The sequence below is a fragment of the Pleurodeles waltl genome, chromosome 4_2 (assembly GCF_031143425.1).
Source record: "Pleurodeles waltl isolate 20211129_DDA chromosome 4_2, aPleWal1.hap1.20221129, whole genome shotgun sequence".
Classification (NCBI taxonomy): domain Eukaryota; kingdom Metazoa; phylum Chordata; class Amphibia; order Caudata; family Salamandridae; genus Pleurodeles; species Pleurodeles waltl.
In genome coordinates this window covers 810,227,873-810,299,961 of record NC_090443.1, presented here as the reverse complement: position 1 = coordinate 810,299,961, position 72,089 = coordinate 810,227,873, and the positions used below count along the sequence as shown (strand labels likewise).

Genomic DNA, 72,089 nt, shown 5'->3' with positions numbered 1-72,089 from the left:
GTTTTCTCATCAATAATTTACTGCAAATGTTGCAGTGTTATGATCAATGATGTGATAGAAGATATCATGAGAGATATATTATGTGAGGTAATTAGCAGAGCATGGCTAGGGCACAATTTATATTTGCTTTAGGGCACAAGTTATGCTTACCTGAGATAACAATACCTATAACTGGTGAATTTCTGTGGTTTTGTGTGAGTATAAACTCTGAATCTAACTATAACGTCTCTTTAACCTTTGTGTTTTAAGTGAATTTCTACATTTAAAAAAATATTTAATGCTATTTCCTAACTATAACGTCCCTATAACCTTAGACTTTTTAGTGACAATCACTGTTTTAAAAAAATATAAATTCTATTGCAATGTGTAAGTGGGTGTGTGAGTGGCTGTATGGGTGTGTGAGTGGGTGTGGTAGTGGTTTTGTGGGTCTGTGCGTGTGTGTGTCAATGGGTGTGTCAGTGTGAGTGAGTGTGTCGGTATATGAGTAGGTGTGGTAGTGGTTTTGTGGGTCAGTGAGTGGATGTGTGACTGTGAATGAGTGTGTGAGTGATATGTGGGTCTGTGAGTGGGTGTGGTAGTGGTCTGGTGGCTGTGTGAGTGGCTGTCTGGGTCTGTGACTGTGGTTGATATTGTCCTCAGAAAGACAAATCCAGGAAATATATTAATAAAACTGTTTCTGCATTCCTCAGAGATTGCAACATGGGTTCTATATACCAGAATAATGTATGCTTTGATATGGATGTCAGGTATAGAAATTAAGGCATTTGTTTGACAAAGAAAGGCAACAGGGTGTTCCTCCAGAACCCAAAACACTGCATCTTGTTTTATTTGTAGATATCATCTATACATCATAAAACACAAAGGCACTTTTCAGAGCCAATCCTTTTACCACAGACATACTTATTTATTTTTAATTGCAATTTTTTTTAAATCCTCATGTGTATACATGGATCAATCATGTATTCACAAACTAAAATCACTCATCCAATATACACAAGCAACACTTAAGAGTGTGTCAGTGGATGCGTGACTGGTTTTATCAGTATATGAGTGGGTGTATCAGTGGCTGTGTGGCTCTGTCACAGGGTGTTTAAGTATCTGCATGGGTCCATGAGTGGGTAAGAGAGTGTGTCTGTGGGTCTGTGATTGGGTGTGTGAGTGTCTGTGTGGTTCTGTGAGTGAGTGTCTGTGTCTCAGTAGATTTGTGAGTGTGTGTCTGAGTGGGTCTGTGAGTGAATGTGTGAGTGTCTGAGTGGGTTTGTGAGTGGATGTGAGAGTGGCTCTGTGAATGGGTGTGTGAGTGTCTGTGTGGGTCTGTGAGTGGGTCTGTAAGTGTCTGAGTGGCTCTGGCACTGGGTGGATAAGTATCTGCATGGCTCTCTGAGTTGATGTGTGAGTGTCTGAGTGTTTTGTGAGTGGATGTGAGAGTGTCTGAGTGGTTCTGTGACTGGGTGTGTGAGTGTCTGCGGGAGTATGTGATTGGGCCTGCTAGTGTTTGAGTGAGTCTGTCAGTGGATGTGAGAGTCTCTCAGTGTGTGTGTGTGAGTGGCTGTGTCAGTATCTCAGTAGGGCTGTGGGTGTCTGTATGGGTCTGTGAGTGAGTATGGGAGTGTCTGAAAGGGTCTGTGAGTGGGTATAAGAGTGTCTGAATGGGTCTGTGAATGGGTGTGAGTGCCTCAGTGGGTCTGTGAGTAAATGTGAGTGTTTGGGTCTGTGAGTGTATATATGGGTCTGTAAGTGGGCGTCTAATTATCTCAGTGGCTCTGTCACTAGGTTTGTGAGTGGACGCGTGAGTGTCTCAGTGGGTTTGTGAGTAGATGTCAGAGTTTCTGAGTGGGTGTGTGAGTGTTTGTATGGGTCTGCGAGTGGGTTGTGAATGTATGGATGGGTCTGTATGTGGGTGTATAAGTATCTGAGTGGCCATGTCACTGGGTGTATAAGTATCTGCATGGGTCTGTGAGTGGATGTGTTTGAGTGTATGAGTGGGTTTGTGAGTGGATGTGAGAGTGTCTGAGTGGGTCTGTGACTGAGTGTAGGAGTGTCTGTGTGGGTCTTTGAGTTTCTGAGTGGGACTGTCGGTAGGTGTGACAGTGTCTGAGTGGGTCTGTGAGATGGTGTGTGAGTGTCTTTGAGGATCTGAGTGTCTGTAAGTATCTGTGTAGGTCTGTTAGTGAGTTGGAACAGATGGCCTTCAAACGTTATGATACTTCCTCCCCCCTAAACCCCAATGGAAAAAAAGATAATCGGGCCCTTTCCATATTTTTCACATTTATTCAAATAAATTGCCAATGTTTAAATATGTCTAGACTTATTTAATCATTGCTGTTAAGTTCTGTCACTGTTTTAAAAATGCAATCAAATACATGATCTAAACATACTATTCTGGTCAGGCAGGCGTTATTAGCATGTAAAAGTATTCACAATAGGATTATTTTTCAGTGTAAAACAAAACTCTTTTATCAGCATAATGATTCTTTTGGCTAGAGCCTGGCACCCCTCCGCAATCATTTCAGGCCCCCCAGTTTGAAGACCCCAAGATTACACGATTATGACATAATGGTTACTCGTTTTCCAGTTATGGTCAGAAATTGGTTTACTGACAATGCTGGTACATTAATGGTTGCACACCTTTCTGTAAGTATGGTCTCAATTCCATTTAATGATGCTTTGCACATCTCTTTTGATTGGGATAGTCACTTTTCTTATTCACATTTTTGCTTTTCTAGGGATGTTGGGTACTTATATTTTAGATATGGTCATTTACTGATCTGCTGATGGCACCGGCAGGACTACATAATTTGTTCTTGTGAGTACATTACCGCCTGGCGTTTTTCTAATCATTTTTTGTAATGGTGTTTTTGGCAATTATGTAGCCTCGAGCTAGTCACCCTTACAGTAGCGTAACTAAATGTGAGGGCCCCCCCGCAAGATATGCTGAAGGGTCCCCCACACTCACATCAATAGGTGCAATGCTTCTGCTTGCTTGGAATGCCTGATTTGTGCCCTCTTTCCTGACTCTACCATCCAGTTGCTTGTGATCTTTCTTACTATCCCCTTTAACACTTAACTCTCTCTTACGCTTTTCCTCTTAGTATTTCTGGACCCTATGTCATAGTCTGATTCCTATCTTCCAACTTCCCCCACCTTCCTCACTGTATCCTCTAGTTCCCAATCACTGCCATGTCCTACAGCAGCATGTTCGCTCTCTATCACTGTGTGCCCTTTCGTCTCTTCTCTCCAACGTGCATGCTAGCTCTAAGTTATAATTCTTGTGTTGTAGGATTTTTTCATCAGATATTGACAATTGAGGTTAATTGGTAGATATTTGTATCAAGAAACAGAAAAGACTCAGTGGGAATGTTGAACCAACTTGGTCACTGTGCTATGAAAATGTGGTCTTGTCAGTTAGATTTGCCAACCCTTGGGAGGATGAGGAAAGACACAGCTGTTTGTTATGTTTAAATGTCGGATACTGTTCTGGTCACATTCGAGTCATGGAGCAAGCAGGGTCTATTGGGTCTTAAATGGGGGGGTTGAGGTTGTGTGCGACTGATGTTCCGGGGTCCTTCTTTCTATGAGTCTGCAAAATTGGCCAGATACACCACTTCCACACTTGACTCTCAGTGGATGCAATGGTGAGCAGTCACAGACTTTAAGGGAAATAGCTTGGGAGTGCCCAGATTCAGAGCTCAACAATCACACAACAACCAAATGATGGAATGTCCAAGAAAGAAAGAAAATATAGTACTTTAATACACTCAATAAAGCAATTATACCCTCTACATATCAACACAAAGCAATTTCATGATATTCAGACAGTGCTGCACCTGCTCTCCCAATCCCTGAGTACAGGTTGACCTCCGGGTCTGGGGGAATCTCCGCATTGATAGGTTATGCAGTAGTGTAAATTGAGCTCAGGTACAGTTTTTAATCACTCCCAAAATATTAATGTCTCAGTCTTGGTTCAACAGTTGGTAGTAGAAAAAGCCCAGTTGGATTAATCATGCTGCCGTCCTTTACTTGTGTCTCAACATTCTCTGCCTTAAAGCAAGTGCCAGTCAGCGTTTCTTCTGTGCTCCAGCATTAGGTGCTGGGGTCACACACCGAAGTGTGCCCAGCTGGATCCTGAAGGCAGCAGGAGCAAATATGGCAATACTGGTTGGTACACTCCAAATAAGACAAATGGTGAGTAACTCTGACTTTGGTGTAGGCAGGTTTTTGCTGGGGCCCCGATCATGCCAGGTGACACTTTGGTAGGAGTTGCCCATTCTCACTGGTCGCAACTTTGGTAGTTGCTGCCCTGACCAGGCACAATTGGCAGTTGTACACCTGGCATGGGCTGATCACATTGAGGCATTATGGCCACACACAGACCGATTTTTTTTTAACAGTTCATGTTGCTTGCCAGTTGTAGACAGGCTAATTCTATGGAACACAACCTGAAAGCCCAGCTTGAAGCAGGAAGAGAGCCTCCACGAGGAAAATATTTATCTATATGTATATATAGGAAAATATTCATTTTCCTTAAGAAAACCCTGGCATGCTTCATCATTGGGTCCATCCCGTTCCGCTGTGGAACAAGGCGTGCAGTGACCTACGGATTATGCAGGAGCACTTTTGAAATGTACAAACGATTTGATGAGGGTGGACATAAAATAGGATTGGGGGGGTCTTAGAGTAGTTAAAAATACCTGCCTACTGGGGACTTCAGTACTTTAATGCCTGCCCTAGTGCCGGTATGATTAAAAGTGGGGTAAGTGGAAGTGGGGTACCTGCCTTCCTGGTCTACATGTTTCAAAGCCTACCCCTAGACTTCTCATCAGGACCATGGATGTTCCCTGGTGCCACTCCTTACAGAGAAATATTAATAGATTTGAAAGCAGGAGTGTCGCTTTGACAGAAGTGTGACTATAAGCATACCCCCACCCCCCACTGGTGGATCCATGGGACCGGAGTCAGCAATCTACAATGTAATATTCTGATGTCACCACACGAGATAGGTGAAGTATACTTTATCTTTAGCATGCAAAGGATGTGTTTGTGCATAATTTCTCTCTAAGGATCCGTGGTCTATAGTAATCACCAACTGTTTAGGGGATTGACAGTTATAAGAAAGTAAACTACTTCAAATTTTGCAATTGTTTGGGAATTTAAAGCGGGAATTGTTCCCTAACATTGGGTTGTTTAATGTGTATTAAGCTTCAAAGTTTAGAGTAGAGGTCTTTTTAACTGGGTTTTTTGTATTTCAATTACTTATTGAGTTTTTCCATGATTGCAACAAGAGTAGAATAGAACACCAGAAATACACAATCCAGTCACCATGCAAGGTGAGAAAACTGACAATGATAGAATGTAATCCCATAATACATCTGCCTACCAGACCTCCCTTGAGGGACCCACCAAATAGAAATGAAACCAGGAACAGCAGAATATGGGTCTGAGGATAGATGCAGGAGACAGGCAAAAAGGTAGCAACTAATAACTAAACAATTAAACAGGGGAAAGCAACCATAAAGGGAGAAGGGGACATGTCTCACTCTTGGTCAAGAAAAGGGATGAGGGTAAGTCCACCTTCAAAACTCTCCAGGTTCAGCTCACCAGTGGGAGAAAATAAGATGGCCAGTGGGCCCCGCACCACCAGGTCAAGTCACAGGGACCAGTCACAGCGACCGGTCACAGCAGGGCAGAAGGCAAAGAAACCTCATCAAATGAAGATAAACAACAGTGTCAGACAATGATTGCGGCACCCCTGGGGGAAGGATAGGAGCAATGCATAGGGGGCCTGTTTGGAACAGGAAGCAATATGATGTACACAATAGTCCCCATGGGTATATGAGTGTGTATGTCTCCTCACACGGGACAGAGCCCCAAACTCTTTTCACATATGTGCAATTGATCATTTTGCTTATAAAAAAGGTGTTCAAAGCACACCATGTCGTACTTGTTTTCCAACCAGGTTTTTAAGGTGGGGTCACTGATGATTTCTATGTCCCAGAATCACCGGTTTGGCCACCCCATAAGCCCTCTCTAAATTTTATTTGAAGAGATGAACTCAGAAATTAAATTTTGCTTTTTTTGTGATTTTAAGCTTAAATTGCTAATTGACTCAAGCGGCTTTCCAAAAATGTAGGTACTGTATGGATTCCTAGGTATATCCTTCTGTGTATGAATTCTGGCAGGGATTTACTTTTGTAATGCAAACCCAAGGCAAAGTGTTAAGTTGGGCATTACTATCCAACACAAATCTGGATTTGGGTTGGATAGTTTCCCAAAGTAACACAATGGTGAGCAATGCGCTGCCTTACATTACTTTGAGGCAAGGGGCATTCCACCGGTAGTACTTGGGCATTCCCATGCGACCACCCATGGGTTTTGATGCAAATCTCTGCCTGCAAACATTCATAAACAGAGATTTGCATCAAAATGATGCGCCTCCTTGAGATAGGCATAACAAGGAGAAAAATTTGTATTCCTCCTTATTTTTCCTACTTTCCTTATGGATTGCATTATACAGCTCATATATAAAGCTAAAAAGTGCTACGGGATAGTTTTTGTATTGGAAGGGTCCCCTTTCCAGTGCTCAAACTATTCCAGCAGAATGCACACACCCCTGCACGTTGGAGCAATGATGTATGGCTTGGTGCATGGCGTTTTAAAGTGTGCCTGCTCAGGGAGACAGGCAAACAGAGACAGGTTGTAGTAGATATGGCAGTGTCTTGCTCTCTCTCTCTCTCTCTCTCTCTCTCTCTCTCTCTCTCTCTCTCTCTCTCTCTCTCTCACTCTCACTCTCACTCTCACTCTCACTCTCTCTCTCTCTCTCTTTCTGTCTCTCTCTCTCTCCCTCTCTTTCACACAACTCAGCACAACAGCCTAAGTTGTTGCACTGCCTTGCATGAATCTGGATCTCTGATTAGTTCCTTCAACCTTTACATGACACCACTTGCTCATGTAATCTCATATTGTTAATCCTGTCGGACTAAGGGTGGTCATTCCCTAAACATTTACCTACTTACCTCCATTTGTGGCATATTTTATTTACTTATAAGTCCTCTGTAGTGTGCTATATAGTATACAGTGGGTCTGTATATTATATGCTATCAGTGGGCCTGCAGAACTCATTTTAGCATCTTCTATAGTAGCACCTTAAAGCATGTCACAGGCCCACCATTGCAGCCTGAGTGCTGTTTTAAACAACTAATTTGACATGGCAATATAACCCCTCTGCCAAGCCTTAAACTGGCCCTTTTATTGCATACAAGGTACCCCTGAGGTAGGCTCCAAGTAGCTCACAGGGCAGGGTGCATTGTAATTCAAAGTGTAGGCATGTACTTTTAGTTTTTCATGTCCTGATAGTGAAAACCTCCTAAATTCATTTTTCACTACAGTGAGGCCTATCTGTCACATAGGATAACATTGAGTTGCTTTATTACATTTCAAAAGTGCTATCTTTTGATTGAAGACAGATAAGTGTTTCTTGTTTGGTATCTATTAAATTGTAATGAAAAGTCCTCTTTAATGGTAAAGGTGGATTTTAAATTACAATTTTCAAAGTGCCACTTTTACAAAGTTGGCATTTTCCTGCTTCTAGCCATTTGGTGCCTGCAGCCTCTCCTGGGTCACATAACTGGGTTGTAAATGGCAGACCTTGTGAATTCCTTCGAGACAGTCAGAAGGTAGAGGGATTAGGTAGGCCTGAATGGATCTTCTGCTGGCATAAAGGGGGGGAGGAGTTGTGGAGCTGGGCACAGCCCAACTTGCAACGGAATAGGCTGAGCTCTGCCTTCACACAAAGTTCTTATCTCTCCACATTGTCACTGCAGCCAGCTTGGAGCCAGAGCAAGGAAATCAGAAAATTCCAAGCACTTCAAAGAGAAACCTCTAGAAACGTCTCACAACTTTAAAGGAGGCACTAAGTATAAAAATAGGACCCTCAAACCCACTCTTCAGTTTACTTTGTGGACCTGTGGAGGGACTCTCAGAAGGCTGTCTGTTGCTGTGATCTGCTGTGCACTCTTCAAGACTGCATTGCTGTACCTAGAAGGACTGCTTTGCTGCCTTAAACCTTCAGATGCCAGTCCTGCATCTTCACCTATACCTGACCAGAGTGATTTCAAGGGCTAGTTTGCTGGCCTCCTTTTCAGGGCTACAGGGCACAAAAGACTCCCACCATCATGGAACGCACACCTGGACCTAGCCTGAGAAAGTCCTGAACCCCCCAGTGGTGTCCTACCAGTCCTGGATCCTTGGTTGTGGTGTTAATGGTGCCAGGATAACCAAAATCTAAAACTTGGGACTTAGAAAATGTTTTGCTAAAAACTGCTCTGAGAACCGAGGGAAGACCGGGGCCAACCTGTTCGTCGATCGGCCCAATGTACATCGCCAGTCAGCCCGACTTTGCGGCTATTCCAACTATGTTCTTCGCCCCAGAAGCAAATCATGTTCAGTGGTCCTCCAACAAAAGGTTATTTCAGCACCTGGAATTCTCTTTGGCTACAGCCTCAAGCCTTGTCCAGCTGGAGATTTTTGACTTCCAAAAAGTGATTCCGATTGAGCGTTTGAAATCTTCACAGCATCTCTGTCCAGAGGCTCCCCGACGACGACGCTCCCTCCTTGGACACCGCCTGTAGCCTTTCACCACTGCACTTTACCTTTTCAGATCATTTTGTTCTTGAAAATTCTTCACAGTCTGAAGGTAAGTGCCAACCAGGCCCAATTCACCTCCTGTAACCCAACCGCGCTCCATTGTTGTCTGATATATTTTTGATTTTGACCAGGTCTCGCGGGACTAGATGTCTGTGGTTGCCGTTTTCATCTTTTAGCCACTAGTTTTATCTAAACACTTTAGAAATTCATAACTCTGCTTTTACTGATTGGATTTTTGTAGCTTTGGTGTCAAATATTTTATTATCTTTTACTCTAAGTTTTTAAATTGGTGTGGGGTTTATTTTGTTTTGAGTTTTCACTTTATTAGTGTTTGGGTGCTGCATAAGTGCTTTACACATTACCTCTAAGTTAAGCTGACTGCTTTTGTGCCAAGCTACCAGGGTTAAGCACAGGTTAATTTGATGACTTATTGTGGTTCACCCTACCTGGGATTGTGTCTGTTGCTTGAGCAGGCCTCACACCCAATTCAACCAACAAACCAATTTCACACTTTGGTGTTACGTGGGGTGGATCAAGACTTGTGTTTGTGCAGTACCATATAGTGGTTTGTGTTTCGCAAAAGTCCCAGATAAATAATTTGACAACAGAGTTGCATATAAATTGTCCTTAGATTCCAATGGCTGCTTTCTACCTTTTGCAAATGTATGTAACTTACCTTACTTTTTCCACCATCCACCATAGACATTGAGCTGTGCATCTTTGATACCCTCAGCATGGCTGATCTGCTGAAGCTCTGCAAGTAGAAGGGGCTTAAGACAGACAGGGGGCTACCAAACTGGATCTCCACGTAGCTCACAGATCCTTTGAGAAGGTGTAGAGTTAGCAGTCCACCTCAGGGAATAACGATGGTATTGACAATGCAAGGAGGGAGCACTATCAGCTGATGAGGGTCCTGAGCTGCAAGGAGAGCCCAGCTCACCCCTAGCAGATGAAAAGGATGCCAAGGATGGAGTAGGGGGCAGTGTGTCTGCCATGGGCCTGACCCCAGAGGAGCTGGTGGACAGGAAGGCAGAGAGGGAGCTCAATTTGCTTCTAGCTAAGATGAAGCTGGTAGCTGAGGAGATGAAGACAGAAGCTGAGAGAGGCTTGGCAAGAGAGAGACTGGCCATGAGGATGATGGCCCATGAGCTCAGTCACAAACAACTAAACATAAAAGCCAAACAAGTGGAGTCCAGCAACAATGGTGGCAGCGTACCTGCAGTGCCCACTGGGGAGGTGAGGGTCCACACACCCAAGGAGCTCCCTTCTGTGGTGGGAGATGATATTGACAAGTGGGTTCCTGCGTATGAGATAGTTCTGAGAGTGTAGAAGGTCCCAGAGGAGTACTGGGAGGTAGCTTGTGGAAGTACATACCTGCAGTTCGAAGGAACATACTTCTTATACTTGAGGTAGATTACCAGACTACGTATGACCCCAGGAAAACCATTCTCATTTCTAAATTTGGGCTACTCCTGAGAAATACCGTAAGAGGTTCAGCAACAACTTCCCTAACGAGTCCTGGGTGGACTCCCTCGATTATTCAGCATGGCACTGAAGGGCTGGGTAAGGAGCAGCAAAGTGGATAATTTTGTTGGGATGCATAACCTGATTCTGACGGAGCACATGCTTAATAACTTTTTTACAGAGCTGTGTGAACACCTGGTAAATAGAAAGCCGAGTGATCGCCTGGGAAACTTGGACCAGAGTGTCCAATAAAGCATCTGTGGGGGACTCCCAAAAGGGTGGTCAGAGTTTTCACCAGAAGAAAGATAGGGGAAATATAAACAAGAAAGAATTCTCACAAGGCCCCCAATAAAGTTATCAGGGGAAAGGGTACCATCCCCCATCTGGCCAACAGAAGGAAGGCTTTGTTGAAGAGAACACTGGTAAAATTGTGCTCAAGTGCTATAAATGTTACCTCTATCAGCACACCAAAGATGATCCCAAGTATCCCAGAAGAGCAGAAGCCCCCATTGGTGGGAGAAGACCCTGAGTTTGGCTAGTGTAATGCTTGGGGAAGAGCTGGCCTTAGTTAGTATGGGAGAGCCAGCTGAGGTCTCCTTAGTGCCCCCGGGTGACAAGGAGATGGTGCCTCAAGCCCACATGCCTTCAAATATCCAAGTATAGGTAGTGGGTTAGCATCAATGAGCAGAGGTGGAAGCTCCTAGGTACACAGGAGTCAGAATGACAACTGTCCGGTGTCATCTGGTGTCCTCAGCGCAGGGGATACTCATTACATTCCACCAGGTTGTAGTAGCAGACAGCCGGCACAGTCACTACCCTGTGGCTCTGATTCCCTTTGAATGGGAGGAGGGTCTCAGTTCTTTTGAAAGTTGCTTTGAGCCCTGCCATACCCGTGGACTATCTGTTAGGAAATGATCTGAAGCACACTGCCTGGATGGGAGTGGAGCTGAGGTCACACCTAGAAAGGTTGGGGTTGCCTGAATGGGTCTGTGTGACCATCAGGTCCATGCCTACACAGGAGGGAAGTCAGGGAGGTCTGGAGCCTGGAAAAGTGGCCAGACAGCTGTTGAGCGAGAGAAGGGCAAGGGGCACGGGAAACTAGCCCCTAAATGTCAGGCAACACCATGGTACAGGTGGATGGGGTGCTGCAGGAGGCCGCCCCAGAGCCTACCGGGGAGGACAGTGTCTCCATTGGTGATCTGCTTGCTGGATGGCTCTGGAGGGCCTGAAACAACAAGCTGAAGCCTAGACAGCTGGTGATGGCTCTGGAGCTCACCTCAAATATTAGGAGAATTACCTCCTGTATAGTGAGCCTAAGGCACCTGTGAATGGGGCAAAGCAAAACACAAATGCTGTGGCATAGCGTAACTAGATGGACAGAATGCGGAACCAATCAAACATTCACCCCCAGTCAGAGATCTGGGATTAATCCATCCATTATTTTGCTCACCATGCCACCCCAGTTTGAACCCAGCCATATGCAAATCAGTCTTGACCCTGTTCCTCATGGGAACAGTCCAGCCCGAACTGCCAGGCCAGGTTCTCCCTGGACTGGAAACAAGCATCCTGGGACCGGTTTCGGGGTTTCACCCCTCATCAGCCAGGCTAGCTTGAATCCAGTGGCACAGTGAGCCCGGGACCCACGTCTGGGCATACCCGGTGCACATAGGCCGGCAAAAGCAAAGCAAAACACAAACGCTGTGGGATAGCGTAACTGGATGGACGGAATGCGGAACCAATCAAACATTCACCCCCAGTCACAGATCTGGGTTTAATCCATCCATTATTTTGCTCACCATGCCACCCCAGTTTGAACCCAGCCATATGCAAATCAGCCTTGACCCTGTTCCTCATGGGAACAGTCCAGCCCGAACTGCCAGGCCAGGTTCTCCCTGGACCGGAAACAAGCATCCTGGGACCGGTTTCGGGGTTTCACCCCTCATCAGCCAGGCTAGCTTGAATCCAGTGGCACAGTGAGCCCAGGACCCACGTCTGGGCATACCCGGCGCACATAGGGCGGCAAAAGCAAAGCAAAACACAAACGCTGTGGGATAGCGTAACTGGATGGATGGAATGCGGAACCAATCAAACATTCACCCCCAGTCACAGATCTGGGTTTAATCCATCCATTATTTTGCTCACCATGCCACCCCAGTTTGAACCCAGCCATATGCAAATCAGTCTTGACCCTGTTCCTCATGGGAACAGTCCAGCCTGTGAATGGGGCAACATGTGTGTTGGTTGTCCCCCAGTGCTACAGGGCCTTCCTACTGGAGCTGGCTCATGAAATTCCCCTGACAGAACATCTGGTGTAGGACAAAATCTAGCTTGTCCCCCTCTTATATTGGCCCTAGATAAAAATATCATCAGATGCATTCTGCAGGACTTGTCTCACCTGCAAGACCAGTGGGAAGACAGTGAAAAAGCTGAGAGCTCCCCTGAATACTTTACATGTTTTTGGCATTGATATTGTACGACTTTGGGCATTGACATTTTAGGACCCTTGGACACAAAAGACAGCTTTAGGCAACAGGTTTATCCTGGTCTTGGTGGACCATGCCACAAGGTACCCAGAGACCATACCTCTAAGATCTGTGACTGCACTTGCAGTGACTAGGGCCTTGATGAGAATTTTCACCCAGGTGAGGTTCCCCAAAGCAGTGCTGTCTGACAGGGTGCCACCTTCATGTCTGTGTATATGAAAGCAATGTGGAATGAGTGTGGTGGAACCTACACATTCTCCACACCCTACTATCCATAAACCAATAGGGTTGTTGAAAGATTTAGCAAGACCCTGAAAGGCCTGATTATGGACCTACCTGAGCCCATGAAGCAGAAGTGGGGTATCCTCTTACCATGACTGCTTTTGCCTAAAGGAAGGTCCCACAGAAGGGAGTTGGGTTTAGTCCATTTCAGCTTCTTTATGGTCACCTTGTTAGGAGACCACTCAGTCTGGTCCAAGGAGGGATGGGAGCAAACTCACAAGAATCCCCCACCCAGGATGAAGTTAGCTACATGCTAGCCCTCCAGAACCACATGGCCAAGTTCTAGCAGAAAGCTTCTGAGATCTTGGAGGCCAGCCAGGAAGTTATAAAGCAGTGGTATGACCAGATGGCTACTATGGTGGAATTTCAACCTGGATGGAAAGTGTGTGTGATGGAGCCAATGAAGCTTAGGGCCCTCTGTGAATATTGGACTGGGCCCTATGAGGTAGTTGAAAGGAAGAAGGAGGCCACCTACTTGGTAGAGCCCTAGACCCCCAGAAACCTCTTAAGTGTGCTCCATATCAACCACCCCAAAACACCACTATGAGGGGCCTAAGGTTACCATACTGCTAGGGGAGGAGGAGGAGAGTAAACCTCTCCCCGACCTTTTGTCATCTAAAGAACAAGATGGGTCAGTGGAATGTATAAACCTCTCCCCTACCCTGACACAAGAACAGAAGGACTGTCTACAATTGTTCAGACAGTTTGCCTCTCTGTTTTCTGTCACTCTTGGGCTTACCCATCTGTGTACCCATGATATTGATATTGGAGACAGCCCCCCTTCAAAAGTAAAATATACATGCTGTCTGACAAAGTAAGGGTCAGTATTACAGCGGAGGTCTCTAAGACAGAGGAATGAAGGTTAATTGAGCAGTCCGTTAGTCCCAGGTTCAGCACAATGCCGCTGGTACCAAAAGCTACCCCACCAGGCTTCGCCCCAGAACTCTGGTTCTGTGTAGACTACAGGGGGGCTCAACTCAGTCACTAAGACTAATGCTCACCCTATCCCCAGTGCAGATGAGCTTGTCGACAGAATAGGTACTGCTTCCTGAGTGCTTTTGATTTAACTTCAGGGTAGTAGCAGATTGCCCTAACTGAGGGGGCTAAAGAGAGGTTGGCATTTTCTACTCCAGAGGGCCACTTTCAGTTTTAAGTGATGCTCTTTGGGTTGAAAAATGCCCCTGCCATCTACCAGACGCTAGTGAGCCAGGTTTTAGTTAGGATGGAGGCCTTCAGTGCTGCTCACTTGAATGGAATGGCTGTCTTCAGTAGTAGCAGTTTCAGGACTACCTCTTTCACCTGCAAGAAGTGTTTCAGGCTTTACAACTGGCAGGCTTGACTATCAAGGCCAGTACGTCCACAGACAGGGCTGGGGTCTGGGGTGTACTTGAGACATATTTTGGGTGGGTGTAAGGTGCAGCCCCTCTATACCAAATTAGAGACTATTCTGGCCTGGGAGCCCCCAAAGAATCTGGCTGAGGTGAGGGCCTTCCTGGACCGCACCGGATATTACAGGAGCTTAGTCGAGGGGTATGGAACTACTGTTGCCCCCTTGACTGAGCTGATTTCCAAGAAGCTGCCAAAGGAGGTGCTCTGGACAGAGGCATGCCAGAAAGCCTTTAACTCCCTCAAACAGGCCATGCGCACAGCCCTTGTGCTCAAGGTGTCTTACTTTTCCAAAGAGTTCATAGTCCAAATAGATTTATCCGAGCATGCCATAGGGTCAGTCTTATCATAGCTTCATGAGAAGGCCCTAGACCAACATTTAGCTTTCATCTCTAAGAGATCGCTTCCCAGGAAACAGAGGTGGAGTACTATTGAGTAAGAAGCCTATGCTGTGGTCAGGGGCACAGAAATAACTGAAACCATACTTGTTTGGGACTCACTTCCGGGTTCACACAGATCACAGGCCTCTCAGGTGGCTCATGCAAATGAGGGGTGAAAATCCAAGATTCCTGAGGTGGGTTATCTACCTACAGGTAAAGGGCTTTATGGTGGCACACTGTCCTGGGTCAGAACAATCCATTGCTGATGGTCTATCCAGGTCCTTCCACATTAGTGATGATAACTCCTAGAAGGTTGGGTAGGGATTATCACTTTCAGCTGGGGGGCGGAGACTTGTGAGCCTTAGCGTGGTCTTTATTCCTACTTAACTCCACGTTTGTTGCTGGAATTAATTTGTTTTGGCCTCAGGGCTCTGTGGACTTTATCACTGCTGACCAGTGCTAATATGCTTGTGCTCATTCCCTTAAACATAGTTTAATTGGCTTACACCTGAATGGCATATTTAATTCACCTATAAGTACCTTGTAGTGTGGTATACTATATAGCCAGGGCCTGTAAATTAAATGTTACTAGAAGCCCTGAAGCACTTATTGTACCACCCACTTAAGTAGGCACCTTAAAACATGTCCCAAGGCTGCCACTGCAGCTTGAATGCAGTTTTAAACCAGTCAGTTTGACTTGGCACTTTAACCCCCTTACCAAGCATTAAGCTCCCCTTTCATTGCAGAGATCACCCTGAAGTTAGGCCCCAGGAAGCCCAATGGGGCAGGGTATATCATAATTAAAATGTAGATCGTGTACTTTCAAGTTTTACATGTCCTGGTAGAGAAAAACTCCTAAATTTGTTTTTCACTACGGTATAGCCTATCTGTCCCATAGGAGAACATTGGGTTGCCTTATTACATTTAATAAGTGCTAACGTTTGAGTGAAGAAGGATGAAAATTTCATGTTTAGTATCTATGAAATTGTAATGACAAATCCTCTTTCGTAATGGTAAAATTAGATTTTACATTACAATTTTGAAAATGCTACTTTGGTTATTGCAGCTTCTCCTAGGTCACATAACTGGGTGTAACTGACAGACCTAGTGAATTCCTTCCAGACAGTCACAACCTAGATGGATTAGGTGTGTCTTAATTGGCCATCTCCTGGAAGGATGGGGGGCAGAGCTGGGCACAGACCCACTTGTAACTGAATAGGCTGTGCTTTGTCTTCTCAAAGGGATTATACCCTCCATTTTGTCACTGCAGCCAGCTTGGAGCCAGGGTAGGGGAATCAGGAAATTCCAAGCACATCAAAGAGAAACTAGTGTAAACTTCTACCAACTTCAAAGGAGACACTAGGAATCTTACTTACTAGCCCAGTGGCACAGGGCAGCTCAACAAGTGACCTTGCTGTGCTGCCCTTCACCACAGAGAAAGGGCAGAAATGCATTGTATATACAGATATAGCATATTTCGGTCCTCTTCATCTGTGCTGGCGCACAGTCGGCTGCCTAACGCCATTGCAGGCACCTGTGCACCATGGTGCAAGGATGCCTGCATTGCAGACAGTATTGATTTTGTGCAGGAAGGGACACCTTGCTGCCAAAAACTACGGAGGATTTTTCATTTTTGTATGTGTGCTGCAAAATACAGAACACATAGAAAGAGGACAAAACAAGGAGAAATAAAGATATTGCTCCTTGTTGCGCCTCCCCTGGGGAGGCATAAGATTTTGACACATTCCCAGGTTTACAGATTCTTGTAAATCTGGGAATGCATCAAAACCCATGGGTGTTGCATGGGAAAAACCATTCCTATGCTTCCCTGACACAGTGTAAGGCAGCCCAGCGACTTGCGCTGCATTGCCTTACACTATAACTACAAGGCCATAAAAAGCCACGTAAAGTGGCTTTGCCTGGCCTTGTAGATATGGGCCTGTACTATGTGCTGCTGGTTTGTCACAAAAAGTAATGCACCAGCGGTGCATAGGGCTTGTAAATGAGCCCCTAGGCATAGAAATAGAACCCTCAAACCCACTCTTCAGTTCCCTTTCTGTCATCTGTTCATTATACCCTCTGCTTCAGCACACATGTTTTAGCTTAGCTTAGGCCCGTACCCTTTTACCTACATATGTGCTCTGATTTCATTTATTCAGCTTCATTTATTTTTAGTAATCCTGCTTTCAGTAAGGATGTTTTTATTTCCTAATTAGCTGTAACTCTGGGATTCTGCGATAAGCATTGTTATTATTATTCTGTGCACAACATTTCACAATGTACCTTTGACCAAGCCTGACAAGAATAGTAAATGATAATCCAGCTAGCAATTGTCGCCACAAGAGTATGTAAACAGTCTGACACTTAGGCACATGCCAATGGCATGGCTTTTCACAGAACAGATATATGTTTTCTTATAAAAACACAGTACAGGCCAAAGGACAACAGGGCGGTCATTCCAGCCAGGATTCAGTCCATGCTGCATGCCATTTTCATGGCTGACCTCAGCACTGTCTTCCAGGCAATTGGGGTGGATGCTCCTCTCACGGACTAAGTACGGCCAGATTGGGCTATCACCACTATGCTCTTACTTAGGAGTTAGGTGGAAGTCATCTATGTGCATTATTCCAATATGTTGGGACTGTTTATTTTCTTCTCTGTGGTCACCACCATTCTACCTCTGTTATGTCTCATTCCCCCTACTATGCAATACCAATGAGATCTACTCCACAGATCCACCTTCAATATCCAATTAAACATGAAGCTAAAGCACCCACGAGAGAGATCCTCATACAACTTGAGTACCAGGGAGTAATAGAACCCTGTGTCTCTGCAATGAATAACCTGTTATGTCCCGTACAAAAACCGTACAGCAGTTATTGGAGTAATGAGGGAGGGTACATTCCACCTGCAACATAGCTACATGCAGACTTTAGGTGGCTGCACTGTACAACTTACAGATCTTAAGGCTCTGATTTTGGCATGAATCCTGATCAGCCCACATTGATTGCTTGTGATTCGTACTACTGTGTTTAGTCCTACAATGATTACTGACATCACTGGTGCCTGAACGGGTTCAGAGACTCAATAGGGAACACCATCAAACACCAAACATGTGGGGGAGGGTGGTACATCTCAAGGAAAGACTACCAAGGGCTCATTTAGTTCATACGTTGGGCCATTAACCTGTAGGAATACACATTGCAGGAAACACCTTGGCTGATGAAGCAGGCAAATCTGCAGTAGCTACTACTTCTGTTGCTGCAATTGCTCGTTCTCATAAGAGGTTGGATAATGAGACATTGGCTGCTGTGAAAGCCTCGGCTGACGGCAAGCCTTTACCAAATGCATACCCTGCTAAATATACCTACCACCTCAGTTCCCAAAATATTGCATTTGCAACAATTCTAGGGGTGGGTGATCATGTGGTACCCAATCAAGATCATAGACCAGATCTCATTAAGGCAGCGCATGAGGCTGTTGCTTCTGCCCATGTTGGGATGGCGGCTACTATTTCCCTGCTACAAAAACGCTATTGGTGACCAGGTCTACATAAACAGACCAAGCAGTATGTCCTTTACTGTGACATCTGTCAACAAATTAAAGGGCCCACCATCACATGCCCACAGCAGATACCCCTCCTACTCCCCAATAAACCACTACAATGTGTTTACCTGAACCATTGCGGTCCCTTACAACTTGATGGTGCATACAAATACATCTTAGTCGCTGTTGATCATTGTTTTAGATTCCTGTAGTTATGGCCACAAAGATCAGCTCACACCCGAACTGTTATTTAACATTTGAAAGTCTTCATCGGGACATATGCGGTTGCAGCATTCCACTCGGACCAGGGCCCTGCATTTGTCTCCTGCGCATTCAAAGACACTGTGGCAACAATGGGTGTTTAACTCCATTTCTTGTCTCCATATCATCCCGAGGGCAATTCTCTTGTGGAGCGGAAGAACCAAGACTTTTAGCAATCCTTAACAGCAAGGGCATTAGGTTCTGGTTGTAGTTGGCTTAATCACCTATATGGGGTCCAGAGAGCACTAACTAATCTACCCAGAAGGTCCTTGGGAGGACATCCCCCTTTAATGTGGTCCTGTTTGAATACCAATGTGTCTGACAGATATTGATAGCCCTGGAGCAGTGCTGGCAGAAAAACCATTTGACATAAATAAAAGTGTCACTGTTTAATAGGAAACACAACATTTCCATGATGAAAATTCATCTGCCTATGCTGCTGCCTTGGGATTAAGTGAATTGCCAACAACATATACTGGCCGGATTCTTAAATTTGGGGATCTAGTATGAGAAAGGATCACTGTAAAAAAGGAATTTGACCTATCCTATGGAGCACCGGTTCCGGTCCTGGGAACACACGGTATCAGAACTGTCATCATTTCACTGCTGCTTGGTTCTAAGGAAAAATGTTTTGTTTCAATTGACAACATCAAATTGCACCATGTGGCCGATCCTGCACAGTTGACCACAAGGATTCCTGGGAAGTTCCCTAGTCTCCCTCACTACCAAATGGGATATACCTCTTTAGGCACTCAATGCTGACTGCTGTACAGATGACTGTCATTAAGGAGAGGCCACTTGCCTGATGGAAACAAATTTTTGTTGTTACCCCGATGCCAGCCCTTGAGGTGGTTAGCAAAGCTAGCATCCAAAACGCGAAAGCATTTCATCCACGATGGATAAAGATTGCTTTAAAAAAGGAATTTGGCCTATACTATGGAGCACCGGCTCCAGTCCTGGGAACACACAGTACCAGAACCTCACTAACCAATGGGATATACCTCTTCAGGCACTCAATAATGCTTCTGCAAGTCCCAATGCTACAGTTGTCTCCCCAAGCTTGGGGAGGGCAATAAACAAACTTCTGCAACTGCCTGTCACCACTTCCCGACAAGACACATCCAAACTATGGATCTCTACTATTCCCATTCAACATAGATGGATAACATTGTTTATTATGAATTACCACCACTTGGTCCATCTACCAGCTCTGCACCAGCTCCTGTCTTTGCACAAACAGCTTCAGGTTACTTTGTCGACATTGACGACTTTTCTTCAAATTCCTCTGCATCTGTAACTGCTCCTGTTTCAGCAAATTGTAAACTTTATAATTGGCTTAGAAACAATTATTTGATTCATCCATGGTCCTATCTATGGATACTACTGACACTGCTTGCCCTACTACTTGGGATTGGGTTTGTCATCATTTTCCTTTTATTGAAAAATGGTCACTATCTTAATGAAAACTCTGCTAATGAGCTGGTGGATGAAGTTTGGACACCTTTTCTTTCTTTCCATAAGGTCCGAAGAGACTTGTCCCTTGTGAACATTTCAACTGTTCCATTTCTGGATGGGATTGTGTAGGATAAAGTACCATGTGATGTATTCGGTCCTACTGAGGTCATTCAAATTCCATTTATCTTCAAAGTTTCTATAAATGATATTATTACACCTGGGGTTGTTTCTAGTGGTTGGAATGGTAAAACAGTTGATTTCATGCTTTCTGAGCTTGCATACTATATTGTATTTGAAAGTGAAGATGTATATATGAATATGTAAAATTATGTGGAAATGTTTTGTTCCGACCATTATGGGCAACACTTTCTACACCGAGCTAGTACCCCAGGATCAGTTTTTAATTACACACAATGGGACTATTGTCTGAGTCCTCCAGTGGGGAGTTCCAAAACGTATGTAGAAAAGTTTGCAGATTTTTCTGAGCATGATGCTAAAATTCTGTCATATTACTTTAAATTACCTCCTTCTAAAGTAGGGAAAATATTGCTAACCAACACAAAAATAATACATTCTGATTCCTTTGTTTCCTGGCTGGCCATTGAGGGCTATGAACTTTGGAAAAACTCTGTTGATTTGAGTGTATGGGGAACATGTGATTGCCAAATACAGGGTACGGAAGCTTTATTTAGAGCATGCCTTATTCCTTTATGAATAATATTTCTGAATGATGCAGTACAGCAAACGACTTGCCTGGGGTTAGAAAAAATAAAAGAACTGCATGCGCCCAGAATCCCAACATCAGCACAATTTCACAATTATAACTGGCAGACACTTTTAAATGTCACTGAAAACAACTTACTAGTTGTGTTCAGAATGGTACCTTCAATTCCTCACTTTCACATCCCGGTGGGTGGTTATTGTGGCCAGTGGACACAAATAGTTGTTAAGCCTGTATTGTAAATTCAACACAGGATTTTGGAGCAAGCTAGCCGGACCCTTGTTAAGCCACAGTTCACCACTCAGGTACCATTACTACATATAGGGGGTCATTTTGACCTTGGCGGTCTTTTGACAAGACTGCTGAGGGACCGCTGTGCTGGAGACAGCCAGTGGTGGCGGTTTTCCGCTCAGCGTATTATGACTGCTGGCAGCCCTCCGTTCTTTTCCGGATGGAGAGCCGCCAGCAGCCATACTGGCGGGCGGCGGGGAAGTGGAGGCTGCTCCACCTCCACCGCCACGTCAACAGAACACCGCCCACCGAATCACGTTCTGTGATGTGGCGGTGTTCTGTTGATGGTGTGGTGGCGGCGGAGCAGCCCCCATGGACCCCGTCCCCTCCCAGAGGATCAACGGACCAGGTAAGGGGTGTTGTGTGCGTGCATGGGGGTGTGCGTGTGTGCATGTAGAGGGGGTGTGTGAGTGCGTGTATGCATGCGGGGTGTTGTGTGTATGGAAATGAGTGCATGTCTGTCTGTATGTATGTCTGTATGGATGTATGCGTGTATGTCTGAATGTGGGTGTGTGCGTATGACTGTGTGTGTGGCTGTTGGCATGTATGTTGGTGTGTGTGCGGGTATGTGTGTTGGTGGTGCCTGCATGCGTGTCGGGTGTGAATGTGTAATGTAATGTTGGGGGTAGGGGTGGGGAGGGGGGTCCTGCCACCTTTGGGGGTGGCAAGGGTGGTGGGGGGGTGTAGGGGAAGGACTCTGGGTGGGGGGTGGGGTTGACCCCTATCAGTGCCAGGGAAGGAATTCCCTGGCACTGATAGTGCTCACCGCCATGGATTTCATGGCGGTTCCAAACCCCATGAAATCCATGGCGGTCAGCCGGGTCATGATACCGCCGGCGGTATTGTGACGACTGCCGGGCTGGAGACCCAGTTCTCCAGCCCAGCGGTTGTCTCCTCCCTGGCGGTTGGATAGGAGAAGTGGCGGATGACCATGGCGGTAACCGCCATGGTCATAATTCCAAAATGTTTACCGCCAGCCTGTTGGCGGTAAGACCGATGCTTCTCCGCCGACCGCCAGGGTTGTAATGAGGGCCATAGTGTGGATAAATTTTGCAAACAGTTGTTACGTTCCTCCACATTAGCAGCTATAAAAGAACACATTAGTGTCCTTTCAGAAGAGGTGGACTTACAAGACTTCTTGTTGGGTCCTATAAAACCACGCTCAAAACATTTTCTATATGCCATATATAATGATATTTGGAATCTTTCACAAATGGAAGCTGTTGCATATTTAAGGCAGATTAATAAAGAAAACATGGAAAAGGCTTTATCCGTTGTTGATAAAGGTATTGACACATTGTTGAATCACATTTACATGCTAAATAACATTGTGTCATCTGTGATAGTCCATTCAGAATGATATCTTGTTTTTACATCGTGGAAGTGGGGTGAACTTAGTTCCATTATGCAGCTGGGTTAGACACTGCAGGTTGCCGAGTGACCGGGCAGCATGTTAAATCTTCTCAGTTATTTGCTACCTTCAGTTTTACCTGTGAACAACAGATAATGGATTCAAAAGCAAGTTACATCATATTGAATAATGAAAGATTGGAAAAGTTGCTTTTTACTGTAGCGGAAATTCCATCAGCAGTATGGCTAATACATGGGGTGATTAGCCTGCCCATTCCCACATTTCAGTTTACCAAGTGTTTGACACATTTTGCAGTTAGCAGGTTTGAACAGTTAGGGGACAGTTACATCCACAAGACATGGGAGTTGCCTTCCACTTACAAATGTCTAAATGGCGAAACAAAGCTCTTTCAGAAGTGAATGTGTTAGTCATTTTATGATGTACAAGCAGGTGTCCTTGCATGGCACTTGTAATGCTGCTATAGCGAATGCGGCGTGTTATCTGAACGGTACCCCATCTCTTTGATTCATCCAGTATTTCAGATACTTTCAAATGGAAGTTATGTGATACTGAATAGTGAAGGCTGTTGCGGAAAGAAGCCTGGAATTACTCATGTGATTTCAGTTTCTTGAATTGTAACTTGCTGCGGCCATGTGTTATATCTCTCCACAAAAGAGATAAAAGTAGCAGAATTGTGGCAGCACATTTCTACTTCCAATGTATATTGTGACAAGCTGAGCAGACTAAAGGCACTACTGTTTCAAAAACATGTGGCTCTGACATCAGCCAGTGAGACCTATGACCTCCAAATAGCAAGGTCATCAGCAGAGATAAAGTCCTTATTAAACACCTATTAAATATCTAATCATTTTGGCGAGTTGGTGAGCAGAAGTTTCAATGCATCCAACAGTGCTGGAATTGTTTAGTTTTTTAAGACTGTCTGGTCTAGATTTGTTAGCACCTTCCAAACTATGGGCCTGATTATGAAACTGGTGGTCCGACCGTCAGACTGGTAATACAGCGGTGGGGAGGACGCTGCCAAGCCAGCAGCCTCCCCACCGCTGTATTAGGATGTTCCCGCGGGGCTGTATGGCGGAGAGAGTGCAGCGGCATTTGCTTTCGGTCAGAGAGAGCCGGGGCCAATGTTGCCACACTGTCTGCGCCGCCAGCACAATCAGAATGTGCACTGTTGCCATACCAGGCAGTGCGCATTCTGACTGTGCTGACAAGGGGGCCACTGCACTGCCCACAACATGGGCCTTTACGGTGCAGGGGCCCCCCGGTGGCCTGTCTCTGACTTTCAGCCAGCCTTTTCATGGCAGTGTCACGCCATGAAAAGGCCGGTGGAAAGACAAGTTGTGATCAGCACGGCAGTGCCGACATCGACACCGCCATGTTTGACCACAGCTTTCGCCACTGCTGTGGGATCCAAGATCCTGGCAGTGGCAGCAGTCTTCTGGTGGTCTGAATGCCAGCATCCTAATCTAAGCGGTCAGACCGCTATGGCAGGTTCAGTGGTCCTAGGACCGCCGTATTCATAATTGGGCTCTATATTTGGAGTAATAGCTTCAGCCATCCGTTCACTCTTATTGAGTGTATTTGGTGGAGTTCCAATAACTTTGGCATTGATTGGTGGCATTCTGCTGTTGCTTTTTTTGTTACGCAGGTGCTGTCCTATGTCAGCAAAGAGCAGTACTGGAGCTCACACCAGCTTATCTGTGTCATGATCACATGATGCAGTACTTTGGAACTTCACTGCTGGAAGAGCTTGAGCTGAATTGGTCATTGACATTCCGACTAATAGTGACCTGTGTGCAGCCAATTTTCCACTGCTGATGGTGCTTCTTCGATTTTGCACCAAGGGTGTGCCTTGTTGTGCAGCCTGTACCTTCTGTGGACACGGATATGTTAATGTTCTCGCTGAGGGCTCTTCATGGACATGTCCATTGAGTCCGTGGTTGAAAAGCAAGCCATTACTTATGGATTTCCTGGCTCCTTCAACATCTGCTGCAGCCAGGAATGTGGCCCCCTCAGCTGATCCTGTGGTTGAGGCTTTTGCACACGTAGGCTCTGTGGATCCTTCAGTTTATGGGCTAGTCTATTTGTCACCTGCTGAGGTGGAATCTTTCTTGGCTTTCATCACCTTTGCAGATATCGGACATTTCCTGCAGGAACGTAGTTAAGGTTGAATTCAATTGATTGGCATTTTTGTTTCAATTATCAAATTGCCCCTTAAATTGGCCTGCCTTGCTTGTCAACTTAACAACACCACAAAAAAAATGATAGATGGAGTGTTGATATTTTTCAAATACTCTCCCCCGTCACAAATCTGGGTTTAATCAATCATTATTTTGCTTGCCAGGTCACCCCAGTGTGGACTCAGCCATATGCAAATCGATCTTGACCCTGCTCCCCATGGGAACAGTCCAGCCCGAACTGCCAAGCCAGGTCCTCCCTGGACCGGAAATAAGCATCCTGGGACTGGTTTCTGGGTATCACCCCTCACCATCCAGGCTAGCTTAAATCAAGTAGCACAGTAAGCAAGGGACTCACGCCTGGGCATACCCTAGCCACTTAGAGAACACATAGCAACACTACAAAATAAAATGATGGACACTGTTTTGAAACTTTTCAACACTCACCCGAGCCACAGATCTGGGTTTAATCCATTGTTCTTTTGCTTGCCACGTCACCTCAGTTTGGACCCAGCCATATACAAATCAGTCTTGACCATGCTCCCCATGGGAACAGTCCAGCCCGAACTGCCAAGCCAGGTCCTCGCTGGGCCAGAAAGCAAGCATCCTGGGACTGGTTTCAAGTTATCACCCCTCATCAGCCAAGCTAGCTTGAATCCAGTTGCCCAGGTAGCAAGGGACCCACATCTGACCATACCCTAGCAACTAAGGCGCGTTTAGCAACACCACAAAATAAAATGGAGGATGGAATGTTGAAACCTTTCAAACACTCACCCCCAGTCACAGATCTGAGTTTAATTTATTGTTATTTGCTTGCCACATCATATTCTCATCGTAGACATTTTTCCTCTTTTATGTACATTTTAACATGCTTTTAGTGTTTTAAGGTTTATGAGCATTCTAGTTTTAGAATGCTCATAAACTCTCTTGTCCCGACAATGGGGAGGATGTTGTGGGTTCATTATACACTCTGTTGGGGCCCACATATTTTAGCTTATCTTAGGCCTGTAGCCTGTGCCTTTTACCTACATATGTGTTCTAATTTAATTTATTCTGTTTTATTCATTTTCATGGAACAGAAATATGTTTTCTTATAAAAAAATTGTACAGGCAAAGGGACAACAGGGAGGCAATTCAAGGCAGGATTCCGTCCACGCTACATGCCATTTTCATTGATGACCTCAGCCCAGTCACTGCAACTAACCCAGGAGACGGCAGGCAGACACCTATCTACAAGGTAATGGGGTGGGTGCTCCTCTCATGGACTAAGTACGGACAGATTGGGCTATCACTGCTATGCTCTCACTTAGGAGTTAGGGGATAGACAGAATTCATCTGCGTACGTTATTCCAATTTGTTGGGACTGTTTATTTTCTTCTTGCTGGGCACCACGTTCTTATTCTAATGTGTCTTATTACCATGTTAGTTGCAGCTGATATATCTTATCGTAGATTGTAGTCTATTCAATAAATGTATTCAAAACCATCCTGCATCTCTTTCCTTGGCCTATATGTGTGTATGAGACCTTTTGCTAACGAGAGAAAAGGGGTGAGACTTGTCGACCACTACTTCCCCTGAAAAGCCACAGTGTCATGTTTCAGGCAGCCACAAATCACCTTCTCTTTTAGGTTTGGATGAGGTGCTGCTAGCTAGTGGAGTTAGGCTGACAGCTGATAAGATGGTGTAGGATTGACCCAATCACACACCAACGGTGGTGCTGCCGCCCCTAATCCAGCAGTCTTGTTCAAATAACGAGAGTCCTACGACATCTGGACCTGCAGAGGGACTCTCTGAGGACCTCCTGCTGCTGTGACCTCATATGCACTCTGCAAGACTGCTTTGGTGCACCTTGCGGGTTGGCTTTACTGCCTATAGCCTGTCTTGAACCCTGAGAGGACAGCCTTGCACCTTCAACTGAACCCGGGACTACCACAGTGACTCCAAGGGCTAGTTTGCTGGCCTGCTGTTCTGAGCTACAGAGACATAAAAGGCACCCACCGCCTTGAACCCACACCTGGGCCCAGTCTGAGTGAGTTCTGAACCCACAAGTGGTGTTCCCTCCAGCCCTGGACCCTTAGCTGTGATGCTAAAAGTGCTCAGATAAAAAAATACAAAACTTGGGACTTAGAACATTTTTGTCTACAAAGTGATCTGAGAACTGTGGGAAGACCGGGATCAACCTGCGTTTCGATCCTCCCTTAAGTGCATAACAGTCATCCTGACTTTGTGGCTTCTCCTGCTACGTTGTTACCTGCAGCAACAAATCCTCTTCAGTGTTCCTTCGCCAAAGGGATATCCAACCTCCTGGAAGTATCTTGGCTACAGCCTCTTGCCTCATCCTGCTGTAGATTTTTGAATTCCAAAAATGTGACTAAAACTGAAAGTAGAAATCTTCACCGCAACTGTGTCCGGAGCTCCCTGGCGCCAATGCTCCCTCCTCGGACACCTCCTGTAGCCTTGCGTGCTGAACATTACCTTCTCAGAACATTTTTACTTGAAAATTCTTCTACGTTCGAAAATAGGTGCCAGCTGGGTCCAATCCACTTCATGTATCCGAACCGCCCTCCATTGCACTTGGCCATATTTTCAACTTTGACCCGGTCTTGTCCGACTAGATGTCTCCTGTTGGCGCTTTGATCTTTTATTAATAAACTGCCAACAAGGGAATCATTCAAAGGTACATAAATTGCAAAGTTAAGGTCTGTTTTAGATGTTCTTGCGTGACATCATAAATTAATACATAATATTTTCATGGAACAATAAAAAAAGAAAGAATCAAACAGACAGCATTCAACCAGTATTTATGACTGTCTGTGTAATTCTTTCTTTGTTTAAATATTATGAATTCATTGATGATGTCACAAAAGGACATCTAAAACAGACTTTCATACGGCAAGTTTATGTACCTTTGAATGATTCCCATCTTGGCAGTTTACCCTATCAATAGTTTGATACCCAGGCCCACAAGATACTATCGAGTTTCCCTTTTGTATGTATTAGTTTTGATTTTGTAGGTGCTAGTTTTTACTAAAAAAAACTTTAAAAAATCATAACTCCGATTCTACTGATTTAATCTTTGTTGTTTTGGTGTCAAATACATTATTACATTTAATTCTATTTTTCTAAATTGATGTGATATTTTTCTTGTGTTGTGTTTCACTTTATTACTGTTTGAGTGCTGCATATCTACTTTACACATAGCATCTAAGTTAAGCCTGGCTGCTTTTTGTGCCAACCTACCCAGGGTTAAGCACAGATTAATTTAGAGACTTTGACGGTCATAATGAACACGGCGGTAACAACCGCCGTGTTCATGCCGGCGGTCAAAACATTGACCACCAGCGTCCCCGGATCCCCGCCAGCCGCATAAAGAACCTTCCTGTGGGCCGGCGGGCGGAACATTGTTTCCACCCGCCGGCCCACAGGAAGGCCTGGCCAGGACATTGACGGGGGCTCCACTTTTTTTCGAAAAGTATGACCTAATTAGTATAGTGCATTAACATTCATATGTGTTTCATATTTAAAGTAAACATTTGCTTACCAAGCTGGTGTACTGCTTTTAGCAGGGAAAAGCATATTTCATAGATTGATTCAGTGTTTTTTCTGTGCCGCAGACATGCCCACTAGACTCAGAGCAGGCTAGGTCCCCACCATCTTGCAGCTATCCAAAGTTTCCAGAATCTGTTAAGGACAGGCTTCACACAACTGTTTTATCTAAAGGTATGTTATTTTGAAAGGGTTTCTATTGCACTACTGACCCTACACAGTGAGCATATTGAACACATGAATGGGTAGGAAGGTAATACATATTTCCAACAATGTTGGGCACAGTAATAGTTGCCTCACTTTAAGAAAGGGTTTCTGTATATGGGCTTCATTACGTTGTTAATCACATTCCATGCCCTTGTGTCTGCAAGGTGTCGAGATTCACAGCAAACTGCACTCGGGGTCAGTTTAGTTTCAAGAACGCTATACCTCAGTGTGGGATTTTGAGAATCTATTTTTTGTGCACTAATAATCACGCAATTTTACACATGACCCTGTATAAACAGACTGACTTAATATAGTTGCAATTGATACTAATTTCATATGATATATAGAAGCAATTAGTGTGTTTTATTTAGTCCACTTATCTGTATAAATTTCCATTTTGAACAATGTGGATGCCATCTCTGTCATTCTCTCCTGCTTCCCCCTGGATTCGCAGAACACAGTAAGCTGATGACATAATGATATATTTCCACAGTAGTAATTCCGTTGCTTGATGAATTTGCTATGGTGTGGTTATAAGCAGTGCTTTAAATGGAAAAATAGAAGTGCAGGTACTCTGTAATAGAGTACCTGCTTGTTTCTGAGAAGTGCCGGTACTCTCCAATTAAAAGTATTACGTTTTTCCTGAGATATGCCGGTACTCTCCCTCTCAAAATAAAAAAGTGCCGGTACTCAGTACCGGAGAGTACCGGCCCATTTAAAGCACTGGTTATAAGATTGAAAGTAGCTATCCCATTGTCTTCTTCACTAGGTCCAATTATTGGACGAAAGTCTTAGGGGGTAGATTTAGAAACATTTTGTGCTCAGTTTGGGTCATAAAAGTGATGCAAACCAGCACAAAATGATTTTTTCGAATTTACTTTCTAGCGCAAAACTTGTTTTGTGCTGGAAAGTAGCCTAAAAGTAATGCAAAGGAGTGCAAAACACTGCATTGCGTTACTTACCGTCCATGCTTTTTGATGTAAAACACTATCTAGTGAAAGTAGTAGACATGGTTTTACATAAAAAAATTAACGCCTTTTGAAAGGAGGTGTTAAAAGGAGAAATGTTTTTAGTTCTTCTTTCTTATCTGACTTTGCCTGTTTAGTGCCCCGTGCAGCACACATACAAAGTCAGAAAAGTTTTAATTTAAGTCTAAGCATAGTATTTTGTTCTGAAAGGGACCTTTTCCAGTACAAAACCTATGGTAGACTCATGCACAGACCCTTGCACTATGGCGCAAAGCTGTGTCTGTGGCGCTCGGCAACAACATTCTGCGCTGGCGATAGGGAAAGGGGACAAGAGTGTCATACCTATGTAGATATGGTGCTCTCCTGCTCTTTCCCTGTCATGCAACACAAAGCAGCATTTGTGGCTGCTGCGCTGCATTGCAAGACAGTTTTGTAAATCTGTGCCTTAGTGTCTAAATGTTCCATATTTTTGAACATCTACGCTTGACATTAGCAGAGAGGGTGATGAATGAGTTTTTCAGAAATGACATGGTGCTTATGTGTTAAGGTAATGATGGGTATTATTCTTATGCTCTGATTTGCTAAAGAAAATGCTCACTCCACTATAATTCTGCAGTTTTTCTTTTTTTACTATGCAAGAATTGTGTGTAGGACCCCACAGATTTTGCGGGTGAAAGAGAAGACATTACTATGCTGCTCCAGCTACTGTTCAAATTCATTCTGATTTTGCTAGCCATTTAGACATAATATTTTCTGATTTGTATATACTCAGTATCACTTTGCATCTGAGAGCCTTCATGGCATTGACTTTGCACCACTTACTTTGAATCTTTGTAATAAAGCCCTTTAACTTTTCATTGATCTAGAACTCAGTTATTGAGTGGATCCCATTAGTTAATGAACTGTTTTTACTCTTCTAGTTGAAGTTTGGGGAGGTGCCTTTACGCAGGGACATATTGCTTCATGAAACAGAGGTTTAACACCATCCTTGATCCAGTAACTGGGAAAAACTAGTTAAGGTAAATTTTGGGGTGTCCAAATTTTGGGGCCACGGTTTTGCTCCCACAATAGCATACCATGTTTTTGGAAAAATAAATAAATACCCTGCCCATTTCAAGCCCACTACGACATGGAACATGGAACTCAGAATCCACTTTTCAAATTCTGGGCCCACAATTTCTATATAAATACCCAGGAAAAAGAAACAATCCACACATATGCTGTTCCTGTTTAAATGTCCTTTCTCTCTTACCATGGCCATGAGAGTGCAGGGTTAAAGGAAAGCTTTGCAAGTGTACCAGCACCAAACATTGAGGGCCTTGATTATGAGGAAGTCACGCAGTGCATCACAGCAAGTCATCTTTCTGCACTGCACTTCAAGACAGGGAAAGGGCAGGAATGTGCCATATTTAAGGCAATGCAGTGCATTCCTGTCCTATCCCATGCACTTGCGCACGATGGGCCGCCCAGCACCAATGCAGGCACCCTTGCACCATGGTGCAAGATGCCTTCATTAAACGTAGGATTGTTTTTGTGTTGTAAGTGACACCTTCCTACACAAAAACCATGCCATGAGGCATTTTCCTCAGCACACATAGTAAGAACAAGAAGAAACAGAGATATTTCTCCTCATTACACCTCCTCTAGGAAGGTGTAAGATTTTGGAGCATCCCAATGTTTTCAAGTTCTTGTAAATCTGGGGATGTGTCGCAATTCATGGGAGTTGTGTGGGAACACCCACGCAACGCCCATGAAACACCTTCCCAGGGCATAGTAACGCAACACAGCATTTTGCATTGCGTTGCTTTACTCCAGAGTTTTGTAGCCACTCAGAGCCACACAAAGTGGCTTTGCATGGCTTCAAAAATCTGCCTTAAGGTTTGTGTTGCTCTTGCACCATGCTGGGTGGTGCAAGAGCAACGCCAACAGCCTCATAAATAGGCCCCTACATCCAGAGTCATGACTGAGATAATGATGTTTGTCAAACAGGAAGAAATTTATGTGAAGCTTTCAGAGCCCTGGGGCATTACGGAGCTGTATACCCCTTGATCATCACTTGCTTCCTTTTTCTGTCCGTGATTATACAGATGTGATGATCCTAGGGTTGGTCTCGCCCTGACCATATTACCAGTTTCATCACAGCAGAAATGTAAACTTCCCTGTGGATCTGTATTTCTTGGTTGATAGATGAGTGGGAGCAGTAAGGGCTGATTACAAAGAAAATGTTTGAAAAATTAAAAGTTTATAGATAACTAGGCAACGGCTCAGTCAACAGGTTTGCCCGTGCAGAATCTAAATATACAGATTAACTCTGAAAGTAACGCCTAACACAAAAACCAGTGGACTGAATGCCATCTTTATTGCCATGGAGCAGATTCGAGTTGATTAATTCAGCTATGTTAAATCCTCTACAAGGTGGAGACCAGAGTATGATATGGGCTCCAATACACATATTTCCAGGAGAGGTAGAAACCCATTCCTGGCATGTAGTACGTATCACCCAGACAGTGGCGGGGGGCGATTTCCTAAGAGGTCTACTGTCACTTCAGTAAAATATTACACATGAAAAAATTTGTGCAGTCCTCCTGAAGTCCATTGTACCTTTTTTGGTATTCAGTGCTGATGCCAGTCAATACAGAAGCAGTTGATCTAGTAGTAGCTTTGTTAATACTTGTTTCTGCTTGGGACAGGCTCACGTAGATTAGATTTTTATCAACCTGCACCAATATAACTTTGTTGTGGGTTGATGAATTATAGAACATCTTTATTTTGAGGCTGAGTTTGGGTGGCAACCTTAATGGTATTTGATTATGCTCAAGCCTTTTAAAGATGGCCCCAAAATTGGTGACAACCTGAAAGGATGGAGCCGAATCTATAGATATTGGATCAGCAGCCTGGCGGCCTCGAAATCAAACATACTCCCAACATTGCTTTATTTCTTTCAGGCTTTACCCATTTTGATTCCCACAAACGCAGGATCTCAAGGAGGGTACTGCACACAGTGGTAAGACTAGGCCTTCCTGACATGGACATGGACATGAATATTCTTCGTGTGGCAACGAGAAGTACTGGCCAGTCACGGAACTGAACTTACTGGGTAGAATCCCAGGGAGATACTGTGGCTTCCTAGATTACAGGCCTGATTTATACTTTGACATCTGTCAGAATAGCAAAGGTCATTACATCTGTTATTTGAATTTACTACCATCCGTCAAAATTAAAGATGACCAATAGCCCAGTGGTTATCTCTGAAAACTTTGAGGAACCACCGATGTGGTTCCTTTAAATATGCAAACGTTTGGTGGGCAGCCTCAGTTGGTTTTGACGGCCATTGACCAAACTATTATTTGTTTTGTTTTTGAGAAACAAACAGTCAAAGTGGGAGTTTGTCACAAAAATACAAATCAATAATTCCGCCACATCCTCGGAGTAATCTCCCAGAGTGTGGGACTCATTATCTTTTTTTTGTCCCTAACTGCCAGGTTTTTCCTCATGGTGACAGACAAGAAAAAAAGACATTACACCTTGCACTCTCAATGGAGCAGGTGGTGTAAAGTCCTTACTCTGACGGCCCCTACTGTTTTGGGCCATCAGAGGAAGTTTTCCATCGAAAGAGCCAACAGGGGTTCTTTCAATGGAAAATGTAAGATTGCCCATCTCTAAATGAGGTGGGTGGATTGAGAGTTTGTTAGAAAGGGTACTCTATAATGTTTGCAATTTGCTTGCCCACCAAGCTTGAAATTGGGATCTAAGTGGTTCGAGCAATGCAACTTGAAAGTGAAGTAAAACAGAGAGCCAGATATTTTCAGTTTAGTTAGTGGGGCCCTCTTTTCACAGAATACTTTGGCAGGGTCTAGAGAATTATGAAACTACCAATGGTTACATATCTTCTGTCTATGCAGTACTGGAAAACAATGCCAGACAAGAATAGGTGGCCACATGTACAACAATGGGAACAGATGTTACACAGGATGAGCAGAAATGTTTGTGGTAAGACACGGAGAGGGAAATGTCGTACAAGGTAATGTATGTTACTACATTTATATGATTGGAAGGGCTGTGAAATGGAGAGTTCAAAAGGGTATATGCTGGCTGTGTCCAAAAAATTAAAACCTACTCGAAAGAGGTGTTAAGTCATATTAAAAAGGTGTTGGAGCTGTTGGTACACCAGGAACCCTCAAAAACTATTTTGGGCCTTAGGTCTTAAACCTCTGAACTAGGAAACCCTACCTCTAGAGGATTGACGATGATAGCTCAAAGGGCCCGAGCAGTGAAATAGGAAATTGCTGCACACTGGAAAAAAGGGACGTACTTGACATCTTGAAATGGCCCAGGAGACTCAAGACCTTGATGGCAAGGGAAATTCTTTCATACAGTCTATGAGAAGGGAGGGAGCATTTTAACGCAATTTGGAAACAACTGATTGACTAACTTCAAAGAGAAATACCTGGTCTATCATGTCTTAAAACACTAAGAGGTCACCAAATGAATTGGAAACTTGAGGCCACCTCCAGTGGTGAAGAGTGAGGGTATCACAGCTACAAATAGACTCATATCATATTCATTGGAACTCAATGTAGAATTTGTGTTTGTGTGGGTTGGTCGGGGTACTTGACTTGGGGGCTGCTTAAATACTTTTGATGACTTGACACTTGCTACGGCTTTTGGACAATGTCATTGCATATGCTGCTACCTTCAAATCAATAAAATGTTACAAAAAAAGGAAGAATAAACTTTGAGTTAAGTATTTATTTTTGTTTTGTGAAATGAGGATCACAATAAAAGATGAAGAGAAGTTTTATTCACAACATTTGGAAAACGATTTTTGACATCTTGTGTCAGAAAGATCGGAATTATGCAGCAATGTCTTTGTAATACGTAGGGACTAACACCTATATGGAGACCCATCTCAGAACATTGAAATGGGCTTGGCTAGCAGAAAGATGTGCAGCTTCCATTGGTGCAGCAGGTGCAGTGGCACTGGGGCCCATTGAACCCTGTTATTTGATATATTTAGTAATTCAGACAGCGTTGGGGGGCAATATCCTTCATTACACTAGAGCCTATGACACACTGGCTACTACTTGCAGAATCCACGTAGTTCTTTTCGAGTGCAGCCTTTTATGCAGCACTTTTTGATCAGGGCCGGATGGTCGCGGACACGCCTTTTTTGAAGAGACTTGTCTTGGATCTGCCGCTGCTGGACCACAGACTGAGGCTCTGTATTGCTGGGTTGTTCCTTCTGCAACGCCATCTCCTGCAGATCAGTATCCATAGACTCTGGTGAATCATAGTTTCCAGTCCGAGTATAGAATTGAAAGAGAACATAAGAAAAAGACATGTCATTCCACCACTATTGGCAAAACAGGATACACAATAGAATTTCTTGCCCTATGTCAGGGCGCCCATGTAGGACCAGGAGTACAGTGTCCAGGCCCTATAATCAGGGTAGCTACACAAAATAAAGAAGGTGACTTTAAATTGATCTCACATACATATTAGTTTTTCTGAAAGTCTGACACAGAAAAGTGCCTCCTGTTCCTTTGCTGAGCATCTGCTTTATATTGTCTCCCAATCATTGTTTGCTTTTCACTCAAGCCCCTTTTTATTATTTCACACACTATTTTCTATTTCTGACATACATACTTCTATTTGCTAGAAACGATTAGCAACAATAGTCCTCATATTAATATTATCCTTCATTACTCTGCATTACTGCGGCTGTCACCAGTGTGGCACTAAAGGTACTGCCTCACCAGAAATATCAGATAAGGCAACTCGTTCCTCTAATCCTTTCATGTTTGCAGTTTGTTGTATAAATTGTTCTTGTTGTTTTAAGGTTTAGAATATTGTTCTAAGAGTTACAATGTTATTTTAAGATTTAGAATATAAACACACAGTGGCTCCCAAGCGCTTTGACAGAGGCACTCAAGCACTTTCACAGGCGCAAGCAGTGTTTGTACTTTTAATTTTACCGACCTTCTTTAGCATTTTATTCCTGGGGATTTTAAAATGTTATTGACCCATTGTTCTGTTTTATTCTCGGTAGTTTTACTGCTGGCCAAGGCCAGGACGGTGTGGCTGTGTTTACAGCCAGCCCCTGTTGCCATGTATAGCCGCCATCTTGGGAGGTGGTCTAGCTGTTCTACAGGGATTCCAGCTGAGCCCAGCCTGGTATTTAATTATCACCACGAATCGGGCACACTGGCTGACATGCCGAAGGAGTGCCAAAGGCAAGCCTGTCTGTGCCTGTCTGCGTCTGGTCAGGTCCAGAAATGCTGCCAGTACCACAGACGAGATAAGTCTACTCTTTAGAAGACCTACACGGATTTAATAAGGGAGCAAGAGATTCATTTAGGCAGGACATATCTCCGTCTGACCTGCCTATTGCATGTAATGCCCCTAAAGCAAAACTAGGAATTCACATAACACTGAGTTCTAAGCGCAAACTACATAAAAAGTAGCATCACATTCATACAGTCCAGATTGTATTGTATTGTAATAGTATTTGTAGCGCTTACTACCCTTGACGAGGCGTCAAAGCGCTTTTCAGCGAGTAGCACGTTACTCCGGACCCAAAATGAATTAGTGGTCGATTAGTATAGGGAAATACGAGTGCAGTTTTAGTATTATTATTATGAGTTAATTTGATCCGCAGATATGTGATTTTGTTCGTTGGATTGACTGGGGTAATGGAGGGGTGGAGGAGGGAAGAATCCAGAAGTGTTAATTGGGAGTTTATGGTAATAGAATTTAGGCTTGGGATGGGTAAAGGGGTATGAAAGAGGGAAGAGTCTGTGGAAAGGGTTAGGGAGATCATAGTAGCAGAAGGGGTTTTGGATGAGTAAACAGTGAGATAAATGAGGAAGAATTTAGAATGGTTGTTTGGGAGATCATGGTAGTAAAGTGAGATTTGGATGAGTGGAAGAGAAGGGAAGAGCTTAGGCAGGCTTATTTAGGAGATGAAAGTAGTAGAATGGATTTGGGATGAGTCAGAGTGGGAGTGGAGGATAGATTGATAGAGACATGACATATGGTGATGGGTAGACAAAGTGTGATTTAAAATGAGAGCAGGGATTCATAAGTATTTAATATAACAACTTATCTAGGAGCTATGCAATGACCTATGAACATGTTAAGCATAGAATAACACACACACACATACATCCACACATGAATACACACAAATATGCACACATATATGTACATACACATACAAATTTAAACCATGAGTGAATATACATTAGTTAAACAGGTTTAAAGAGTATGTGTGTAGTTCATTGTTATGACATAGTAGCGATACATATTTTCTAAAGAACTATATATAACTAGAATATACACATAATCAGATAAAAATATTTATCAACATAGTCGCATGCAGTCCATAGCTGTTTGAATATGGTGGTTATGAAGGAAAGAGTCAACTCTGGAGTAGTTTTCTGAAGACAAGCTAGTTATCTGTGGCTCTTGTAGTTGGGGGTAATGAATTCCATAGTTTGGCTGCTTGAACGGAGAAGGATGTACCAACTATAGTCTTTTTCTTGTATGGTGGTGTTCTAAGGCGGGTTGCCAATCTTGAGCGGAGGTTTCTTTGTTGAATGTATTTGGTTATTTTGTTCCTGATAAAATGCAGTCCTGTTCCATGTATAGCTTTGTGGGTGATACAAAGCAGCTTGAAGGTGCATCTTCTGGCAACGGGTAACCAGTGTAGTGCTCTGAAGGCAGGGGAGATGTGGGCTTGTGGCTTTAAATAAAATAGTAGCCTGGCTGCAGAGTTTTGAATATGTTGTCGTTTTTTCATAATAGATAGAGATGATCCATGGTAGAGGCCATTGGTGTAATCCAGTTTGGATAGTACAAGCAAGATAGTAACTTGCACCTTGTGTGGAAATCCGAGGTGGGGGAAGATGCGTCGTAGAGTCTTCAGGGTGATGAAGCTTGTTCGTGCTAATTTGTCCACTTGGGCATTCATTGTTAACTTGGAGTCCACGGTGATTCCAAGGTTTTTAACTTCCTTGGATAATTGAGGAGGTTGTCCGAGATCGTCGGGCCAGGCACATCTATTAAACTGTAGGTCACTCTCGAAACACAGTATAGAGATATTTATGTCCAAAGAAGACAATAGACTAGATGCCATGGTTCTTAGTGAGACGTGACTAAAAGAGGAATCGACCCCTGATGTTGTAATGGCGCTCACACCGGATATTTGATAGCATCTCACAACCGGGAAGACAAAAGAGGGGGTGGTGTAATTCTTAAGGAGGAATGCAAAGGAACATTTACTCCCATTAACACAACGGGATGTGAGAGTTCACAATTCTCAATAGAATTTTCACCCACCTCAACCGGGTATGGTGCTGTACGGGGCCCCCGGGACGGCATCTCAGTTTGCCATAGTACTTCCTCACATAGCAGCAGAATGCTGCTTTACCAAAAAAAAGCCAATTTTACTCTTTTAGGGGATATGAATGTCCAGTTTGATGAAGCAAAGTGCGACATAGCCATCAGGCTAGGCCAGAATTTAGAGGTATTGCTGTTAAATCAATTTTTTGGGGGCCTTACTCACAGTCAAGGTCATTTATTGGAACCTGTATTCACCAACTTCTAAAGTTTATTTGTAGAAGATGTTATTCCCATTTCATGGTCAGATCACTATATGATCCCAATTAAGCTTGAAATCACAGACAGAACAATAAAGCAGCCCCCTCTACAAAAGCCTAGGCGACCATGGTCAAAGCTTTACAGCATGGACGTCATTTAAGTGTTTCCAGGGGTCACAAATGTGACCCCTGGCTTGCCCTTTGCTACCCCTGGCCTCAGAGGTGTCAAATATAGTGCACGGAACACAGACACAGCTCCTCCTTATGGATGTCAGCTGGGGCTCCGTTCTCTTTGTTTTCTGTCAGTTTTTTTAATTACACTAATAGTGAAAAATAATATATTATTCATTACAAGTGTAATAAATATGGAGTACAATTAGCTGGAATATACCCTTCCATGGCAGCTGAGGTAAGTAAAAATGAGTTTAAACATATGTTTTGTGAGTGTGTGTATATGGAAAGAGTGTATGTAAGTGTGAATTTGTGAGTTTGTATAAGTATGTGCATGAGTGAAATTGGAGGTGAAAGGGCATGTGATGTCACTTCCTCTACCCCTGGCATTTCGGCAAATTAACGTCCATGCTTGACAGCAGAGAATGGGTGAGGGTTCTTATTGATTCTGCACCCAAAATGAAAGATTACACAACAGAAAGGCATAAAATCTTAGAAAGATGGATGAATAATTGTTTGAACATGCTTGTCCTGTGTAAAGTCTGTAAGGTTAGTCAGAAAAAACAAGGCCCTTTGGTACATTCCTCAACTGACAAAAATTAAAAGTAAAACAAAAAAGAGGGAAAGGGAATGGAGGAAAAAAATGACTACCCACGTAAAACTTGATGCAGACCAGCTATAAGGGAATATGAATGTGCCTTGATTTATTTTAAGGAAAAAATTGAGTCTGCACCAAACTCTCCGAAAGATCTGTTTAAGAAATTGAACTCTAACATAAAAAGTGTATTTTTAAAGTGCACTTTCACCAAGAAGGGATTCTTGGTGCTGAATAGCAGATGTTTATTGTGATCCAACTCAATTGTATGCATTTTATCGACCTCCGAAGGATGCGTGGACTTGCTGGGATTTGAACTTGTGACCATAAGGTCACACACAGGTCCCTACAGTGGATGTATGAGTCCACTTAGCCACCAGACCCAGCTTTAATAATGTCTCATGAAAGATCCATATAACACCTCTGATTGTCCATCGTCTGCAGAGAGCTGTAATTTGTTAGCACATTTTTTTCAAAATAAGGTCCTTAATATTCTCAATTTGCTTCCTGCATCAGACGTAGTAATAACAGAAGACCCGGCACAATCATGGAATGACCCCACTCTAACAGTGTTTCCGACACTCAACTTAGAATCCTTGGAGACTATTTGAAGATCTATCAAGTTGGGATCTCCTCTTGCTCCAGCTCCACCAGATGTACTACTAAAAGGCGGGAATGTCCTCATGCTCCAGTTAATGGATGCTTTAAATCTTTCTTTGGAGAGTGGCACTATCCCTGCAGCCTGGAAGCAGGCAATAGTAAAACCTCTTCTAAAAAAACACTAACGGCCAGTCCTGCGTTTTTGAAAAATCATAAACCATATAAGATAGTAACTTTTCTGTGATCCGGTTATTAGCGTTTATTTAATTAGTTTCAGTTATGTGTATATAGTTTGTGCACAGAAAGGGGAAAAGTTGTGTTGGATACATTTGTTTGTGTTGCTTTAATATTCCGAATGTAATACAGAAGGATATTGTGGAATGGTAAGTGATGTGAGGTGGGGTGAATTGGTTGGGTGAGCTCAGGAGGAACTGTGGATGTCAAACTTCTATTGTCCACTTCATCAAACTTGAACCATGCATCATATGTACTCGGTATTCACTATATTGGCTACATAATAAGCAAACTACATTTTGATTTCCTGTAACAATGATTTCTATTCTGACAAACATCTCTTAATAATATAGCTGGAATATTCTATAAAACCATTAAACCATTACCTCTGTCGACTCCATTACATTCCAAATTGTGCATAACATTCTAAAGCTTTGCACCAGACTACTCGTACATAGCAATTTGTTCAATTACCTCCTCTGGGAACATACGCTAGGTCTCATCATGAGCACATTGTTAGCATCACAAAGCATATGTCTCCCTCTGGTTTCCTTGTGTCTTGGTATGGGCAATATTGCAATATTGAAATATTCTCTCTACTAGTCAGAGAAGAATGTTTGTGGGAGTGGTCTAACCAGTTATTAAGCCCCACCTTATGTTTCCTATATTAGGTTTGCTGTTATTGCTACTATATTTGCCTCAGTTCAAAGAGGTCTATTGTCTCAGCTGTTGGTTTATTCCACCGTGGGTAAGAAGGAAGACTACAAAGGAATGAGTCCTAATTATAACAGATACTTATTTCTCCCTAGGACACAAGGGGATCTCAAAGAGGTGCCGGAGCTTTAGCAAAATATTACTTCATTACTGGTCCTTTTTCTGTGATTGCATATGAACAAATGTATGTTCCTGGTGTTTGCAGTTCTCAACATATATACAGGTCTGATTGATGGAAATTAAAATTGGAAACTGTATATTGGTTCCTTTTGGATTCAGTTGGCACTGTATGGGAAGTTGATGTTTAACAAACTACTATGAAGAAAGTTTGTTTCTTGTATAAGTTTTGTTTCTTGCATACCTATTGTGTCTTAAATATCATTTACAAAATTAATGACCTATTAGATGTAGATTTTCTTTTATTTACTCTGTCGTGGTGATCTTTTTGTAGACAATATTCATAACAATGTTTATGTCAGGCAATACTCTGACAACACTATTCAGTTACCACATCTAAAATGTCAGTTTATTCAAACTATCTCTTAGATATCTCTATTGCCGTCCAGTGGTTTCAATTGCTGTTTGTCTTAGTAAGTTTAACTTCCCTTCTTTTTGTTTCTTTTGGACATTTGTAATCTAAATCCGAAACATCACCGCTTTCCAATTGGATCTAATAGAAACTATTGACAAATGGCGACACTCGGGCCTAAATACACCATGCCACAGGTTTAAAATCATGTCCTTATTTTTCACAAGTAAAAGCATCCACGGGGATGCACATTACAGCATAGCTAGGTGGTAGGTTGGGAAACTAACGAAGACTTTCACAAACATTCATGTTTAAAGCATTTTCATTAAATTAGAAAATGTGTCATTAAAATGGTGTATTCTGGTTAATTATCCACAGCAATTGCCATATAAATGAGAGAAAACTGTTACAAAACCTCACAGGGACTACATCTGGGAGAGCAAGATTGCTCAGACAATCAAGCAATAGGGCTTCAAGGAACTTGAAAGATGATGCTGTCTTTTAATGTAATTATGATACCTCTAGTGAATATATGAATATTTGCCCATGTTACATCGATCATGACATAAGATTATGACATTATGGCATTGGTGTACCTTTTAGGGGGCTATGCTGTAGGATAGTTGCCACTGCTGACGTCATATGTCTCCAGCCAAAAGCAAGGACACATAACAAAGGTAAATAAACTTGACAAAGAGCTAAGCAATAGCAGATAGAGCTATAAGATTCACATCCTGACACATCCTCATTTGCACTAGAAAAAGGAATGAAGAAAGACCAAGCAACTGTATCTCCCGGAATAAATTTCATATAAGGAAAACCTCATCTCTGAATCTGGATGAGCCATATCGATTGTCAAATGCATACAATGTTGGTGGAAATGAAGGTGCTAAATGAGCTTTGTACTAAAATGCATATTAGTGAAAAGGCAGATGATGCTATTTTAAAGGTCATAGCAAAACAGCACGTAAAACGTGTTCTGAGAATTAAGTCATGCTGATAAAATGACCTAGGACCTATTTTTGAACATGTAAATTTGAAATTCAAAGGACTGTAAAGATGGTTGCATTGAACGTGTGATAGAACAAGAAGAATTCTCATGACAGGATATTTGTACGTATGATAAGTATATATGATTATCAGTAAACTATTAGGGTTTTAATAATTTATATATGCATTGTTAAAATAGAAACCATGAAATATTAGTGCATTGTAATTACTTTTTCAGTAGCACAGGCAGTTAGTGAATAACTAAGTTAATCTTCAAAACAGAGTGCATATTTGCAAAGCTTGAGATAAGTATCTTTCTTTATATGGTGAAGTGTTCGTGTTAGTGAAATTATAGCAAGATAATAATCACTTGTATGTTTTAGGCTCAGGAATCCTACCTTTCATGTCAAAACACATAGAGCTGGTTATTTAGTGAGACAACTAAGGTATACCCTTTCCTTCTTAAAGTTAAATTCAGAATGCTCACAGCAGGTTACTAAGATATTACTCATTGCCTTTAGATTCCTAATTCGACTTGCATACATCAGTGCCGAGCAGAAGTTACAAGCCAGAGTGGTGGTGTGCTTGTCTCTAGTTTCTCTCTTATCCCTTACCCCTTTCTCTGTGTCTACCACTGTCACTCATATTATTAGTATATGTGCCCATTGATAGAGTTGGTGTGGGATGAAAGAGTGCATCACTCCCTTTGAAACCAGAGTTCAAAGTTAGGCTCATATGAATACTTCAGTTGCGCCGAATTTGCGTATTTTTTTTTTAATGCAAATTCAGCGCAAACCTAACTCCATATTTATTTTGTGACATTAGACATGTCTAACATCAAAATTTAGGAGTTTGCAACATTTTTTGGATGCGTGCAACTATCTTGTGTCAGTGAGATGCACATCTAAAAAATGGTACTATCCCCATAGCCCCATATTTATCCCCCCCCATGCTAAAATGATGCACGGGTGGGAGGAGGGGCTAAATAATTGTGCAAAGCTTGCTTTGCACCATTAATTAACCCCTGGGTCAGACCAGGCGTTAGGAGACCTGTGGACCCATTTCCATGGTTAAGCACCATGGAATTGGGTCCACAGGTGCCCTCCCCAAGCCCCAGGAACACCCCCACCCATACCAGAGGGACACCAGAGGATGGGGGAACCCATCCCAGGTAAGTAGGGTAAGTATGTTTTCTTTTTAAGTGCCAGTGGGGGCCCTAACATGTGGCCCCCTGCGTGGCACAGGGTGCTGTGGCCAAGCCCAGTGGACACTTGTCCCCTGTGCTGGCCATTTGGGTGGTGGGCATGACTCTTGTCTTTCCTAAGGTGGTTGGTGGTTGTGCGCCAGGAAATGGCACTAGTCTGGTTAGAGGCATATGTTTGCCTCTAACCAGGCTAGCGTCATTTTCTGAGGCACAACACCCTCTTTCCCTACTGCCACCCCTACCGGCTAGCGTCTTCTTCTAAGACGCTAGCCCAAGTTTAGTGCCGGCTTGTGCCATTCAATAAATATGGCACCCGGTTGGCGTTGTTAAATGACCCAAGCCGGCGCTAACCGTTTTGCCACAACACTGCGTTAGCGCAGTTTTGCGGCATAAATCATAAATATGTGCCTTAGTACTTTATGGTGGATAGTTTCTCTCCAATGGTCAATCTCTATGACTATCATCAGCCCCATCTTCCTGCTTTCACTGCTCTGTGTTCCTGTCTGTCTTTCCTGCCTGCCCATTTCCTTGTCTTTGATCACTTTCTGAGCTAACAATGTTTTAATGATCCTTGACTTTGACACCCCACATCTGTCTTCCTGTTTCTGAATGTGAGGACGATGAAAGTCATCCATACCTTGCAGACCTACATAGTTTGCATGTCAGAATGCATCACAATTAACCCACAAATAGGCCTCACCACAATGAATGCACCACATTTCACTTCTTCAAACTCTTCCCGTATTGCATTCCAGTTCCATTCATGACACTCTTCCTGCACAACTCTTTGCTGCTCTTACTAATTATTATTGGAATAAAAGTGTCATCATATATTGGTGTACTGCTACAGGTATATAGTATGTATGTAGACCTGTTGTAAAATCTTGTTTAAATGACACCAAGCATGTCATGTGTAACATGCAAAAGCATGGAATGGTGAACTTGCCAGCCATTCACTCACCATCCATATGCAAAAGGGTGGGATATATAGGCATACAGCTGGGTATGGGGTCAAACATGATGAATGTTAAGTGGACAGATTGAAATGGAGTGGGTGGCAACAAGGGGACCACACATATACTGTACAAAAACATTACCAGGATATGGGATGGTACATGAGCAAATCCAAAAAGTATGACATGCCTGCAATATTACACAGTAGGCACAGTGTGGTGCCTGTATTACAAGCATGTAAAATTGTGCAACAGAAAATGACTGAACATGCATTACCAATAATATAATATAGTCAGTGACACATGCAAAACTGATGGTCTGCCCCCATTCACATTGTATGGGAAGACCTTCATATTAGCAGCATGTGGCAACAGAGTATACATTCTGCCAATATATAAATTGGGCCTTAAGTGAACATTTGTTTTGAAGCAGTTGGGATACTCCTTTCTTGTATGCATTAAAGTGATCTTTCTTGGCCATTACTGATTTTTTTCAAAGAGTAATATTCTTCTAATTTTGGGGCAGATCAGTTAATTTGACTGTACAACAGTTTCATTGTTTGTCATAATTGTGAGCACATTCTATGTGCTATATTGATGACTAGACAGTAGCACTTTACAACTCGATTTACTCTGCAGGTCTTGTTAGAATCAAGTTGTGAAGGACTGCCTTGCACGTGTATTTTTAGGCTTATACATGCATACATACATTTTATTTTGAAAGTTAACAAATCGCAACAATAGTTTAAGAAGAGTGCAACCTTTGGCTGATTTTGCAAACAAAATAACATAGTTTTTGGGCGCATTGTTTAGTTTCAAAGTAAAATCACCAAACATACTTCCTTCCTTCTGCGAGTGTTTGCATACAATGAAGGAGCATTATATGTGCTTTAGAAATAGTCACACATTGTTAAGTTTTGCAAACATGTGCCTAATTTGTATTTTGTAATAACTCAACAGCTAGCTCACTGTATATCCTTGTAGCGTGTGCTAAAAGTAAAGGTTTTGCATTAATGGACCATGTCTACCATTTTGAACATCTTACATATATGGGTGAATATCTTGCCTCAATGGTGGACAGGCCTCTTTTCCACAACCTTCCTGTGGCACTGTAAACTCGTAGCCTAAGGGTGCGCTGTATGGTGCTAAGCCTACTTATCCTGTGGACAAAGCTTGCCTACCTTTTGTCCATGACCCCAATTAATATCTCCATGGAGTCAAGTAATAGTCCTTTTACACCCTCTATACCAAGCACAGTGAAGTGATGTGATATTTATAGTTTTAAGATGGGTCGAAGTGGCACCGCTCATATTTCCTATAATTGCAATTCTGGTAACCTAAAACCCACTCTGCCTTTGGCAGGTGTGAAGCAGCAGAATTCTTAGGGGCATATTTGTAAGAAACTGGCACATCAGTGCTGATGTGCCAGTTTTATTTTGTCACCTCTGCACCATGGCATCAACATTTTCGACACTCTTGTGGCGCTTTGCTGCACTAGGGTAAAAAATGTTGACGCTAGTGCAGCAAAGTGAAGGGAGTCATTTTACTACCTGCTTTGAGCAGGTGTTAAATATTACGCCAAATGATTTTTGCGGACCTCCTAGTGCCAGAACGCCCGCTTGCATAAATTATGCCTGGTGCAGGTATAACCTTGCGCAAGGGGGTGCAAAGTGGCACAATGCAAGCATTTCACCACTTTGTAAATACGGCGCGAAAAAGCCTTCCTAACGCCACATTAGTGTAAAAAAAAGAAAAAACACTAATATGATGCAGGAAGGCGCTTGTAAATATGCCCCTAAGTTTGACATTTCACCTGAATGCCCACACAAATTTACCCCAGCTGTATTGTTACTCACAGGAACACTTTTAGACAAATCAGCTAAATCAGAAATAAAAGGAAGAAGATGAATTGGAATACTGACATTGGGTGCTAGGGGTCTTACCTGTAAGGTCTGGAAGAAGTCGGTTCAGATGTCTTCTGTATTTGTAGTCTCCACAAACTGCAATAATTGGTATGATGAGCTCTCGCTCACACATTTTCGTATTTCCTTCATTTGCATGTATTAGAACTGAGTTTGCAAACAATGGAAATGCTAAAAAAATGCACGAAAGGAAGGACCACATCTTGCTTGCAAACGTTGCGAGGTGCAGGTTACAAATGAGCTTTATTCGCTGCAAAGGGAAACAAGTAAAGTTTAAAAAAAACAAATATGGGTAAGAACTGCTCCCACTATGCACCTGTTTTGACCTCCTCTGTGTTTGCTGTGCAGTGACTGGGTACTTGTAGTAATAAATTATAAGATTTAACATTTCCTAGTGCATACCTGTCTAATAAAACACACATTCAAACCCTACCCAGAAGAATCGGGCTCTCAGAAATGATGTAGCATCACATAGTGCTTTAACGCCTCGTCAGTTGTAGTAAGCGCTATATAAATACAATTGTGATTCAATTCAGCTCATACCAGATAAAATGTCCCTCATAATGTAAATGGCAGTGGAATATTTTGGGTGGAAATTCGTGCTATATCGCAGTGGTATCCACTGTCCATCAATGAAAGATGAGAGGTATCCAGCCATATTCCCTGCCAGGTAAATCTCTGCTGGCAGGGTATCCTGAGAAATGTCCACCTCCTCCGTCACTCCTCATTTTCTTGTGGCATTGCTGTGGGTGGTGTGATACACTTTGATGATGCAATGCAGCTGTGAACATATTTTGGCAGACTTCTCAGATATATTAGGGGTTTTATCTTCTCGGGACCCACCAAGAAAGGGTCGAGGACTGGATGGTAGGGGAACCAAGGCCCCTTACTCTGCTAAGCCAATAGATTTCGACAAATCATCCTATGAACGATCAGGTGGTAATGGCAGGATTGGTAGTAAAGTCTGTTCAACCTCTTTTTGGGGGGCACCCTCGGCAGTGAGAGACTACCATATTCAGTGCATGTAAACAAAGGCATTATCACCTGGTGGAAGGTTGCAGTAAATGTCGATTAACGGAGGCAGTGAATCAGAAGAATAGCGCATCGCTCATCCGCACAAATTTGAAATTGTGTTTGACACACAGATCAAACCATTTAATATTATGATCAGCGCAATGAATTAAACATGAATTACTTTATATTTTTTCCATTTCATTCTGCAGTCTCAAAGAACCATACACACCGATCAGTTATTGAAAACGTAAAACTGTTCTGTGAACCACTCAGTCCCAAGTGAGACAAGCATTTGCAGTGCATTGGGTCTTGCATTTGCTCGAGTTAGAGTTATTGGTGTTGTAAATTCATAACTGGACTTTTTTGCCACATAAATTGGTCAACCCTGCCTCATAATTTGGTCTTTTCCTGCCAAATAATTCCAGTGGCCGTACATATAACTAAAGCACTTTCATTTACCTTCTTCCTCTATCTGCAGAAAAAATGAAAATGTTGCCATTTAGCATCCTAGTTTAAATCTACCATGCTAATTCCAATAGAACACCACTTTCCCCACCCCACCATCAGAGTTGCTGGCTGGCTAACACAATTCCCAGAAAAAGACACAAGGCAGCCAAGGAGGAGTAACGAAAGAAATAAACTAGAATGGTCACCGAAACATATCGAGTGTTGAAGCAGTCAAAGTGTAATAAGGATGTTAAGTTGGCCCGAATCATGGTCATAATTTCAATAAGGAAAGAATAATAAAACATATGCCATCATCATGTACATCCATTAAAAACCTTTATCAGAAATAAACTTTTGGCATTAGACTGTAATGCTCAGAACAGGCCCTATAGGACATAGCATTAAAATTAAAATTTGTAAGAAACATGGTCATATAACCATATAGTCAGCCCCTAGAGGGCATAACCACATGAAAAATCAATGGCAGAAGGTAATGCAGTGTAACCATATATTTAGTAGTGTGTAAAGTATGATTTGTGGCAGTTTCTCGTTTCCCCATGTCATTGCCTGGGATTGGAAAGTTGTCCCCTGGTTTGATTTACTCCTCCAATATGAGAAGACAAAAGCCATTGGGTTTATTGCAGAGTGCTCCACTGTTTCGAAAGGGTTGGTTCTTAAAAAACTTTCCATTATCATCTTTCCTAATTTTATGGGCAGATAGTTTAAGGAGGAGCAGTCCGAAGAGAGGACCCATCACAGGCTGTAGGGTTAGGTATGTATGTATGTAGTTCTAATCTATCAATAACATTGTAAACAGCCCACAAACTCCACCTGAGTTTGTTCCGAAGTCCAAAGATGTTATCAGAGTCGAAATGTCTGCAGACAAAGATTGCATGGAGGTAGGTGTTTGGTGATATTTAGAGCCATGAGGTCACCTGGTACTGACCTCAGTCGTTGATCTCTAAATTGGGTAGGGATAGGTGGTTAGATAGCTCTATCAGTTAAATGTTCGCCACTGACATTTGCTGTGATCTGCAGGTGGTGCCTTTCAATCTTAGCCACTCTGGCTCAGTGTTCCCTCCTTGGGAAGTCTGTAGGATGAGTAGCATTAAATCACCGGGTGACAATAACCCTACTGGTTAAAGGACTTAGAAACGGCAGGACTGCAGTATGAAACGCTATATAGAAATCAGGTTAACATTATACAAAGGACCTGAGACTATGCAAGAAATAAATATAAACCTAAGGAAATAAGGACGATTTTGCTTTTGGGGAAAAAAGGCTCAGCACTTTTTAAGGAAAACAGCTTTTTTATATAGCACCTTATGCAACATTAAAGTTGTATCTAAGCACTGCAATAGGTGCTACTGTTACCTGATGTAATGCCATTTCATTTACTGACCTGAGGAGGATGAGTCTGCCATGTTGGGATTTACTCTCATGACCAGCAGATGTCTGCCACGAGTGTATGATTCACAGAGGCATCTTGCTGGCTTAACGCAAGGTGCTTGTTTAGAGAACAGCCACAGTTCAAACTAGACAGCGCGCAGCAATGCATATGTGCAGCGGCGGCCGCAGCTAATCTCAAGGGGAGGGCGGGCAGGGGTGTGGATGGGAAGGGGAAATTTACAAAAAAAATGTTTTTAAACGAGTGCAATTGCACTGTGTAAAACCTTGAAATTGCCAAGAAGCACTTGGATACAATAGAAATAAACTTGTTGTCATGCAAAGCGCACGATTACTGCCCAGCGAGATCGCACTGTCTAGGAAATAAAAAGAAAAAGTAGTCCAGAAATCATGCGAAAAACAAGGAGCCTTGTATGTTTTCAGTAGTTGGCTGGTGCGCTTGAGGAGGGCTAAACACTGGAAAAGGGATGACCTATGCATCCCTTTCACAAATGAAATCGAGCAAGTTTTAAAAGGCAAGCCCAAAAACCAATGAAAGTGATCGGTGTGACATGGGCATGGTTAAAAGCTTTCAGTCCAGAGCGCTTGCGCACTACACCCTGAAAAAAAAGCAAATGTGTGCTTAAATGGGCCTAGCCTGTCAAATCAATCATTTGAATTGATTCTTCTAAAGAATGCAACATTATAATTAAATCTTTTGTTCCAGTTAATTTTTTGAGAGAATACATATGCATAGTCTTTTTCATGGGAGACGCAAAATCCTTTGAGTATGTCTTATTTAGCTTTCCTCCAATCTCCTTCAAACTTTAGTTCCCTAGTTTAACTAGTGTCAACACATTTCAACCCTTTCCATGTTCAGGGTGGCCTTAGGCAATTAACGGCGAATCTGTAATTATTGAAATGAGGTATATTGTAAATATCATTTTTTACAAATTGGTCGGCCACCCGTGATGCATATGTGCAAGAGATAATAAATAGTACCTTTTAGCGGGGCTGCCTGATTTTCATAGATTGATCACGGTGTGTATTAAAGAAATTCCAAATTTGTAATTCTCTGTTACTCTTATTAGAAACGAATATGAAAGGAGAAATAGAGAAAACTGAGGGAATTTTACCTGTAATATGGTTTGGTCTCGCATTTGTTGAATAGCTGCATGCTGAGTTTAGCCCAGTTTGGGTTTAAACTGTCAGAGGTTCCATTTGCTCACTAATAAGAGTCCTTTTGTTCTTACTAAGATCAGGAGGCGGAAAGAGGTTAGCCCTCTATGAACAGGGGCCCCCAGTTGGCTTTTTAATGCTAAAAGTTGTATTACAAATACATGATTGGATTTATTCAGAGGATGGTTGGAGAGTCTCCCTAGGCATCTGAATGATGTGTTGTCATTTAGAACCTGAAGCATGCATGCCGCATTTGGACAACAATCTAAACTTGCAGGACTGTACAGAGCATTCAAGCTATTTCAATTAACGGCGGATGAAAAGGTAATACATTCACTCCTTCCCTTAAGTATCAAACTGCAATAAGCCTTTGAGAACTGCAAAATGTTATTTTTCTTCCAGTTAAAAGGTCTGCTGGTTTATCATAGATGGTCAGAGATAGGGCATTGCAGAACTGCTCTTCTTTATCAAAAGATGTCTATCCTTCGGTTCATCCAAATCTGAGGGTGGAAGTGGGATGAACCTCCTTTACTGACTGAACATTTTGAGGATTTATATTGAAAGTTGATTGAGTGAACTAAAGTTCTGTAGTATACCAAAAAGGGGCATTAGGTTATGACCCAAGAAGTCCATCAGGGTTGCATTCATGATTGAGAGCAATGTAGGTACTATTCCAATGTCTCCATGGTGGGTCCCCCTCAACCCTCTACCAGGAATGGAAAGAACTGCCAAACTGCAATTTTGAAGGAGCCTAAAAAGGTGTGCACACAGTCTAATACTTCAGGGGGGTGATTACAATCTAGAGAAGAACCCCGTTGGGAATTTTCTTTATACCATTTATATTCAGTCAAATGAATCCTGATCTCTGCATTAGTGAATATTCAGAAAGAATGAAAGGCACTCACTTGAAGCTACCCACACCAGTTCAGAAAGACCGAATCAGACCTGTACTTAGAATACCCTATGACAAACCAGTCATCCCAAAGAGGTTGTGGTCCTTCATTGACCCTCAAGCTGGTTTCAAATCAAGCAAGGAGTGAACCATCAGTCAGGCCTCAGATCAGTATTATACCACAGGCTCATGTTTTAAATATTGCCATGCCATAAAATTGTTTACCACAATATATTGAAGGAAAGTATATCTAGGTATGTATAGATTGTCTACTGTTAACTCCACAGCCACAAGCCTTTACCATATGTAAATCTCTTCAATGTATTAAGATGTGGCGATAATAAGATATAAACACTTTCTTATATATCCTGCATAAAATTGTGGTAGTCGATATTCTGGATGGAATATTATGACAATACGATATTTAAAACTCAATATGGAACCTACATCTTTCAGGGCCACCACAGATCTCACAACTAACTCTGCTCCAGCAAGGTACCCACTCCTATAGGAGCAGGATACATTCGGCCCTGCCCAATAGTCTCTGGGGGTATTTTCAGTGATGCTCCAGAGTCGCATTGTGCCACTGGCTGTCACTAGACTTCATATGTTATCCAGCTTGGCAGTGCAGACAGTGATTTGCGCGACTAGTGCAGGTGCAACCGAGGCACAACAGCATTGCCGCCGGCTCCTTTATGAGCCGGTGTCAATGTTGTTGTGCGTTTTCCGCTGGTTCCGCCCACTGACCCAGCGGGAAACTCATAATAGGGCCGGCGGGAAGGAGACAGCTAAACTCGCAAATTAGGTCCTAAGTCTTGTTATCCTACGTGAGTTCGTGAAGATGTCCAATGTTTACTTTTGAGAGATTTCAGTCTTTAGGTGTAAAAATGGGACAAAATGTGGTCTAAATGTCTCAAAGGGTTTTAAGGTCACTGATGAGTTGGAATGTAGCCATCAGACAGTTCTAATCTTATTTGGAGTTCAATGGTAATGGAAATTTCTCAAGGAACTGCTAGTTCTGGAGAAGCCAACAGATAAATTCCCTTTACCATAGTATCCGTTTAGCAGGAGAAATTACTCCAGTAGATTCTGCTCCAGATTAATTGTTTCTTCCAGAAACCAGATGAATTTTCATCACCACCAAATTCTAAATTATAATTCTTGTCTTTAACCTGTTCTTTTCTGCCTGAGCTGCTTCATGTTCCTTGCATTACTGGTCAGATAATAGTCTAAATGGTCTTCCATCGCTGGCACAGTAGCAGACTAACCTCAACTAAAATGATAGGTGGAGTTGATGCAGTTGTAGCTTAAATTAAAGTGAAACCAAAAACGAATGATTCAAATTATGGATGGGTGGGATATGTGGATTACTGGCAGCCGCTGGTAGTTACCCAGGGCTGACCATTATTTTACTGAATATGCTACTACTGACAGTGACCGCTTAACCTTGTGGGGTCTCACCAGAGAGAAATTGCTTGAATTCTATTGCACAGTGTCTACAAGGCCCACATCTGTCTGTACACCTTGCACTTAGAGTGGCTCACTGAGAAAAACAACATGCACTGGCAAAGCCAACTGTTATGGCTCATAAATGAACATGCATGGATGCAGTCATCCATGCAGTCGCTCATCCATAAATCCATTCACCCAATCACTCATCATACATGCACTTAGTAACTCATACATATATTCATCTTTCAATTGACTCATTCTTGTATTCACCCAGTTTCACATCGATAATACCTCACACACAATTGAAAGGTACAGTTAGTTAGAAACTTGACCTACTCTCTTTAGTGAGAATGCATATGGGGTGCCATTGTGTGTGTGACGTCTAGTCTGTGAGCGGTTTGAACATGCTTTGGCAGTGTATGACTGCTAGCGTGTGAGAGCTGGGAGAGTGCTGTTCATAGTGTATGCCCTCTAGTCTGTGAGGAGACAGAGTGCTGTCAATAGTGTGAAACTGCTAGTGAATCAACGGGGTGAGAGTGCCTTGGGTAGTATGAGACTGCTACTAAGAAGGGGTTTGACAGCACTGTCAGTCGCATGTAACTACTGGTTTGTGGGGGTTGTGGGAGAGCCTCCTTAGTGAGTGACTGTTGGTCCCCAGGGATGAAACTCATATGTGATGGCTATAAGGTTGTGGAAGTGCTTCTATTAGTGTGTGATTACTAGCCTGTGAGGGATGCGAGACGTGTGGTGGTTAATCTATGAGGGGTGTGAGACCATTTGAGGTTTGCACTGGAGTTCTGTTGGGAGCATCTGTGTCAGGCAAGTTCTGCAGCACGGTCACAGAGAGATACTTCTTTTGAATACCTCTCACCAATGCAAAACACAATGCAAATTTATAACATTTCAAATCAATACTGAAAGCCACCCTCTTGATTCTCTTTTTTGCTAGTGTTCTGGTAGACGGTAAACACTGCCTCTAGCTAGACTAAAAAGTGATGATGGAATGTGCAAACTAATATCATGATCTGATAATTAGATGTGTCTGCATTCCTGTCAATCTTTTATGGCTTACTGCACCACTGCGCATATGCAAATCTGTTTTCTTTCTCGGCCTTACCAAGGCAAAATGCACAGTTATTCAACTATACCAAAGTGTTGTCTGATGGAGGCAGAAACACTTCTGCTGGAAATAGTGTTTCAAAGAGATTTGTGGACAACTGTTTATAATGTTGCTCAGGATTAGAATACAAATATTGCCATAACCGCTAATGAGAAGAATGTATTTAGGAATCTGGAGGGTTGCTGGTTCAGTGATGCATTTGGGTCAGATTTCAGAGTACTCTACATTATTATATGTGAGAGAGATGTTGCAGAAATCCAGTTTTTTCTGGGGATTTCCCCTGGAAGGGAGTTTTGGAACTAGGACTAAGGGTTTGTAAGTCTTTAGGATAAAGGATAAACATTTTTAGTAATGGTGTGATCTGACCATGTTTAAAAGATGCAGGGAATGTAGCATATTAAAGTGACAAATTGATAACTCTAAAGATTAGTTTGCAATGTCTTATTCACACTCTTTTATCCGGATGTCAGTGTAAGAAGATCATTTTATTTTTAGTTTCTGGAAGATAGTCGAATTTGACATTGCTTGTGGGAATGGCATGTGGCGATTGAGATTTATTGATGAACTCCTTGCAACTTTTTATGACCTTCGCTACAAATAATTTAGCATTGCTTAATATGAGTAGGCTTGAGTTTGGGCTTTTTAAACTTTTATGTAGGATTGGTGTACAGCTTATGATTTGGAAGAGAGTTCTTGGATGATTAGAGGCTTTGTTGATTTGTTTTGAGAAGTAAGATTCAGAGTGTGGCTGAGGGAATTATTCTGTCACAAACGTGATGGATATCTCGTCAGTGGTATTACGATCTCTTTATAGCCTAAGGGGATGTAATAGGGTGGACAGATATCCGTCACGTTTGTGATGGAGTAACCCATCTGCCAAACTCTAAATCAGGCCCTTAGTCAGCTTTGATGATGAGAACATGAACTGTGTGAGTATTTTTGGTGTTTCAAAGTGTTTGTGTGTTGGAATATCATAGTCACAATTATCATCTGACATAAATATTGTGTCCTAAACACTGTTTAAAAATATTTTCCAGGTGATTGTAGACTGTCCATCATTAACTCCAATGGGCTGATATGTTTGTAAACAATATTTTGAATATAACATTTATGATAGATGATGTTCTAAATATAATATTTTTGTAACACAACTTCAAAACGTGTAATGCTTCTAGAGATTGGGGCGGTGGCAATGTTTTTTCAAGTTTTCTTGTTTTTGTTTTGCTACTGTTGAGTTCTCTGGTATGCCAAGAGGAGAGGCAGAAATATGGTCGTCATTTAGGGGCTGCTAGGGGTCACAGCTGCGACCCCTCACGTGCCCCTTGCAAACCCTGTCACTGCATTTGTGACCCCTGGGCTGAGCAGTGGCACAATCAGTGCAAGAAACACAGGGGCGTCTCGTCCTTATGGACACTGGTTGGAACTCCAAACTCCTTGAATTTTGTCCTTTTTTATTATTCTAATAGTGAATAACACTGAATTATTCACTATCGGTGGAATAAAAATGCAGTACAATTAACTAAAATATAACCCTCCTGGCAGCTGAGGTAAGACATAAAAATGCTCGCAAATGTATGATTGTGATGAACATACTTTGATTTATGAAACAAATTACATCACTTCAAGGAAATGACAGATTCGTGACAACATACAAAATTACATGAAATTATCCACTTTTTATTCATTGCATAAAATGTAGCTTCAGGAATGCCTGCCATTTTGAAATATGTGAAATATGGAAGAAAAGAAAGAACAACCAATATCACATTGCAAATATACTGTCCAGATACAAAAACAGGGCATCATGGTAATTGTAGTGCTTTCAATTGGACACAGCCAACAATTGGAAATTTGTAAGTTGAACATTCCTAGTACAGTGTAAGCAATGAAGATGTAGACACATTTACAAAATTATGATATATGTGACATTTGTGGAAAGGAAAGAAAAGAAAAAGAGTTACAAGCACCATATCTTCATGGTATAATGAACAGGGGTTTGAACCAACAAAAAAACAATCAAATACAAGAAATGATCAATGAAGCACACCACACATATTGATCACACATATTGCCCAGTAGTAAAAGGAGCGATGGCACCATAATGCTAATTCTTTGATGACAATAGATTTGTGATTTATAAAATTGTACTTATATATTTTACAAAGGTGGAAAACACATTATGCACAGCTTACTTATGAGAAAACCTACATTTATGCTTAGTGAGACATACATAAGTCTAAACTTACCATTCTCCACTCCACCAGGAATTCATTTCAAGCCTTTAGTAAGTAGAATCTGCAAGACCTTCTACTCCGAGGGAAAAAGTTGTTATAGGGTGCTGGGAGAACCACCAACAGTCCTCTGGGTTTCCAAGTGACGCTTGGAGGCCAGGGAATGCATTCTCCCTTGCAGGTCATTCCACCTCTTCTTAATATCCTTCTATGTGCACAGGTTGTTTGCTACAACATTCACTCTGTCAACTATTCTATTTAAGGCCCACATTTATCTTTTCTGAGATATGGTTGAATTTTGCACTTGATTTCATCCACCATGACTGATAATTCTCCCTCTGTAAAATGTGTATTTCTCCTCCTTGCCATTATGAGTAACTAAAAATAAATGAAATAGTGGCCACAATTTAATTTAAAACATAAAAAATGAAATAAATAAAAAAGTTAACAGAGTGAGTTTAAAAAATAACCTGACTTCTGAGTGGCCCAATCAGCAGCAAAATGGTTCTCTGCAGTGGAATGGCAAAGGATCATGGTCTGAAATGGATTGTGTTTTATAGTGTGGTTTATAGGTGTTCACAATTGGCCAATATTCATCAGATGTGTGCTCTTGTTGTCCATGCAATAGACACAGCCAGTGTACACTGTTGAGAGGGTCCCGTGATGGACTCCTGCGTCAGGATTCTGTCGCCAGAACAATGCAAGCACAACTGTGAAATCTAAATATGCTTAGCACAATCCTGCCGCCCTGACGGGGAAAGAGTACTGTTAGCCAGCAATGGAGTCTGCCGCATCTGCAGTGGTAGGCTGCTTATGTGGCAGACTCCACTCTGTCATTATGGACAGAGGTTCAGCTGCCATACATCTATATACAGCAGTTGGAATTCTGTGAGCTTGACGAAGTACTTTGGACCACCAAAAGTGCATTCCTAACATTATGAACACTTGGTACAGAAATGTATTTCAATACATTATGGTGAATACACTTTTTACAGTGCCTAACTCATTGCTGAACTATTTGAGAAAATCTTGCTTCCACTTCTCATTTATCTTGAACCTTCACCAATACTTACTCTGGATGATTAGGATACAATAAGATCCCCAGCACACATTGTTCCCTCCAATCTAATAGGGATCTTCCTTTCTTATCAACACACACTCTTGCTTCAGTATGTCAGACGTTTTACAATGATGTGGCAGTAAATCATGCCATTATTGGTAACCTCACTACAAAATAACCCTAGGGTTCTATGTTTGTCTCAAAGAGGTCTAACCCTTCAAGTGTATCCAAGGTGTTTTTAAAATGTAGCTCAAGTATTTTTGTCAATGAGTGTGTAAGGAGAATTTCACTATTAGTGTTATTGATGTGGGATTCCTATTATGAGGCAGAAGATCTGGCTTCAGATGGTGACATAAATAAAGAATAGCTTGCATATTCAATCTGATTTTTTTTATAATATCCCTTTCTTCCATGTGGCAAGGTCTGGAAATGGTCAAAAACACTTGAGGCTGTCCTCTTCTACCTCTCCATGGGTTCATATGCCTGAATTTAAGATAAATTAAAAGTATTACTTTAAATGGGCAAACAATACATTTATAATCAACACACATCTCATGTCTTTGTAAAATTCCATATGTTTTTGTGACATATATGTATACATCATTTTTTACTGATGTTGTAACTTAAACAATTGATTACATGTCTGATATTTTATAAAAAGAATATGTAAATAATACATTTTAAATGTATTATTTACTCATTATTGATTTGTTTTCAAACATTTTGTCAACAGATGTATACATGATACTTTTCCAATTTTATCAAAAAACAGTAGTGTACTCATGTTGTATATGTAAACAAACTAACTACCATTTTGAGTGGTGTTAACACCCTTAACATTTAAAAATACACTGGTTCACATTCTAAAATGGCAACCGTCTGACCTTACTGTCAGAATATTTGCAATCAGACCTCCATCAGTGGAAGTTCACCGCGTAGTAGGTGTAACACTCCCTGACGGACACAGCCATAGGCTAACGTGTGTGACAGCAACATATGAAAGTCAATGGCTGGGTCCGTTGACGATTGCATATGTCATGTACATGTAAGCTGGGTTATGAAAAAAGTTCACTTGCCTCCTAACACTGCAGCCAACAACAGCTCCTCTACTTTTGCTGCTGTTACCGACCTCTGGGGGCCATGATAAAGAGCAAAGCAGGTGACAGGGCCCCTAACTTCTCAGTTGAAGAGTTGGAAATGCTGACCACGGAGGTACTGTCCCTCTACAGCCAGCTGTATGGGCACCCAGAGCAACAGATAAATGTTTGAGTTGAAAATGTATTTCTAACTAACTTGCATTTTTTTATAACACAGGTTAAATTGTCCCTTTTAGTTCCTGAGTGAAGTATTGTGATTGGAGTGTAGCGAACTCAGTATTTTGTCTGGGAACCAAATGATGTTTAACCATTTTTTTGCGTGCCTGTAAATTGAAATGAAAAGTTATCTGAATGAATAAGGTGACTTTTCATTTCAATATAATCACAATTCAAAATGTTCCTTTTATAAACTGCATGCCCCTTACTTCCAGTGGCCAGAAGACATCTCCAAAAAGGTGAAACCCTGGGGGTCTACAAGCGACGCAGCACCCATTGCCGCAAGAGGTGGGAGGACCTATGACGCTGGACCTGAAAGTCATCTGATGTCCAACTTGTCCAGTCCTCCCAATGTGGTAAGGGCATGAACCGCACACTGATCCCCCTAATGGCCAGTATACCTGCGGTGCCCTATCCAGACCTTGATGGACAGTTGATAACCCAACAGCAGCATCAAGATGGTAAAAAAAAAATTGAGTTCTTATTGTTAATTCACTATTTTTTGTTACAGCAATAATTTATGTCATCAACATAAAGGTTGACACACATCCAATGCACAAGAAGAGTTCTGGAAAGTATAAGTTTTACACATAGTGTATGATTATGTGTTTTGTGTATTGATTTGTGTTAAAGGTTGCCACTAGATTCCTTATCACTACCAAAGGACTGTGTTGAGCAGACACATGCCTACCTAAGAAAAAAGGTACAATTATACTAAACGCCAGTTGGCCAAACCCGCCCTCCTTAAAGGGGTGAGGGTCTCCTTTGCTGCATGCACCTACCCCCTGCCCCATCCTCCTAGCCACAATCAATGAAGAGGCTTTTGACCTCTTACACAGCATCTCTGTAAGCCTGACAGAATCGCGAATGGCATCCAGGGGCTTAGTTCCCAAATGCAACAGATGGCTGCATTCCTGGATGCCATTCATAGTTCAATGTCTGGCATGCAGATATCGCTAGCAGAAATATTCTCTGCACTGATCACAGACCCTTGACCGTTCCAATCTTGTGCCCCTACTCTGGTCCCTTCCTCATCCCAAATCCCAACTCCCACCCCAATCCCAAGCACACTCACTTCTTTGCACACACCAACCCCAACAGACAAAAGCACCACACCCTCACATAAATACAAATACACTAAGAAACACAAACCTACACCCATTCAACAGACACACGCTACTGAAACTACACCACAGGCACCATAACAACCACCACAACCACCACACCCACCACCACACCCACCACCACACCCACCACCACACCACACCACACCCACAACCATAACACCCAGCACCAAAGACACATGCACCACCACAACTACCAGCACACACACAAGCACCACAACATCCACCTCAACATCACACTCATTCACACACACACACACACACACACACAGTCACACACACACCTACTTGCAAACCAACACCCACCAAATCCACATGCTCATAATTACCAGACAAAACACCTACAAAATCACACGCATCCATACACCAGACAACGCATACAGACAAACGCACCACAACCCCACCAATCATCTGAACAGCACACTCATCCAAACACATACACAGAAAAGCACACACCAAACGCAAATGCACTCTCACCCGAACACCACACACCTTCAAAGAAATACACACCAAAACATACACCACAAACAATAGACCAACATACACCTGCAAAAAAGATACACACACAACATCCACTCCCTCTACCTCACAAACCCCATCCTCACCCACCTCTTCTTCCCCTTCTCCTCCACCCACTTTTACTGCTTACCTGTCTCTGACCCCTGAGAAACCAAAACCCACACATCCCAAAAGAGATAATTGAGGTACCTGTTCTGCTCACTAGATTCCCCTTATTGAGGAGGTTGTTCTTGGCAGACTCATTAGAAGGCAAGTTCTGGGATGAAAGCCCAAATTGTTAATTCAGATATTTTATGTGCAATTATTTTGTTTATTTACCTCAATAATTTTGAGAGAAGTATCTCATTTGTTGAATAAATAATCATTTAGTTTTACAAAGTTTGTCCCAACAATATTTTTAAAGGAAAAGCAATTAAATGATGACAATGTTATTGATGCAAATGTGAGTAACATGAACTTAATTTCATTTATGACAGTGACAAAAACAGGTTTTATTTTTGACATGTGTGTACGGTGTATACATTAGTGATGAACATTTGTGATGTACATGTTAATTTTGGTCCAAGCATTCATCATGATAATGGAAAATTACACTAATATTAAACATTTTATATTTTTGTAACTTTTGAATGCAGGTGTGTTTATTTAACAATGATAAGTGTTAATAATGAATACATATGCATTATACATGAAAACACTTTTAAGTTAAATGAAATCTAGTGATTAACAGAAAATGCACTAGACAAGGGGAAATGTGGAATTAATACATATATGGCATGTTTATGTTTAGATGTGACATTAAATGTACATTTCTTGTCAACCTACTTGTTGAATTGTGTAGTGCAATAACTACATTTTAATTAATTTATAGTTACAATAATGTGTAATGTATGTGTGTCTGATTTGGTAGTTTAGGGAAAATGATTAAACACATCTGTGTAGATACATTTTGTATTTGAGATTAATGTGACTTTTTGTGTAGGTGCCCATTGACCTGAAGGCAGTTTGGAACAAATTGGTAAATGTACATAAAATATAGAGGTGTGTTTCTTTAAATTTCTTAAGCTACCACATTACATACATATGCATTGAACATTATTGTACTATTAGTTGCAATTATTTTTTTTTAAACTCACTAGTCCAGAGCTAATGTACACAGACAATTCTGATGGTAACAGGTAAAACAGTCACTTACCTTTGGTTCCAGTGACAATGGTGTTTTTTTTCAATTACTTTATTTCGGTGAGTAAAAACAAACCATTAAAGTACAATACACAACAAAGAAAGAGAGGACTTCTAAAAACAGGGAAATACTAAAAAAAATAAAATAAGATAAAAGTACAGTTAAAAGGGACAAGACGAGTTTTAAAAACAAACAAGGAATAAGCAGTCAGATAAACATCACTTAATATAATAAAAAGCAATACCCAAAAATGAGAATAATTCTATGAATCAGCACTAGTTAAAAATATAATACACCAATATCTGTATACTATGGAGCAATCACACATCCAATTTGATAAATATAAATAGATAAATTTAAAAATTCATTCCCCACTCTTGTGCCTTGAAATTGCTGATCTCAGATGTAAAATAATGCAAGAATTTTACCCTTTTTCCCCCCATTAAAAAACTGCCTGGGTGGGTGATTTTCGCTTTCAAATTCTCACAACATAAAATAAGGGAACAGTTCCGTAGGTCTATGAGTAATCCATAAGGAACCAAATCAAGTTCCATGTCCTGTACAAGAAAAAGCAAGCTACAATAATACATCCAAGACAAATAAATATACATAGATAAAACTAAACAGTAACTACACCATTTTGTCCCTGAAACTTGCTAATCTCAACCTCCAGATAGACTCAAGAAAACTTGCCACTGGTAGAGCTATCTGGACAGACGGGTCGCATTTTAAAATTCTCTCAGCATGGAGACAGGATCTAACTCCTAATTGTTTGAAGAGCGGGATGAGCCAAAGTGCTCTTTGTTTGTGATATGCTTGACAGTGGAAGAAAATGTGTGGAACAGTTTCTTCACTTTTGCAACCCATCGGGCAACCTTTAGATCTATTAGTTGAACTGGACCATTTGTATGTAAGGCAGCACAGAGGGAGAGACCCAATCCTAAACCTAATAAAGAGGGCACGAGCAAATGGAGATAACTTTGCATCCAAAAAGGGCTCAAATTCGTAATGGCATTTAACAAGTAAGAAATTGTCGGACATAGATGATGGAATAGAACCAGCATATTGTCGAACCTGAACATTATGCCAGTAAGCATCCTTTAACAGCTGTGCAGCATTTTTAGGAATAGAAATAGGATCATGCCAATAGGAACCTAACCCCAGACGGGAAAAAGATTGTTCAACAAAAACACACCATTTAGGTTTAATACTAGAATCACGGCCCACCACATTTAGGAGGCCACACCGAAAAGGGGTTAGGGCATCAGTTGTCCACAGCCGAATCCAAAACAGCAGGGGCCTTAGGGCAGCAATCTGTGAGATTGAAAAGAGATTTAGGTCCAGGTGAATGGGCAAGGATGGGGTACTCGATGGAACCTTTAGCATCATTTTTAAAAACTGGTTTTCCGCCCTAGCCAGATTCGCCAGTTTACAATGGCCCCAAAGTTCGGCACCATATAAGACGGCCCCCCTAGCTTGAGCCTTGTATATTTCCAGTGCAGGAGATATTGCAAATTTCGGGGAACTAGAGGCAAATCTGACAATTCCACCCGCCCTCTGCTTCAGGCATAATAAAGATTTATGGCGCTGGGCATGCCAAAGATGTGAATCTTCCACTTTGATACCTAGATAATCAAAGGTACCCACCCTTTCCAAAGGGACATCATCTAAGTATACAGGCCTCTTCATTTTTTTTCTACTATCTCCAAAAACCATGTATTTTGTTTTTGCTGAATTAATTGATAACCCATGGTCAGTGCAAAACTCCAGGAATCTGGAGAGCAGCTTAGAAAGGCCCATAGCAGTACGTGATAGCAATAGGGTATCATCTGCAAACAGAAGACAGGGGATCTTCTGCCCGCCCAGGCTAGGGGCATCACTTTGACAGTCTAAAAGATATGGCAAACAGGCATTGATAAACAAGAGAAATAAAGTGGGCGCCAAGACACAGCCTTGCCTCACGCCCCGTGCAGTTGGGAAAGCAGGGGTCAGATCGCCAATGTTACCCCAACGGACTTTAGCACAGTTATCAGAGTAAAGATCCTTGATAATATTGATCATGGAACCCGGAACACCGGTGGTACTAAGGACCTCCCAAAGCTTGGCACGCGGGACCAGGTCAAACACAGACCTCAAGTCAACAAAGGCCACAAATAAGTGGCCTTTATCTGCATCTACGGACTTCCACTTGATGGTGGTAAATCGGAAGATCTGATCGATAGTGCTGATCTTGTCCCTAAATCCTGCCTGGAGATGGCTTAAGACCTGATTTTTCATTATCCATTGTTTTAATCTAGTTAGCAACTGGTACGAAAAGATTTTCTGCAAGTTGTCTAATAGACTGATAGGCCTATAATTCCCAGGGGAGCTCTTGTCTCCTTTTTTATGAACGGGGACAATAATCGCCATCTTCCACGAGAGCGGATAGGATCGAGATGCCATGGCAGTGTTTGATACCCTGTTTATATAACGGGTCCACACAGATAGGTCTGATTTGTACAACTCTGAAGGAATACCATCTTGGCCAGGGGCCCTACCAGATCTTTGAGCACAAATTGCCATCTCTGTTTCTTTTAGGGTGAAGGGCGGCATTTCAGGCTGGCACAGTGCGTAATCTATGGGAGTATCATAAAGCTCCATTCGGGAGCCATACAATTCACGAAAATAAGAGAGCCAGGTTCCTGGGTCAATATGACATTCAGTAGTGGGTGACAGGCCTGGATCGCTCCGCGCAACCAAAGTCCAAAAGAGCTTGGCGTCGCGAGAGCTAGCAGCCTCCGCCAGACACTCCCATAAATGCTCCTCATATTTGAGTTTTGATAAAGTGAGAGTAGACACATAGTTCTTTCTCGCATGTGTAATGTCTTCCCGGTTCTTTGACTTTAAGGCTTCAGATAGAAGATGCTTGGCCACCCGGCACTCTTTGTCAAACCATTTGCAACTAGGAGCAGAAGATTTTTTTTGGGATTTGGAAGGTTTAGTGAAAAGCTCCTTAAGTTCCGCAAAAAACCCCACATGGGCGGACAAAATCTCTGAAGGAGATAATGCAATGGAGTCCTCAAAAAGTTGGTGACGGGTCATCATAATGCCAAGCTTGTGGTTCAGTAAGTCAGATTTCAAAAATGAGGGCCACTTTACCGCAAGCTTATTGGCGGAAAATTTTGACAGAGCACTTCGGCCATCCAAACCAGCGGGTAGATCAAACAGAGCTACATTATATGCAATTTGCAGGGGGGCATGGTCACTAGTGCGGGGAAGACCCACCTCTACATTAGTTATGAGGTGCCAAACTCGTAAATCCAAGATGACATAATCCAAGCAACTACTATAATTACCTCTGAAAAAAGTGGGCCTAGCAGGGTTATCATTAGGAAATCGGCCATTTCCAAAACGGAGGCCGTAGGTAAGTGCAAGGTCTATTATCTGAGACACCCTAGGGGAAGGAGTGAGTGGTGTAGGATGAAATTGGAGTGGGGGAATGTTCCACACTATGTCCTCATCCTGCGTGGACTCAGCAAAAGCAGAGCCAAGCTTAATTTGGGCGTTAAGATCACCAGCAATAATGACTCGATATTTAGAATGGAATTCTGAGAGAACATTATGCAAGCGATAAATGGTATCCGACTGTTGATTGGGGGAGCCTGGACGATTATAGATATTAATACACATCACAGGGGTACTAGCCCTAGGCTGTATTACTATGGCTAAAATATCACAAGAATCAACAGCAATTTCCTTGACCCTAACCATCTCAGACATCTTGACCCAGATACATAGACCCCCAACCGCCCTTCCCCTAGGGGATTGAGTTGCCTTTTTTATGAAAGAACGATAACCTTGCCTGTACACACCACCCACTGCCCAAGTTTCCTGGAACATGCAGATAGAGTAAGATTCCACAAAAGCCCCCCACTCCGGATCAAGCAGTTTACTCTTAATACCCGCCACATTCCAGGACAACAAGTACCCTTCAGAAGTTGGAGTGTTGCAAGTGAACGTACCAAGATCAGTATCCGTAATTAGTTTAGAATTAACTATAGGAGTACAGAGAGAAGCACTTGTGCTGGGGCCACCTGGGCTGATTAAAGGTCTTTGGGACAGTACAAGTGAACCACAGGGTATGCAATAGTTAGGGAAGAGTAGTCAGTCCACATCAGATGTATCCCCTGTAGTAGCGGGATCATGAGTACCACTATGTTTAGGATTGTGAACCAAAGCAGCCCCATCAGCAGGGAAAGGCAACAAGCCAGACTTAGGAACAGGAACTGGAACACTGCAGGGGCTTCCCTTAGGCCTAAAAGGGTGTGCGGGCAAGATCTTGTGGCCAGTAGCAGGCAAGCGTTCGCGGAAATGTATATCAAGATCAGTTCTTAACGTGTTGCGGGCTTCCATCTGTAAAAGTCCCCTAACTAATTCGGGGTTAGTGAGGTTAATTTTGATGGAATCACGGCCACCGGGACAACCACGTACTCGAGAAGCAAAAACAATGTCAGAGTGAATAATAGAAGCACAGCCCCTGGTATGACGAATCCAATATGCCACCTTGTTGACAAGGGAGGAGGTATCTTCTCTACTATGGGATATAAGAGGAGGAACGTTGCACATATAAAGACAATGGTGTTGATTTTTGTCATGATCCAGTTGCAACAGCAAAGGTAGAACTTGTACGATTGAGTTCATGGCAGCAAGAAAAGTGAGAATTAGAAAAAAAGATAAGTTTTAACCTTATATGCTTTTGAATCTGCCAACACAGGTGTTGAGGTTTAGCTGCCACACTTACGTTGACGGAAAGGCACATGTTGATGGGCCCAGTGGTGACATTGGCTTTGGTGCCGCTCCCAGCTGCTTTTGCCTATGGCGCCGTCAATGTGGGTGGAAAATTACGACAGTGACAGCAGTTTGCCGATAGGCTTTCCTCTATGGGCCCACCAGCATCAAAATAGAGTGGGCTGACAACCTAATCGGCGGACGGATTATCCATGGAAAAATGACAGAAGGACCGATTTCACCAAGCTCTAAATCAGGCCCTAAGTGTTTTGAATTATTGAAGACATTATTCAGTTTATAGAAAAGAAACCGTGTTGCATTGTGGATTGACAAAATGTAAGCTGGCTCAGGTTCTTAGAATCTGAACCAGAAGGTGAGGTGGAAATTCTATAGGAAAACAGTTGGAGGCCTGGATGTGCCACCTGAATAAGGAAACTCTTTGAATTAACAGTGCTTCCTGGTCATATCCTAGGAGAGGAGGCTGTGACAGAATCAAATTTGGCTTGCAGTACATTCATGTAGTACTTGATATTCAGAATCTGATTGTGATTAAAGAGGCCATTATTAAGGAGCAATGCCTCAGAAAGCAAGGGCACTCTAGGGAGCTAAAACTCAGCCAGATTTGTAACTTTATAGCTTTAGGGCAAGAGTTAATTGGGGCTTAGGGAATGCAGTTTTGAGCAAGTGTACAAGCAGATGAGATGGCAAGGGTATGGTAGTGAGGGAAACCTTCATGTGGTAGACCCTCATTGCATTGAGGACTCTACAACAGGAATTACTACATCACATCCACTACATCAGGATTCTTCATATGGCAGGTACATTTTTGAACAGTTATGTTGAAGGTTACATACATTGCAAGGGACAATGCATCACAGAAAAGTGCAAATAATTATGAAAATAAAACAATTAAAAATTATTAATAGTGATGCTATATTAATTTTGATTATGTGTGAAAATAACTGATAGTATGTAGTACAATAATACACAAATCAAGAAGGGGTATAAGTATTATTTTTTATTGTATTAAAAGGTCAAGGGAGAAAATGAAAATAATAAAGAAGAAATAAGATAGATAGATAGATAGATAGATAGATAGATAGATAGATAGATAGATAGATAGATAAAACACCATCTTTCACTCAAACCATTGAAATATGGAAATATTTTAACTATTTGATGGTTCATTGTGAAATATGGATTTCAGCATCTCAACAACAGCCCCTATAGCACTCCGCTGAGCTTTATCATTTCAGGGTCACTAGCCTAAAATGGCATTAAGGGCCAAATGATGTGGCAAGGTCACTTAAATTATGTGGCAAAAAATGCAAATTATGCAGGATGTTCCCTGTGATGCCACTAGGATTATGTGGCATGGAGGACCAAACAATGTGGCAAGGTTATCTAAATTATATGGCAAAAATGCTGATTATACAGAATGTTCTCCAGAAGTATTGTTTTCATCCCTTTGAGTCTTACATTATGCAAATTACTTGTCAAATGCAGTAATTCCATAATTACTGTGTCAATAATTATGGGGCCCTCACTATTATCCATTGTTTTATACAGCAATTTATTAATGAATGGTGAGCAAAACCTAAACATTCTCATTCCAATCAGTGCTCATTGTTAGTTGCAATTGAAGAAAGCTGATTTTTCAAGCTAGCTACCCCAAATTAAAGATGTGGGCCTCATTACTAAATTCTGGAGCAGGACACCGCCGCAAGCCTTTTTGCTGTGCTGCCCTGGGTCAAACCAAAAGGGCAGGAATGCGCTGTATCTTTAAGATACTGCGCGCTCTTGTTCTTGTCCCTGCACTAGTGCACAAATTGCTGCCTACCGCCAATGCAGGCACCCTTGCACCACGGTGCAAGGCTGCTTGTGTTGCAGGGATGATTGGTTATGGACAGGAAGGGGCACCTTCCTGCACATAAACAGTCATTAATAGCAGAATACAGCACACATAGAAAGAGAGAATAACAAGGAGAAATAATGTAATTTCTCCCTGTTGCACCACTTTACCGCCACCCCTGAGGTGGCATAGGAATCTGACACATTCCCAGGCTTGTAAATCTGGGAATGCATCAGATTCCGTCAGATTCCATGGGTGTTGCTGAGGGAGCACCCACGGCAACACCCATGGAACGCCCCTTTCACACAGTGTTATGCATGAAAGCAGGCCATATCTATGGGGCCATGAAAAGCCATGCAAAGCAACCACCAGAGCATAAAAAAAAACGACGCTTCGGTAGTTCAGTGTGCAGCTGGGGCCTAATAAATGAGGCCTTTCATATAAAAACAACATAATTTCTAACATGTAATATGGTCCATATATTGCCAAGTTTTTTGATATGTGTATATCTCAAATCTTTCACGTAAACAGAGTGCTGCCACCGCTTTCGACATCCGATGCATAATGACAGATGAGCAAACCTCAAATTATTTCCAAACACTGCCTGTGCACACCCATAAATAAATTATGAGAACTCCTTGTAGGGAAAAATTGAATCATTTTTATTTCGAGCTCCAACAACGTACTTGGGTGACAATCCTTTCCCAAGCCAAGAAGTGACGTGATTCCACATCACTTTCTTAAATCAAATTTACAAAAAATAAAGAAAGGATATTTTATTACAACAAAATACTAATTCCAAAATTATGACATACATTTGCTCTTGATCTTGTGCTCCCTACAATTTGTCACTCAGTAGGATAAAGCGCTGCATTGACTGGATGATGGTACTCTTGATAATCATGTGGTGCTATGCAATGCCATTATTTTTTCAAACAGTCTAAAAGGGATACATTTATATTAAATTAGATCATTCACCCCAGTAGCTATGTCTACACTCCAGAGGCTATTTCTATTCCTGAAAATATATCAAATCACATCAGTGTCAATGTCCTCCTCCAAGTCAAATAATTATTGATGAATTATTCTATCTTCTTCGATTATGCACAGCCTTTCTAGAATTGTATCTACTATTGTGTAAATGCAAAATAAATCCCCTGTGGGCTGTGATTCTGACTCGCATGTGTGGAATGGATGTGGATGGAGACAGACGCTAGCTGTCCATTATTTAAAAGGTTGAAGTTCCCTGTTGTGTTGCTACAGAGCCTATTTTTGCAACCTGTTGTATTATTTAACACTGAGTCCTGATGATGGTCTGACGGACCACTGACTGCCACTACAGGCCGAAACGTCGACATTATCTTCTCATTCGACAAGCTGAATTAAAAGTCCATGATATTGCCTGAACTGGGACTGAAACAAGGTTATTACTCCTTCCTGGATCTGCAGCTGGGATTCAATCTTATGATCTAGAGGGGTTATATACAGTGTGGTTTAAGAAATGGACATTCGTTGGAATTGTTGTACATTTTTTTGAACTTCCTGAATCCTATTGAGTAATATATTGGATTTTAACAGTACAGAGTTGTCTTATTCAATAATTGAAGACTGGATAATGTCTACGCATACTATATCCAAATAATTCCTCTAGGAGCATTTTTAAGTGAGACAAACTTTCTAAAAGTTGCATTTTCAAACTTGTTATAATAAATCCAACTTTATCATTAAAGAGGGTTTAATGTTACAGGTTCATAGATACCAAACATGACTTATCTACCACTTCTGGTTTAGGAATTACAATTTATTAATTTTAATGAAGCATCCCCAAAATTACCCTATGGGAGTGGTAGCATCTCAACACCCAGGGCAGGGGGAATTTGCATAGTTGAGAAAGGTCTTCTCTCAGCAAAGTGAGGACAGGATCTGCTCAACTATTGTATGTAATATACAATTAACAATTAGAAGGTTTTGGAAGCTCCATCCCACTGGCTTCCTCTAGATGATCCAATCAGAAGATGAGGTTCCCTGGGAGCAGGAAGACGACCCAGGTTCCCAGCATCGAACAAAGAATGTACAGCTATGCAGCCTAGAAGTTAGCAACAGTTCAGTCTGCTTGGTACAGGAGGGTCTTTCCCATCCCTACACATGAGATGTCAAAGGCCAAAATTTAAGTAGGCAAGCTAAATCTCACAGTTCCCTTCAATAAACAATGACTATATACTTTCTAATGAGCGAGCACTCCTTGATAATGCACCTGCTGAGGAAAGATAAAACATGAAACCTACAATGCATTTGTTGAATAAATAATTTGAGTGACTAAGGCCTAGGCTCATGTCATCCATGAGACAAAAAGATGGCAACCTGTTACTACAGTTACCATGAGAGAATACAATGATTATAATACAGTTATATATGTGTCTCTTACTACATGTAAATGCAGCCACTTAATGTTGATTGATTAATATGATGCAGACAGATTAACATTATCAAAACGTGTAAATACGATGCATATGTGCATGAAACACTAATTTACTCTGCACCAATACTATTCAGCTCGATGTAAAATAATAAAGCACTTCAAATTAAATCTATACTTCAAAATAAATTAGATGTGCTGCACATGAGATGTACCACATTGCAAATTACATTTACAATAATATTTAACTATTGTCTTATGAGAATTCAGTGGGGACACAGACAGCAAGGAATGTATTGTTCTGCCCTGCTGCCCCCTTTCATCTATGCTTTTGGATTTTTTCCAATCAGAATCTTTGAAGAAAGAGGAAAATATTAATGATTTCCACAACAGCAATCAGATCCACGGACATATCATTTAGTGAACAGCAGCTGGAAACATTGGCAAAGCAGTACATAGTTATACTATCACCCCATGATGAAGTGGCAGGGTTCACTAGGAAAGGGTAAGACATAGCAATTAAGACTTAAATTATCAATATTACAGAGTGTCATTTTAGAGTTTCTATTTCTTTTCTTTTAATGTAAGATTGATTACTGCTGGTCTCTCCCGGAATGACCCATCACACTCATGCACCCAGCATTGGCAAGCAGAAAGCCCTGGAGTGGATAAGGCCCATCATAACCACAACACATTAAGCCAATGCTCTCCCATCCAGCAGCACTACAGAATTATGGAGATCCAAGCAATGGATTTTACTTTTATTGATGCACCACTGCCCCCACCAGTTCTGTGATCTGGCTAAGAAACATCATATTAGAAAAAGCAAGATGCATAGTGGGGGGGATTTGAACCACTTTCCTACATAGCACCTTTGTGGAAATAGGAAGTTGATATGCTTAAACCATTTCTATTACCAGACTCAACTGCAACTATTTTATTCTTACTTCATTATAAATGTCGCAGTAACATTCCAAAGGGCAAAATCTTGCCCCTTGATTCTAATCAAAAGTGCAATAGGTTCCTCACTAAAGTAACTGAAACTCTATGTGTTCCTTGATTTGTTTATTTAGCTAGTAGTTTGGGTTTTAAATGCAAATGGGTGGATACCTGAAGAAAAGCAAACACATTAGAATGCTACATTTACTTAGGAATTTGCTCATTGCACTAAGTACTGAATCTAATGCTTACAAACTGAACTCAAGAGACATTCTGTGTCAGTCTGTTTATTCATAGACCTGTTCTGATTGCAGTGAAGTACCCAGTGTGTTATGTTTGCCTTACATCTGCTACCTTGGCTGAGTTTAACAAGCACAGCACTGCACAGCTGCAAAATATCTACTCCGTTTAATTTTTATCAAGATAATTCTCCTCTTAGTGAAGTTAATTTTCCAAACTACATGTCCTATGTCTTTTATCACCAGGAGCTTGCAAGAGTGAGATAGGCCGCTTTTGGCACTGGAAGCAAGAAGAATGAGGTGTGTAGGAAAATTACCCTTTCTGCAAAGTCAATCTGGATTTGTTGCCTATTTACTGAACCCTATTGCTTCTGTCCGCAGAGTTCTATGCATTTTACCCCTGACTAACCAGTGGTAAAGTGCCTGTAATCCCACTTTCAACATGATAATGAATTTGGCATACCACTAACTGCCATAATTAACTTACTTCTAACCTGCTCGTACATGATACCAAGGTGTACCTAGGGCCTGTAAGTTCAAAGTTGTAAGCGGACTGCAGGACCTACTGTGCCATCCATTACAGTAACAGGGTAAAATCACTGCAGGCCTACCAACTGTAGTCTGGTTGTGCAGTTTTACAACTGCAAATTCAAGCTGTCAAAATAATTCCCTTTGACAGACTACACCTTCTTTTTAAATATTAATGTCCCCTCTAGGTAGGACTTATTGCCACAGGGCAGGGAGAGTTTAATGTTAAACGTTGTCAAAGTGAAAAGGCCCCAAAAGCTATTGTCACTGTGACAAAGTTACCTATTTCATTGGAAAGCAGGAGATACAATATTCAAATTAATAATGTTATTTCCAGCTAGGACACAGCTACAAAATTAATTCTTTTACTTTTTGAAACATTTATCACAGGCCAATTCACTGGTGAAGTCGGATTTTTAACAAGTATTTTGTGAAGGATACTTTTATAAAGTTACCTTTTCCCTGCCTAATACCTCTTGAGACATCTGGGCAGGGCCCTCCTTTGTTCCCTCAATTATCCACACACCAATTCAAGTGAGAGAACATCCACCCTCTGAAGTGGTTTAGAGTGACCACAAAAGGGTGGGGACTGGTCTTGGCTACCCACCAAAGATGGCAGACATTCTTTTTTTCACTCTCCTGCCATGAGAAACTGTATAGTTTCTTGACCAGTGACATCCATTGCCCAGTACTCAAGCTAGTTGCCTATAGCCCATAGGGGTCTGGCCCCTCCTCCT

At 42.1% G+C, this 72,089-nt stretch overlaps 1 long non-coding RNA gene across 1 annotated transcript; it reads right to left on the bottom strand.

Moving 5' to 3' along the window:
* Positions 1-33,913: 33,913 nt before the first annotated feature.
* LOC138294214 (uncharacterized) lies at positions 33,914-46,021 on the bottom strand. Its single transcript, XR_011203275.1, has 2 exons — positions 45,713-46,021; positions 33,914-34,459 (listed from the first exon to the last, which is right to left on the bottom strand). It is a non-coding gene; the product is annotated as an uncharacterized lncRNA (long non-coding RNA).
* Positions 46,022-72,089: the final 26,068 nt, after the last annotated feature.